Source organism: Magallana gigas, chromosome 4 (genome assembly GCF_963853765.1).
Source record: "Magallana gigas chromosome 4, xbMagGiga1.1, whole genome shotgun sequence".
NCBI classification, from domain to species: Eukaryota; Metazoa; Mollusca; class Bivalvia; order Ostreida; family Ostreidae; genus Magallana; species Magallana gigas.
Genome location: NC_088856.1, coordinates 56,927,106 through 56,999,194, shown reverse-complemented (window position 1 = coordinate 56,999,194; position 72,089 = coordinate 56,927,106). Strand labels below are relative to the sequence as shown.

Genomic DNA, 72,089 nt, shown 5'->3' with positions numbered 1-72,089 from the left:
AAGGATTGTAATTCGAACGGTGTATAAACAAACAACATGGCTTTGTTGACTGCTCCTTTGATCGCTTTAAATCTCCTGCTATGGATTTTTCTTGCGGTTATATGCTTTCCATCTTCGTCCTTAAGTTCTTTATCCAGCGTCATATTCAATAGTGTTACACATCTTTCATTATCTACAAAGAGGGTGAGATTAAGAAATCAAATTACTCTCGGTCAAAAGGAGCAATGCATGAAAATGAATTGAGCAGAACAAAATATTTAATCGAAAAGTACATTGTGTTAGAGTGTCTTGGTTTGTATGAAAATTAAGTTGTGATTTTAGTTTGCAGGCTTGACAAATCTAGAAATGCAAGTAAAACGCAATCTAAGGTGTTTCTTTACATGTCTCTTGTTCAGAAATAGATGTCATCTTTTTCATCAATATAAATATCAAAGTAAACTGCCAATGTATTAAGTGTCAATTTATCAATGCAAACGTTCTTTGCCAATGTCATAACTCATTCTACACTGCATAATTCACTCCTAAGCTTAACAAATTATCTTTCAAATGTATGAAAATTGAAAGATGTTTTTTGATTTACATTGTCATATGTAAGGTAACGAGATGGACTTGTCAGAAGATGTTTGGCCTATTTTTTGATTTGTTGCCCCACTACTAAATAGTTCATTGGGCTGAGCACGACAACCGTCTCATATATCACTGAAATATTCTTTGACATTAATCACCATCAATGCTTTATATCCTTCTATTTCCTAATAACGTTTTTTTCTCCAATACTTTTTTTTATTGTTTCAAAACAAATCTAGCTTTAATTGATTAAAAACTATACTCAGTTCAGGTTGAAGATGAATTAGGTAACCCCGTCCGTTCCAAAAACCAAAGAAAATACTGTTTAGAAAACTTACATCGTAGAAAGCTTTTGGAGGGTTTGTCGACTGGAAAGATCTCCTTCCCGGCCTTGTTGGCGTTCCATACACATTTGCATTCCTTGTCGTCAAACACCATGGATTGTGATACACACGAGTCGTCCACCCAAACGCCATTAATTAGTCGTTTGAACATATTTCTGTGTGTTTCATGTTTCATTACACCTGATTTGCAGCAGGAGCAGTTTTCCACGGCCTCCATTATGGGCCAGTCACATCGACACCTATCTTCCCGGAATTGTAGACCGGCGGGACATTTGATGTAGTATCCAGAGAATGCCCCCGACAAGTAGTGATATTCGTTTCTGTTAAGAGGATTTGCTCGAATGTTTGCGGAACATGCTGAAATAGAGGGCAGATAAAAATACCAATATTTGCTCGTTGACTTGCAAAACAATGTTACAGAAAATTTTACTTTTTTTTACGAAACTATTGAAACAAAATGATGAAAAGAGTAACTTACGTGTAAATGTAGTGGTCGGGGGGTTGTTCTGTTCAGGCTGTAGAGGTAGGGGAGTTGTAAACTGTGGAGTGAAGAAATTGTCGAAACCAAACGCCTGAGTGGTGGTGAAAAAGTCACCCATTCCAGCAAATGGCTCCATGGTTTGGAAAACCGGCGGCATTGGCGTAGTTGTAAACTTATCAACTAGACTGTTCTCAGAAGCAACAGTTTTGGTCTTTTGGGTCTTGTTTTTGCCTTTGGTCTGCTTCTTTCCTTTGGCCTTTTTGGATTTCATGACTTTAGCTGTAGGTTGAACCTCGTTGAACGCAGGGCTCGTCTGGTCAAACGTTTTGGCACCAGAGTCCTTTGAAGACGTGATAGTGTTGGTCACAGCAAAGTCCTCACCACCGATGCCTTTTGCATCAGCTACTCCCACCTTGCTTTCAGTTAGCAGTGCGTCGCCAGTGGACCTTGCCGAGGGTGAGGCGTTACCTATGTCAGTGTACAGACTGTTGCCCCCTGTGTTGGTCAGGGACTGTATGGACTGGTCAGGAGTGATCACCCCTTCCATTTTAGACAAGGAGGGTGCAGTCAGTACACCCCAAACACAGAACTGACAGAGAAACAGTGTTTGAAGCATGCTTTTCGTTCTGTACAAAAGTAAAAAGAAACACATAAATAATAAATAAACAAAATTTTCAATCTTAAAACAAAAAGTATTCTCAATAGGGGCGGTACTATATTACAGATCATAATATTTCAACCTACAGTAAGTGGCAAAGATATTCTAGTATGTTTTTAAAGATTATTATATCTGTGAATTTAAATATCTGTAATTTTTTAATGGATGAATTTATTTGTTATTCATAAAAAATGCTTAATCAAGCCAATATTTCTTTTAGGCTGTAAAAATACTCTTTTCCAAAATCTTACCTTTTGATAACAGTACAGTATGTCACAAGTTCAATAAATATAACACTTTTCCTCACTTCGTCCGATCAGGCCTAAACAAAGTTCCACCTTGGAGGTAAGATTGGTGAATTAATCCACAGACCGACTCTGCAGGCTTTATATATGTCTGATTTGACAGCAAGCGGTCATATTTCACGCCTGACTTCTTTAAAACTGTAGTGAAGCGTGGCGCTCCTAATTGTCATGTCAATATGCGTTGTTTACATTTTACCGGGATTGCAAGATACATTTTTTTTTACTTACAAAAGATATACAGTGACGCATAAATGTTTGCTGCAGGATGATTTCATGACTTACATTTGGAATAACTTTTATGCGTATTTTGGTTTTAGTATTAACCATGAAAAAAGAAACACTATTCATTTTTTCAAAAAGTGAAATAAAAGTTATTGTACTAAGGTCATTTTAATTTTTGTTAAGGTCAACTTCGTCTGCACGTATGCGAATAGCAAATCTAGCATGTTTTTGAGAGTCGGGCACTTAATTCCACCATTGATTGAAAATAATAAACGATAACAGAAGAAATACAAAGAAATGCATGCAAATACATGCAAAATCATTGTTGAGAAAAATATACATCTGAAATATTGATCAAAAATGAAAAACTGAATGAAATCAAAATCTTTTCATAATAAAACTTCAACATGGAATAATCATGAACGCATTCATTATCATTGGTACTTAAGGTGTGGCCACGCTTCATTAATCTAAATGCATAACTTGGATTTTCATTAGTCTTCGCCTCTGCATTCCACTGTAGTGTCAATTGGTGAACGATTTTCATGCGTTTTTAATTGTATCTTGATTTCTTTTTTTTTTTATTTTTCATAAGTTAACATTGATGAAAATGTGAGAGAAAAAACAACGTATTTTTGGGACATAATCCAAAACTGCAAGACGTTCCTCCTACCAAGGCCTGACTTATTCCAAGAAATTAGGATGACGGCAACATGTTATGCAATCATTTACCAAGGATAATGGAGCAAACAACCCAACATGTTTTGCACTTAGTGCTCCCATTTTTAGCGAGTTCCAGAAGGCATTATTAAAATAGACATGATTTGTTAAAGCTTTTCTCAAAACGACAGCTGTCAATCAGGCATTTTGTATTGTTATATCTTGTATGTATAACACGATGTTTATCTAAATAAGGATGGGCCATCTATGACGTGTTTCTCTTGAAAACGTCATAATTCTAAATAGCTCTAATGTTTGAAGTAAAAGATTTATCTAAACTTTTAATTCAAATCAATGCGTTTAATACTCTCGTGAAAAATTTTTGTATTGTGACAACTGAATACATTAATCTGAATGATCGATTACGTACAACAGCTGAGCTTTGTTACATAAAACTTTAGTCTTGTTTTATTATAGCTTGAAAGTACACGATGTATTTATTAATACGAACAGTAGATTCCTATTAAACACAATATACGCGTAAAAATCGTGATAAGCAACCCTCGCAGATTTTGAAATATCAGTTTTAATTTTCAGACATTTATAACCTAAAAATGGCTTCAGCGATTTTATATTTTTGCAATTACAAAAAATTAATTTGTTAATTAAAAAAAAACACAGTTAAACAAAGTGTCCCATTTCAAACTTTGAAATAAGTTTTTGGACTGAGGACAGAGGAAGATCTTTTTCTTATTTATTTTTTTTTATTATTTAAAACAATTATTTATTTTGTCTTATTTTAAATTGTCATGCATGTATAAAGAAATAGTTATTACAGTATCATTATACATAAGAAGTCAAAAAGCATGGTGTGTTTGTTCTTTGGATTATAATAATGATCAACGATATTCATCGGATATTTTTGTTAAATATCATCTACATTGCACATTTTGACATTTTTTTTCTGTTATAAAGCCTGGTTTTAATATGTGTTTGTTTAAAAGATAAATTAAGAATTTTCTTCTTTCGTACCCTTTTTTGAATAAACCATTTTATTAGCCTAAATTTATATTTTAATCAACGTTTTGCACGTAAATAATAGGTTGAGGTCAGTATAATAAGAACAATGTATTCTCGGCAAGGGTAATTTATAAACATATTTCTAGGGTTTGTTTTTTAAATTTCATTACAGGTGTACCACAAATATCATGAATATATGTAAGGGATACGTAAAGGGGCAAGCGTATAAAACAGAACGAGGATCTTACATTAAAATAAAATAACCAGGAGCATAAAATTAGATAACACATTTAACGCTTTCTAAAATTAAAAACGAAAATGTTCAGCATTATGCTAATGCAAAGGCTTTTCAACACAAGTTAAAAAATTAAAAATATCCGAGTAGTAATAAACCATTTTGAAATGAAACCAGCGGAGTGCAATCACGAACTGAACACTGAAGACAAGCCCCATTGTCAAGAGATGTTATATCATCACATGTTCTTTTATGGGCATTTTGGCGTATTAAGGGTTAAATCTAATGATGAGATCTTCATAAAGCAATAACGCGCATGCATAATTAAAATCGCATACACGTTTAGGTCGCCAGGGTCAGCTGTTTTGTTTATTTAATTATACAGGGTTTTGTTGGCTTTTATAGAGATCGCATTGTTCTCCATTTCTGTATTGTACTGCAAGAATAGCAGGTCACTGTTTTCTGCAGTTCTAAAGGTGACAGTTTCTTCCGAAATAAAATTGAAACTTCGACTTTGTTTCACAAGAAAATTTGATAGATGCATTTTAGAAATATAAAACATTAATGGATGAGTCAACCATTGTTCTATTTTATTACATTAACTCACAAATGGGCACATTTTTACTTAAAGCAACAATTACATTACAATATTTTGAAAAAAAAGAGCAGGTTCGTTAGTGTCAACCAACACAATATGTATATACAGACATATATGTATTGACAAACTTATATAGATGTTACATGTATTAACAATATTATTATATATTTAGAATATTTGTATTATGGTTATTAATAAGGTATTAATTTCTTATAACAAAATAGTCACATGGTACTTTTTTCAGAAAACTTAAGTTTCTAAGATTTAAAAAGAGAATATGGATTTAAAAGAATCCGTTGTTTTTAGTCTTCATGTATTTGTTCGATTCCCACACAGAGGGGTGTAAGAATGATGAAACCTATTGTGAGATGTGATTTTATACTTTAGTAGAATTATTTACAAGTGTTTGTTTTGAATACTGTTTTAAATTAACATATACTACGTTTGGTTAAATTTAAATCTTCTACACACATATACATTTTGAGGAATTTCTTGAATAAAATAGTGTTTAATTTTTTCTTAATTGACCATTTTATAGAATTCTGAAGATAAAATATGAAACAAAATTTCCTGACCTTCATTTTAAGATCTCCACGATATTGGTTTCAATTGATGTATACAGTACGTAGTTATATTTGTCCTGTGTATTTTTACCCTTCTTAACTTGCGAACAATTTATTTTGAATTCGCATAGATACATTTGGAAAATAATCAAAGACAAACTGCCAAATATCTCAATTTTAATTTATTCAGTTACACAAAGTTATCTGTACAAATCAAAGTAAACTCATGCGCTCAATCAAATGTATATACTATATTTGTATATTCTAAGATTTCAAAGTGACATATAGGTCCAATGGGCCGGGTGTTATTCGATGATGTATAATATTGTATTGTACTATACTTTTGACATGCATATATCACTAAAATAAAATATTTACTTACTTACTTACTTACATTTGTGATTATTTAAGAACATTGGAATTCGCCCAGTCTAATATATGCCCACTGAAAACCAGGACAAGAAGGGTTTTTGTTTACAGTATTGTATTGTTTGAACACATAAATCATTGATTAATTTAAAGTATCAAAGAAAAACCAAACACTCAAATCTGGTCATCTAATTCAAGTTTGTTAGAGATAAAGGACTACAAACTATAAACGAACTACAACGAACTGAAATAAACCTTTATAATTATAGTTTAGTTATATTTTATTGTTTCTAAAGTTTAGTGACATTCTCAATATGTTCTTATATTGTAGCTTAAACCCTCTCATCTTTTTGTTAAAAATAGATAAAACTTGATATATTTTTAATTTGAGATTTGAATGTGGAATAAAGAATACACATTATAAAAAAATACCCTCTCTCACTGCGACAAAAAATATCAATCAAAATACCAAATAACCAACGTTTAGATCTATCAATGGTCGAAACATATGTTACTGCCCTTGGATCTGGGATGCTGTTTTAGTTTGCCAGCAACTGACACGTAGTTTTGAAAAGGTGCCTCTGGAAATGTAAAATCTACAGATAATTAATTAATGAGGTCTTGACTCCGTTGGTAATGAAGAGGTCATAAATCATCAGAGGTACACAGATGTTAGAGGATCATTACTGTGTCACCCAGAGACTGGAACCAACCAAGAAGCGGAATAAAACAGATTGTATACTATACTTGTAGTTAGAGTTAGAACATTCTATAATAATACGTTTTTGTTTTACCAAAAAATGATAATAACAATAATAATAATACCATGTGATAATAACAAATTCACAATTATATTGTCAAAGTATTCAGACGTGTATCTGTTTATTGTTTGCACAAGTATAAAAACTATCGTATAATTCCATTATCTATATCTTTTTTTTTAATCCGTGGTGATCATGATAGACATACGTCCCAAAATTTAACAGCCATATATTTTTTTAAAAGTCCACCTTTATTTATCTAAACAAATAGAAAATGTATTTCTCTCTCCTAAAATCACAAAAACATTGTTTTAAAAAAAAAGGTTTTCGTACTAACAATGGACATGCAAAGCCATCAATATTTCTATTAATCGATATTCAAATCACGCATTTTTCAGATTTGCCGGTAGAAATAAAAATCAGCATACAATTAATTAACGTCTTCATCTGTTAACCTTTGAGGGAGAATAAATCATCTACTCAGCACATCGACCAAAGTCAGACTTAGGGAGCTAGAAATAGTTGCTGTTTTACCACGTTGTACCGAACTAAACAAGAGTCGGTTAAAGGAGTGGTACACCGCATACTATGTGATGTCTTTTATATCTTCTCTGTGGTAATTTTGCTGACGTATGCTTTTACTTTCAAAAGAGAGATTTAAAAATATAATTTTTGTAAAGTGTTTTTCACGTTGTTTTCAATGTGATTTAATGTGTTTAATTGTTTGCTTCAATGTAACAACATTGGTGATATACTTTATTGATAAATTAAATTGTTGCTTTTAAATAAATTGATCTTAAAATAGTTCGGCTACTCACAAAATGATGCTGCATGGTGATATGCAGTGACAAACAACAGTTAACATCACTTTATGCGCGAATAGAGGACAAAGAAAACATATGTAAATAATTAACACATTTATTAAAATAAATATACACGAATTCATCACCAAAAGGTTTGACTTTCTCGAATTCTACAGTGATATTTGTAAACAACTTCCTTTCTCAGCTCACGTGTTTTTGACGGAAATTTTTTTTTTTTTTTAATTTCAAATATTTGGTTTTGATAATAATTTTAAGATATATACATCATATCTGTTAAGTGTTTCAAAATTCTTCAACTAAAATTAATACTTTGGAATACATCAGCATTGTCTTTAAAAACTTTTCATATCTCGTTCATTCTTTCAGTGTTTTTCCATATACCAGTTTTGATAGGTAGTTTAGGATTTATATTTTGCGATATATTTAAGATTTGGATTTTTCTATTACAAATACTTGAATTACAATTATTCCTTTGTTTACATATGAGAAAATTAAAGACCACAAACTATGAAGAATAATTGCAGTTTGAATTCGAATTCTGTATAATATCAACTTGTATAATATCAACTTTATGTAATAAAGTCATGATTCATTCACATTTTGACTTAAGAAATAAACTTATCACGGTATAAACATTAAAATACATTATAAACAAACAGAATATATAAATATGACGAGGTATAAACGCAAAACATGTTTAGACAACACGGAATGCTGCACGCCGGCCATGAGCTCAGGTGTGAAATTGGGTGAAACAAAATGGAAGTGTTGATATACTCGCCTGCTGATGTCTATTTAGTAGAAGTGTTCCGCTCGGATAAAGATATCAAATAATATTAATGTTTCAAGATCGCAAGTTATAGTACATGTCATCATTGCTAAATAAGTTCTTTGGATAACATATATCTTGTTTGTGTAGGTCCCGTACTCCAAATTCCATTTCCGTTTAATTTTCAATCTTAAACAAAGATAAAAACAATACATGTCTTAGAAACCTTAAGGTTGAAATGGACCTTTTAGATACCTGTATAACTTTTATTTTATAACATTAAATCCAAATTTGTTTCTAAATCATCAAACGTTTATAAAAATATAAAACTAAAGTAAAATAATAAAACAGAAATTATGATAAAAAGTTTGTAATTTTTGGTGGTTCAAAATTAGCTTATAAGGTGCAAAATTTATTTAATTGCAACTATACATTGGTTAAACGAGGAATTTATAATGACTGTAGTCATGATTCATTTCAATGCATTATTTTTCAAGGTTTTTTCCTTAAAAAGTTAAATAATCACTTTACCAATCCATCTTCTTTTGAAGACAGATTTTTATAAAGTTTGATGACTCGTAAACGCATGAATTGAAAAATATATATATAGGTTTAACGTTGAAGAAAAAATGTCAACAAGAGCATCTACATGTAAATGCTTATTTTATCGTTGTAGTTTTGATTTCTTGATTTTGGAATGCAAGCTTCATTATGTAATACAATATATATATATATATATATATATATATATATATATATATATATATATATATATATATATATATATATATATATATATATATATATATATATATATATAAAAGATATTATTTTTAGGTTTTTAATTTTATCATAGAATAAATTAAACTCATATTATGAATCGTTATTGCTATCGGAATTCCACTTTGGTTTAAATTCAGAGCCACGTCTAGAAAGCTACATCTTTTTTTTTTTTCGTGTGATGGGCGGTTTTGGTATGTGATTTTCTTTAATATGTTTCTGTTGTGTTAAAATCTCAAACATATTCAATGAATAGTTGCAGAGAAATCTTGACGAAAATATGATTGAAAATTCATTCTCGAAAAAAAAACAAAGGCATAATTTAAAAGGAAATTGATGTCTATTTGGTACCAAACATGAATATCGCTATATCACATGCCTTAACAAAGAGAGTGTTAAAATTTCAAGCACCTGCGATGAATAGTTGCTGAAAAAATGCAACATAATTTTTTGTTACGGAGAGACAGACATACAGAAATACGGACATGACGGATAGACACACAAGGACAAAACATAGAAGCAGATCATTTGCAATTAATTGTTAAATTTATCAATGCTTTTTTTTTCCAAATAACCGATATTTGCTTTTCACATAGCTGTAATGCTAATATAGTAGTATTTGTTTGTTTCAAATAAATAAAGCACGAATTTGATATTTTGTGAAGTGACAACAATGATATCAGTTGTTAAGAGGATAAAAATAAAATAAAACTGTGTACAGCCAATTTTTTTTTGCTTAATGGAATTATAATCATGAGATGTTTTCAAGATTCTAATTTTTTTGGTTTCTATATATCTGTTTAAAATCCAGTTAATATCACAGAACGAATCTCGGTCATTCAACCAATGAAGTATGACTGAAAGCTAAAAATAACCCATAGGGATAACTCTACAATTTAGACAGTTCTTGTTAAACATTTAATTAACAAAATGACACTTACTCTCTTTTGTTCTAAACTACAGCATTAACTGTGTAAACCCTGATATATGTTAGCTATTAATGAATTATGCAATCAAAAAAAATTTAGTTTGTAAAGCGATATTGAGTATAGGAATAACTTAGTGGTAAATCAATGTTGGAGTTATGAACGTTTGCTGGGAAAACATTTTAAAGGTATAGAGGAGGTTGAACTTTCTTCTTTCAAACATCATTACATATATATTTAAACATATTATATGCTTGATTCGCTATGAGTTAAAACTATTCAATAAAAATATATTTTTATGAATATTTTAATGCTTTGATATAACCAGAAACTTTTTATAAAGTATGCACAATGTCATAAACATTTTGACAGATTTTGATATACTTACCATTAACTTTCTTTAAAAAAAAAAGTGTGCTTCTCTAAATATTTAATTCTGTTACAAATGTAAGCTATTGAACGCGTTTTGTGTTTCTGTCTGTCTGTCATTACTCATATTTTGAAATTTAGGCTCACGAATAAATATTTTCGCACCACTCGTTATCATTTATGTCAACTTTTCAGCCATGTTATGCTTGTAAAAACAACTTTCTATATTTTAAAGAAAAATCGCCATATCTTTTTGAAACATTAAGCAAAGCAGAATACTTTGGAAAACTATATTCATATTTGATATGATGCTGAGACCAAACTTTCAAGGGAACTTATGAAAACCGGTTTTAAAAGGACAACAATACGCATTTGGTGAAACGGTTTAAACAAGGAAATTGCTCAGATAAGGCGAGTGTTTATTTATTAAAGTAAGAAACGCATCTTCTATATAAACATTGCAATGTCTACTTATTGGTTCCCTTTTATAGGATTTATTATCGATTGAGAAAATCGGAGAGTTCATTTATACAGGATATACAGGATCTGTAATACGGTCGTCATTAATTGATTACACGATGTTTTGCATAATGTGTAACTCTGTTGTTATTTCTAATGCAATGTTATCAATTATTTATTTAAACAGAGAGAGAGAGAGAGAGAGAGAGAGAGAGAGAGTCTGTGTTTGTTAGAGAAAATAATGATCCATGCGATGAAATTTTCTGAAAAAAGGTAAAAAGGAAAGAAATCCGCCTAAGAATAATTTCACGGAAAACAGAGAAAGTTAAATGCAAATAGACAAGATATGTAATGCAGTTGAATCTGCCCTATAATTTCCTTTTCACTCGCATGACCGCTCGTGACTTGGGCGGGGTCCTTAATATAAAATCTTGTCAAGAAAATTAATTTCTAAATATTTATATCTGTTATTGTAAGTTGACATCTGGTTGTTTCGTGTTAATTTAAAACGACGTGATATAGTAACGATTTAATTTTAATATTGACCTTTTTGAAATTATTAACACAAAGATATCCTCTTTTACAAAATAGGGAAAAGTATTACATAAATGTTTCACTGTTAAATTTGATTTAGTAGAACAATATATTTCAAACTCAATAATTAACAATAATCTGTATTGTACCAAAAATAACAAAAAGCCGTTTAAACACGACAAAATGTTTATAGTAAAATTATGGAGTATTTATATATCTTTATCTAAACTTTACAAAGCCCCCCCCACCCCCCCCCCCACCCCCAAAAAAAAAAATTTTTAAAAATGTATAAATGAAAACAAAAATAAAATATTAAAAACTTTGCCAAAGTTTCCGGCTTTGCATGGAATATAAGTATATGAAGCAGATCTACTATACTCTCTTGAAGAAGTGTTTTTCAAAAAATATTGCTTACCATTAAAGTTTCAAGAAAGACATTTGTATAGATAAAGAATATAGCTCTGATATCGCACCGTAGGTACCCTTAAAACATAGATAAGCTTTGGATTTCCGACAATATTTTTGATTTTTAACCCACTTTTCCTTGTTTTTTTATATTGCTGGATCAAACTGTGTGTGCACAAGTTGGAGTGTATATACCGTAGTTAACTAAGCTAAAACAGATTTCCCCAGAAACGTCCAAATGTTTAATGTAATATCAAAAGACAGAAACATATATTAAAGTAAAAAACAAAATTCTTTTACAATTTAACTTTACATTTGAAAAAAAATCTAACAATGACGGATAAAAATTGAACATAAATATTAAATAATGCCAATTTTTGATAAACAAAGGAAAGATAACCCACGTGATGGCATGAGTATATTTACATTTTGCAAACAGGTTGTCGTTCTTTGTTATGACGGCTGATGTAAAAGATAGTTAATTTAAGAGGGCGCGATGGTTGTGGCCAATTTCAGACTTTTTTGACCTCCTTAAGAAGAAGAGCTATATATAAGGTATAAGAAAAATAATCAAATTTTAAAGCCATTATAAAAGGAATTTGTCTTCGTCAAATAAACCTGTGTGGCTTGAAACATCCTTTCCAAAGAAATAATATTTTATCTGATCGTTAATTTGTCGACCATCAACCTTCCTTAATGAAAAACCAACAACTATAATTAACCACTATCGGACGATTAAAAGTAATTAAGTCTTAATTATCGATGATAAATCAAATGTCAGTAAAAGGAAGGAAAGAAAGAGATTTTTCAAACAGATGATTTGTGTTTATTAGTAATGTAAGTATTAAAAAAAATACTTATAAACTTTTACAGTTTAGCAGAAAAATTGCATTTGACGTGCTGTATTTTTAAATATTGGCTAAATAGATCAAGTTTTTCGTATTTCAGTACAAAGATAATTCACTGATTTTATAAATTGAGACTAGTTAACTCCTTTTCCCATTTTAGCTTGGCTAAATATGAAACAGGATGTCCATGGACCACATCGCTTACCTGAACAACAGTAATTCCTTGTATCATTTTATATTAGTTTTATTAAGCATTTACCAATATATCCTAATGTTAAACTTTTAACAGCTCTTGGGACCTCAGTATTATTCAAAGGGTTACAATTTCAACAATTTAGAATTTACATAACCTTAGAATGCTTGCATTTTAATTTCACAAATGGTAGCATTGCACTTCTGTAGGAAAAGATCTTTAAACATATTCCCTATGTATTTCTGTGTTAAAATTTAAACCCCTTATAGGGCCTCAGTATTGATCAGGGGATCACGAATTTAACAATTTATAATCCACATTATTTTGGAATGTTTGTATAGTAATATCACAAATTGGAACATTGTAGATCTTGACAAGAAGATTTTTAAATAGTTTCCCAATATATTTCTATATTAAGCTTTAAAACCCTCTTTGGGCCTCACAATTAGTCCGACCGTCACGATTTATGCATTTAGAATCCACATTATTGAGGATGATTGAGTAGTTATCTCATGATTTGTGTCATTGTTGTTCGTAAGAAGATGATTTTTACTTATTTATCCAATATATTTTTATGTTGAACTTTCAACCCAAGGAGTCCAAGTATTAGTCTAACCGTCAGGATTTTAACAATGTAGAATTGGCATTATTTGAGGATGCTTGCATTGTAATTTTACAAAATGGAACATTGTAATTTTTAAGAAGAAGATTTTTAAACATTCTTGCAGACGATATCCTTGTGTAAAAATATGCACTCTGAGATATTTTTCTGCTTCTGATAATGCCTTTTCTTAAAACTATGTCTTATCATGTTTTGGTGGGTGTTACATAATGTAACTATTTGTATTTTTATGTAATGAATACAGATGTATTTATCTTTAAAATTTGGCAATCAAAGGTATTTTAGTCTTAAAAATACAAATTAAATAAAAATACTTCACTCTTCCATGTTATTGTATCAAACATTTGTGGTAAGCATATCATTGAAATTTGTTGACAAAGCATCCCTCATAAATACGAATTGAAGGGGGGGGTGCAGTGTTCCTTCCTCTGAGTAATTGCGCATTTAATTTGACCTTTTGCACCTAAAATGCAATTGTGGTCCAATTATTTGTTGCAAGGTTTGTTTTTTTTAATAGCAAGGGAAACTATTACATTCCAATGAAGAAAACGTGCTTATGGCTTTTTTATATAAAACAGAGAAAAAACATTATAAAGATATGACATTACTTTAATATAGAATACCACACTGTTGTTTTGATCTCGGCCTTTAACTTAAGAATCTCTAACGAGAAATCTTTCGTGCTTTTTACGAAAGCACTCATAAAAAGTTCACTTCAGTATTTACTTAAGATTTTTCCTTTCCCTATCAACGCTCTGAATTCACGTAATAATTCTTATAAAAGATGAGAAACATATAAATAAACTAAATTCTCATAAATTGTATTCTATGCTATGGAATGTGATTTTAATGATATGATACCTCAAGGCAATACAATGAGATTTGTATGCTAGCTATTAGAACTTCAAATAAAGGGATTAATGATATGGTATGCTATGCAATGGTATGGTATGCTATGATATTTGATCAAAAATGCTTCCATCCACAAAATTAAAGAGTTATAAAATAAAACGAAGTTCAATGATATGAAGCCAAAGTTTTCCACTTATTTGCAATGTGAACATTTATTCTTTTAATTAAAAGCATTTAAAACAGAGCTGAAATCATCTTGTTAGCTGTGCTATGGTATGCTATGGTATGATGACAGTTGGTGATAACGAGGAGTGTTCAAAATCAATTTCCAAAGTGAAAAAGCGAAACAGGAGCAGGCCAAAGATGGGCTTTTAAACAAATGTTTGAGATAAGATCAGGTGCCATTGAGGAATGAGTATCCTTTGCTGACCGGTCACACCCGCCGTGTACTCTTTGTCGTAATCGAGAAATAGGTAAATTCTGCGGACAATTAGGTGATAAATCATAGTTTAACAAAAAAAAAGCACGAAAACATCAGTCAGCATGCGACATAGTGGAAAATGGTATTTGCTGACAATGTCGTTGTATCGACCACAGAACTTACGAATTGATGATATCAATCGAGACCGTTGGTAGCCCTGTTTTATCAATTTGTTTTACAGTAGAGCATCTCTTTGCATATCAAATTAACTGAGAGATAAAAACTCCATATGCAGGTGATGAAGGTACATTGGTACAGAAGGAAGGGAAGTTGACTATAGAATAATTGAAGTCATCATGTTAATCATAAGGTATAGTTGTTAGGCTACCATTAACGTCTTTTTCCGGTAAAATATCCAAATATAAAACAGATGACGCAGACTCTGTGGTCTTTTATTTTAACTTCACTCGGATGTATCGAGTCAGCATAAGTATGGAAGTAACAATTGCTAATTGATCGTCATCGATATACCTTATTGTTGAGTTGAATGCCCCAACGAGTGTTTTATTTTTTCACGTACAAGTTTTTGAATAAATTCTGTTTCATGTAAATGCAAAAAAGGTATGCTAACAATGGGGCGCAATTGGTACCCATGGAAATTCCAACAGATTGTTGGAAGACCTGATTTCCAAAAACTACATAGATGTTGTCTATCAGATACTCAAGCATCTTTTTCATGATATGACTAACGAAAATCTATGAGATTGTATGCTATGGTTTGAGATTCCAATGTTGTGCTACAATTTTTAGTATTTCAATGTTATGTTATGCTATGCTATGAAGTATGCTCTAAACGATATGCTTGAACTGACTGTAGTAGATTTGATTTTTACTAACTGGTTGTGACTATTTAAAAAAATACATAAAAAAATGAAAATAAATAAATAAATAAAATTCCACACGAAAAATAGTCCCCAGAGAAACTATTTAGTTTATTGAATTTAGAGAGATTTTCTTTATAGATACTCCATTAAAATGAAAAATTAGCCAATTCCTGTTGATTAAATGGTTACAATCATGCTCATTTTAAAAATAATAATGATGTGTGTACAAACTAAAAACATGATGGGGGAAATACCTTTTAATAAATGAACGTTTCTGCCGACATGAAATTCTTGTTTATCCTTTATTTTTTTATCTTAAATGTGAACAAAATGAAGGAAACTCGATTTCTAGTACTTTAAGTACGCTGATTGTTTGTTGCCTCTCAGTGAAATACTATATGTGCAAATTAGAGCCACTTAAACATTACTGTTGCCATCGGGATGGATTGTGGACTTTGGAGCCACTTAAGCACCATGTATACAAATTATTAAGGACAAAATTCTCATCTCACAAGTCTTAACAAAAACCGGAAGCACATTGTCGGAAAGCGCCATAGTGAGGAATATAACGCTGTAGCAATAAGAACATTACAAAACTAGCTTGTTACATTTAGTTGACACATTTATTAGTAAGTATTCAGGCAAGTTTTTTTAAAATAAATTTTCAGATTTATAAAATATGAAATGGCGAATCTATTCCACAAGTCATCATAAATCGAAATTAAGAACAGCAGGAGAAGGTAAACATGTTTGATGAATACATTACTTAGCCCATGTGCATACACCCAACCTTCCTGAACTACAAAATTCAAGCTTCTAAAAACCACAGTGAAGATACCTAAGAAGGTCCGATAGGCCTATCTCCCTTCGGCAAACACAATTATCTCTCGCCCCCCCTCCCCCCCTCTTCGGGGAATTTTTTTTTTGATCCGCGCATGAATTAGCCGATATGCCTATAAGAAAAACGCTTATATATTTGTATAACTAATGGGAAATTCCCGTTAAACAAATAGGCCAAACATTAGAACAAAACATGCTACATTCATTTTAGTACATAAGAAGAGTGTATAAAGACATGCTTATTCAGTACAAGTATTTGTTTAAAAAAGGAATGCAAGTTAGCAGGTAACTAATAACATCAATGAGAACCGTTGTGTGTATGTGTGTGAGTATATTAAGTAATATACAACATCGTTTTCAAATATAAACGATAAACGATAATGATTGATGGTGAAACAGAAAGTAGATGGTGTAATTTTGAAATAAGTTTTTCCATTCTCAAGAATTTCCTGCAAAACTTATTAAAACATATTAGAAAAGTCGGACGTCTTAGTTGTGCATTTTCAAAAAACTGATCGACTCTGCTTTGTATACTGCGATACTGTAATACATATACTGGGTTTATAATTACAATGATTTTATATCTAATAAAAAATGTTTTGTTATTTAAAAGATATCTCAATAAAACATGACTGGATATGCGGTAATCTTGAACATGTATTTAGCGTCTTCTTTTTTACAGTCTTTATTTCTAATACAGAATTTTGAATAATCACACATTTACATGTTAATTTCTGCTCCCTGTTATCTTATTCAAACAACTTCTAACTACAAATCAAAGAAATCCAACTAGCATTGCTGGCTTTTGTAAATTGTTGAATAGTTATGTGGCAGGGTAGCTTTGAGTTATAATTACAACAAACAAATCCGTCTTTCAGATGTTTTTAATATTCAGTCTTTTTAACAATGAAAGTGTATAGATCTTGGTTATGAACGAAATGGAGTAAAAAGGGACCTGAGAATATAGATAAAATTTTAAATGTAAATACATATGTATATGACATTGATTTACTCATACACTGGAGTTGCACATTTTTATTACTCATATGCATACTATACTTTTAACTTTTACTAAATACTCATGAGTACAACATAAACAGCCGATATAGACATTTTTGTGGCATAAACTACAAGCCCTGCTCTATAATACAACAACACGAATATTTTCATCAAGAAACTTTATACCCTGGCAAATTCCTGTTTCATCAAGGCCCTTAATATTCTCTACTGTAGGCATGCGCGGTCTTGAATTTCATTTTTTGTTTTATCTAGTGTCTGTTTGTTGGTACTGAAGACCAAAACAAAAATATGTATTTTGTTACTAAGTTGTGTATTGATTTGAATACTTATGCATATCCTGCACATCTTCCAGTTCAGCGCACGAACGTTGGTAGTCATTACAGGTCATTTTTAAAGTCATAAATTTTATAAAATTTAACAATCCTTGTCAACTTTAGATATGCGCATGGTGTGAGCAGAATAAAGTCACTAAACGTTTCTGCATGCACAAAGATCAAATCTTACAATCAAAATTTATAACCGGAGGTTGATTGTTGAAAAAAAAGTCCTGAATTTTAACCAGGAAATTAGAAAGCTTTTGTCTACATAGTATTAAACTTCCCCATTTAAAAAGATATATAACTTTTATTGAGTATTTGAGTTAAATACGTGACCATCTTGGAGAACAGTAGTAACGCCTGTGATAGTGAACCAAACCGTTAGTAGTTTCATTATTTGACCGCAGGCTTACCTCTATACAATACATATGTATATCTTTAAATCTGCATATCCAACGGTTTTTTTTTTCAACTGGTTGTGGGGTGGTGGGGGTGGTCAAAAGGGAGTCAGACAGTTCATTTTGTTTGTTTGGTAAGGGAGGAACTGTACATGTACACTTAACATTTTGAAATCCGTGACAACCCCCCCTCCCTTTCCTGACTCCTATCTAGATCTGCGCATGATATGAGCAAGCTAAAACCACTTAAACATAATTGTGTACTACTTTGGAACAACTACGATTTTATCCTAATAGCTAAAATTATAACCGGACATGTTTTGTCACACTTAATGTTTTGAACTTTTACCAAAAAAATTTATTTTTACAAAACGTTTTTCTAGATATTAAACTTCCTTATTCAAAATACTCGGTTTGTTGAGTATGTAAGTTTTATACGTGACCATCTATAGGAATAGAAACGCTGGTGGTAAATAGGAGATAGAGAACACAGTAAGGACAAGTCTGTAATATTGATATGTAATAGTTGGTAACATTATCGTGGAATATAAGTTTGTTTAATTTTTCTATTTTCAGATGAATGATTCTCGACGAATCTCATTAAAGATCTGATCTTACCGGAAGAAGCTAAACCGTATTTGTAAATAACTCAAAAATCGAGACATTAATTACAACGATGATGATAAAGAAGAAATAAGTAAGTACAACATTTGTAATATATCAAATGTCCATGTATGTACTTAATATCAACACCCAAACATACATCACGTGATCCCTACGTAAACAGCACTTAGAGGATGATGGTTTTGTGTGTGTTCCCATAAAGATGCATTGTACATGTAGCAACAACAACAAAAAACTGGTGAAGCTGGTTGTAACTGGGGATTTTGTTTTGTTTCTTACTATGTGCAGAACTCTTTGCAATTGTGTTTATCAATCTCTCTCTCTTTAAAAAAATATAAATACACGTTCGTCTTTATATTTAGAGTAGCTTGGTTTGTGACGGCTGGAAGTTACACCAGATTAAACAAAATAAAGTTAACACAGGTACATACATAGGTCTATCATCTCACAAACTTTAGTTGTTAAAATCCATACAGTATTTGAGATCTTAAGGAGACAAGGCTTTTTTTCTAATCTCTGGACAGGGAACGGACAAACGGAAGGGCTCAATGAAAATTGAAATAAGTATTTTTTGTATTTTTTTTAATGAATTTAACGAAAAAGACTCACACAAAAAAGTAAAACTGATAAAGAGCTTGATTTGTTTGAACCTTTACGTTGTGGAGCGGAAGTGACGGTTGACAAAAGGAAACCTGTTGAGCAAATTGTCATTTAAATGTCCATCATTCATGTAAGTTTCATGTATTAATCATTTACAGTATTTATGACTACGCGGATAACAAATTTGTTTTAAAAAAGCTACCCGAGATATTTAAGGTATCTCACCGGAAGTAGAATGTTTTTGCTTATTTAACATTACATGAATATCATATGAAAGGAATTATACTAATTTATTCATTCCATGAAAAACAAATAGAATTAAACATGTTAAAAGAATATTCTTGAAGTGCTTCCGTTGACAAAGGGAAGTTAAGATGAACTTTTACAAAACGATATAGTTTAAACTTTTCATCCCAAAAAGTTTGGATGTTCAAGTCTTTATCCTTTCTGAGATGTTGAGGTGACAAGCTTTTTTGTCGCGGGGCAGAAAACAAACAATAGAATTTTGAAAAAAGAAGAAAACGAAAAAAAAACTCAAGTGATATACATGTGCTTATTTTGTAAAGTTCCTGAAATATCAGGAAAATCTGTCTTGTCATCTCTGATATATTTTGCCGACAAAAAAGGGGAGAAAATAAGAAGGAAATAAAAAAAACACTACAATCACTTTAAGGTCTTTCGTTCTGAGCTCACGGCGTTTAGTTAACTTATTTTTCCTCTCCATGCCCCGGAGAACGCATGAGGCCGTGCAACAAAAGACGCCATTTACGTCGGTCTCTGGCAGCAACCTTTGCCTCTCTCCGACGGTTCCAGTCCAGTTCTTCTCTCTCTTTCTCCACTGGACGCCTCTAGGTTTTCCTTGGCCTTCCTCACCTTCTCGTTCCTTCAGGGGCACAGGTCAGCGCAGTTATAAGATATTTGAGGCGTTTCGTTTAACGTTGGTTTATGATTTGAGGAGGTAAATAAAACTCTGCGCCCAACAGTCACACCGTTTATGTATTAAATATTCTCATTTGTGTGTCTTAAATTGTACGAGTTATAATCTTAATTTCGCACATCTTTATAGCTATTTTTTCGACAGCATAATATGAATATTACAGTTCTGTATGCAAGTAAGTTAAAGCTGCTTGGTCCGATTTTTTTGTAATTGCAGTATCAATTTTTTTCTTCATACAAATCATTTATCTTAGAAAGTTATGGACTTTCTCCTATTTACACCAGCAGAATCAATCTCCTTTCAAAGTTAGAAATATTCAAAGTAAATAAAAGTAATTTCTCTTTGGGCAAACGAAAAAACAAACCAAAATGCATCACGGGAATGTTTAGAAAAGGAAACTGCTTGGTTTCGTCCCCCGAGTGATTGGGGTTATTCAACCCGCATGCTATGCATCGATTTTAAAAAAAGCAGACTTTGGAAATATTAGCGAACAAATGGTACACATGTTTATTTGTAATTTGTCTGATCATTTCGACCTTTATTTAAAACGATGTCAAATTCGTAATACAACCATACCCGTCTCGTCGTCAGGGGTGAAATTTTACATGAGGCGAAATAACGCGGTACCTTTTAATGTCGTTTGTTTTGTTAGCAAATTTTGTACGTATTTTTCTTTATTGAAATTTGGCATAATTGACGGGTAAAACAACTGCAATGTCTATTATTATACATATACTAAGCATAGCCATCGTTTAAAAGCGTGCATAAAATAGTAGCTTTAAATAAAAATCCTTTAAAACCAACTTAAAGATAATTGATTTAATTATATCAGCCAAATGACCGAAATTTTAATAAAATTGATTTCAATTAGTAGATTCAATGGCAATCTGATGATTTTGAACTTAGGCATTAATTGATGACTGCTATACTTGCACATATTCGATTCTAAAACTTAACTTCTCCGAGGTCTGCGTCATAATGTCCCGAGCCAACTTAACTGTTTTTACTGTAAAAGATTAAAATGACATACGCTGTATATTCCTAGTATTTCTCCTTTTATCGTTCACGACATTGTAATTAATCTTCGAGTTAAAGGGTTATCAAAAGAATTTATAGAAAAATATTTGTAATGCATAAAAGTTTACTCTTTAGTTTCATTAAAAAAAATGTACAATATGTTTCATGATCGGGTTCGGGGTGCACAAGGGGACATATATATTGCTTATGTAATGATCTCTTAATGTTTTATAGGAATCGCAGTAACATACAACAAAGTGATCAAATTCTAAGGTGACAAAATTATCAAAAGTATATTTTTAAAGGTGACCATGTGACTTTGAAATTAGATTAATGATGATAAACATTTTACATTTCTTTTGAAATTGTCGATCGAGCGTAAATGTTACTGTATATTGAGCCAGTAAGTCATAACGTAAATATTTTCTATATATGAACTAAATGAAACAGAGAGACTAAAAAGTTGATAAGATATAATACATAAAATTCTGAATAATTTGTGGATTTTTAAAAACTGTTTGATAAAATTCATTAATTGCAGACAATTTGTTATTAATGAAGTTTTCCTATGATTGTCTTCTATCAAAGATGATCATTGCATTCGGTCCATTCTGCATTTAGTTGATTAATATAATAATTACAATCATGCACGTTCTTATATTTACATCTACCAAGTTTTATTCCCTCTATTTCTTACGGACGCTTATAGTTAATTCATAGCTCTACAGAAACAGCCAGACTGAAATTTGCACGCTGCCCCGTTTATCGATTGGTTGAAATCTACAGCGGCTGAAACTGACAAGAAAGTGACAGGACTGAAATTGACACGCCCTGTTTATTGATTGGTCGAGACTTACAACTACCTAAACGAACTGTATGAAATAAATATGATGATGTCAAACTCAAAGTCTCATTGGAGACGATTTGGCCGTTTCTTTTAGCTAGCTAAATAGCTAGTAATTTAGTGAATTTTACTTACTTTTTACGCTCACTTTATTAAATGGCATGGCCACAATTTTGGTCAAACATTATTTTTTCCGATTTTAATGTTTACAATGTCTTAGTAAGGCATATCTGATAGTCAATCAAAATGTGGGTGTCATTTGTTGTGTTATAAGCTAATTACAAAGCTTAAAATTCTTTGCTATGTAAACAGAACGTTTGTTTACAATTTGAATGTTGAAGTGAAAATTCCAGTTTTAAACAAAAAATGAATGTGTTAAAAGTTTGGAACTGTTTAGCTATTGTTAAAATGAATAAAAAAATATAGACGAATCAGCTTAAAAATATTTTTAACTGGTGTATTGAACCTATGTACACAAATACAGGGCACGAGCCTTATATTCATGACAAAGAATTGTGAGCTCTGTAGCTTTCTTATAGCTCCATGAATGACTCTCAAATTTCATTTGATCATTAAGAATGCATTGTTAAAGCATTGTAAATAATACAAGAGGCCCAATGGGCCACATCGCTCACCTGAGCAACACTGGCTTTATATGGGCGTTCAACGGATATTGTGCCATGTGGTCCCTCAGTAGATTAACCAAAAATGAATATCCGAAATTTCACTTATTTTTGCATATACTTAATCTTTGACATATTTACCTTCATGGAATACCATTTTTACCGAAAATAAGATATGCAATATAAATAACTAAATTTTCGGTAAGTGTTCAGGGTTAACTTCCAGTTCCCTTTATTTTAGCCCCCCCCCCCCCCCACCCATCACTCCCCCTTTTCTAGAGTTTCAAGGTTTTCTCCGCTTTAAATACAGATCGGTCTTTTATTTCTGCAATTCATATTTTCCTTCCCATAAGGATGCTCTGTTCCAAATTTGGTTGAAATTGGATAAGCGGTTTTAGAGAAGGAGTTCAAAATGTAAAAAGTTTACAGACGGACGGACGGACGGGCGGGCAGACAAAATGTGATCAGAATAGCTCAGTTGAGCTAAAAATCAGAAAAATAGAATTTCGCCAAATTCGTGACCTCTTTAAAAGAAAGATGTTAATATTAAAAATAAAATGCTTTCTTTAATGATTCATCCGGGTAGCGATCATTGCAGAAAAATATTTCATAACCCGCTATTGTTTAGATAGATTTTGACATGACTAAAGACTGTAAAACCTGCTCAGTTGCGTAAGCACGACGGCGTCGTGTGCAAAATTGCTATAGCGCGAAGGCGTGTTTTGTAATTCACTGGCGTCGGAAGCAAATTGAAAGTGGGGGGGGGGGGGGGCTTGACTTATCCTCAGAAATATTGAGGAAAAAACTTTATTCCCAAAATCATGAAAATCCTAAAGTATCCTAAGTATACCTATACTTCCCAAAATAAATTAACCTACTCAAACTTTTTTTCCCCCTAAATCATGAAATTCCTAATCCGTGGAGGGGGGGGGGGGGGGGGCTATTAAACCTATTACTCTGACTTATAAATCTTTCAAGGTAAATAAAGAACAATTACATTTCCGGCGAGAAAAAAATGGGGGGAGGGGGGGCTAAACTCTCTAAGATGCTATATGCCTAATGGTAAGTTCTAACTTTGCAAAGTAAAGTGGGGGAACTAAGCCCCTCAAGCCCCCCCCCCTCCCCCCAGTTCCGACGCCTATGTGATTAGTGCGATGGCGTATTGTGCAAAATTGCGTTACATGTAGAGCGACGGCGTGTTGTGTGTTAGCCGAAGGCGTGTTGTGTGTTAGTTCGAAGGCGTGTTGTGTGTTAGTTCGAAGGCGTGTTGTGTGTTAGTTCGACGGCGTGTTGTGCAAAATTGCGGTACATGTAGAGCGACGGCATGTTGTGTGTTCGTTCGACGGCGTAATGTGTGTTAGCGCGACGGCGTGTTGTGCAAAATTGCGTTACATGTGACGCGACGGCGTGTTTTGTGATTAGCGCGACGGCGTGTTGTGTGTTTAGCGCGACGACGAGCTGTGTCTTAGCGCGACGACGAGTTGTGTCTTAGTGCTACGGAATGTTTGGCAAAATTGCGTTACATTTTCATAACCCTCTATTGTTTAAATATATCTTGACATGATTTCCTACTAAAGACTGTAAAACCTGCACAGTTGCGTAAGCACGAGGGCGTCGTGTGCAAATTTGCTTTAGAGCGACGGCGTATTATGTGATTAGCCCGACGACGTGTTGTGTGTTAGTTTGACGGCGTGTTGTGCAAAATTGCGTTACATGTAGAGCGACGTTGTGTTGTGAGTTAGCACGACGGCGTGTTGTGTGTTTAGCACGACGATGAGTTGTGTTATTAGCGCGACGGCATGTTGTGTGTTAGTTTGACGGCATGTTTCGCAAAATTGCGTTACATGTAGAGCGACGGTGTGTTGTGCAAAATTCCGTTACATGTAGATCGACGACATGCTATGTGTTAGCGCGACGGCGTGTTGTGTGTTTAGCGCGACGGCGTGTAGTGTGTTAACGCGACGGCGGGTTGTGTGTTAAGCGCGATGGCGTGTTGTGTGTTAGCGCGACGGCGTATTGTGCAAAGTCGTGTTAATGCGACGTCGTGTTGTGCAAAGTCGTGTAAATGCGACGGCGTGTTGTGCAAAGTTGTGTAAATGCGACGGTGTGTTATGTGTTAGCGCGATGGCGTGTTGTGTGTTAGCGCGACGGCGTGTTGTGTGTTAGTGCGATGGCGTGTTTTTGTGTGTTAGCGCGACGGCGTATTGTGCAAAGTTTTATAGCTCGACGGCATGTTGTGCAAGTTGTTTTTGCGCGACCGTGCATTGTTATGTAGTGCGACGGCGCGTTTCGCAGAGTTGTCCAAAGGTGCGTTAGTTATTCTATCTAAGGCCAAACAAAATTGCTGTTTATTTGGAAACGCCTCTCACTGCATTTAAATACCCCTAATGAAATTAAATTAGCAAACACGTAAGAACTTTAAAAAAAAAATCGTGGTACATTTTTTTTTACATATTAGTGTTCAGCAAAATGTTTTGTTTTATTGTTTTGTTTTTTTGGGGGGGGGGACTGATCAAAGAAAAGAAAAAAAATATCCTCAGTTTATTCAGATTTTTATTTTTTTTACAATTGTTAATGAAGCAAAATTCTAATTAGAAAGAATGGGAAAAAAACTCCTTTCCCTCTCTCCTTGGACTGAAAAACCCCAAGGCGGCAATTCCCAACATCATTTTTTATGGGATGACCGAATCGTAAAACTATGATATTTTCTGTGTGTGCTTTCTCTCTGGCTGCATTCGATTTCTCTCGTTTTTGAACTCGGGACATCTCTGGTGTAATCCACGTTGTTACGTTAACTTCAAAGTCCGATAACTCGAATTAGTTTATCACCAAAAAACTCTGCATCGCCGAAAAAATCAGGGTTTTTTTTCCAGGGGTATAATGAGTACAAATATATGATTGGTGTAATCCGCATCTGAGAAATCAAATCTGCTTTATACATGTATTCAACAGAAGATCCACCCCCACCTACTCCATATACTCGTGTGTACCGAACTTTTCTATATTCACCACAAGCCAGGTTAAATTTTCCCTATTTCTAGTGTCGTTTGTTCAGCCTCGTCCTGATTTTCCTGACTGCCGGTTGAACCCTAGAAGAAATGGCATATATTCGAATTTATTAATGACTGAAATTAAAATACAATTAGGTGATAACAACAACTAAATTTTATTATAACTTTAAAAACGGATATTTGAACAGTTATCAATAGTTATTAGATTTGTTATATGGGACCGAAACGACTTGGGGTCGAAATTGTTTGATGCCGAAAAAAGCAAACATCAAATGACGTGTAGGCAATTGAACAGACGACATTTTAGAAACAGGATAGGGAATGGACAATTACTTAGATAGTGTAAATTGTACCTGTTTAAGAAAAGAACTATGTAAGTTTATGTAAATTATGTTTATATTGTTCGATGTGATCTGCTCTGTAGTTTATTACCGTATTCCTTCGCACAACTTGTAAGTTATAATTAATAATATCAGTGCAAAACAATGTCACAGCAAGTTTCTAATTTCCTCTGTATTTTGAGCAGTACAGTATCAAAACTTAATGCAGCACACGGCATTAAACTTGCAAGTATATATCAATCTGTTCTTATTGTGATATTGTACAGGAATCAAACCCGGGACCCGTGCATAGTCAGACAATTTACCACTGAGTCGATATCATACGAATGGTCCATAACCCTGACCATCACACATGTATCCAACAATACAGGTGAGAGAGAGAGAGACAGACAGACAGACAGACAGACAGACTAGAGATGTCCTGATGTTTTATAAAGAGAGTGACAGAAAACACAGGTGTTTTTGTTTGTAGATAAACTTTATTTTTGTAATGTTTCTATGAGGAGGATGGTCTTTGACAACCTTTTTATAGTCCCAATGTATTGCTTCCATCATTTTTTCATGATTTTTCATTAGAATAAACATATACCTGTTAATGAAATACAATGTAAATCGATAACAGGGAACAAATACAAATACAATGCTCCCTCATCAATACATTATAGTTATCTGTTTTTACCCGCACAATTACACAGGAACGAAAACAAACATCGTTTTGAGATTCAAAATGTATCTCCATTCGGAAGTACTCGGGACACATTACACAATTGTTATGCTATTATCTGGGGTACTTTTGCAATGACTTTGTTTTGAAACCTGAAGGGGTAGAGAGGGCGTTTCAAAGCAGATAATCTGGACTTTTTTCATTCTAATGAATGGATGTAGTTTGGGCGCAAAGGTGTTTTAATTATGATTATTGAGATATTATGTAAAAAGTGCTGGAAGCAGAAACTTGAGACATAGTTAGTCAGGTATGAGGATTTCGGATAAAACTTTGATTTCTGTAGAAATGGAGAAATAACAATGGTTTGTCAGAGTAATTGAACATTCATGAAAGAGTACATAGTTACATGCATATATATATTGATATTATAAATTAACACACTGTGCTAATTATCCAATAAATGTGAATGCGTTAAAAATGTTAAACAAATCACCATACCTTAATTTTTTTTCAGGCACGAATATTTGCTAGTGGAATTGAACACATGATATTCGTCTAAAACTTGAAGCAACGGTCAGTGATAATGAACATATATTTGTAACAAAGGTAAATAAATTTAGGGGAAAAAAACCCATGTATTTCTCTTAATGATTCTGTTTTGTTAATTATAAAATTAATAATGTTAGAGAGAGAGAGGGAGAGAAAGAGAGAGAGAGAGACATTTTTATTTTTTTGCTAACATTACATTTGGTCACAGTTCTAATGTTGTCTTATTAATGATTTTACTTTGGACATAGTTGCTCAGGTATGAGGATTTCAGATAGAACGATTTTCCATCAGACTTTCAATAGACTTGCTCAGTTAAGTCGATTGGAGTCGATTGTTCAGAAGGTCACTAGAGTCGATTGTTGAGAGGGTCACAGGATATGATTTTACAGTCCATTTTTTATTAATAAAACCTATTCAGTGGTTTTATTATACGGGAAAAAGTCTTTGTGACGTAACAAAGAGATTCGATTGAAAATCGAACGCGCTTCGGATTTTCAATCGACTTCAGACCTTGCTTTCAACTTTCGACTTATATGGTGACACAGTACGATTTTAGTCCAAAGCGAATCGGATGAGAAAAATCTGATGGAAAATCGTATCGTCTGACCGCACCTTAAAGGGATAATTGATAAATAGCAATGGTGTGTCAGAGTAATTGAACATACAAGGGTACATACGTGTATATGTATATTGATGTTATTAGTTAACATCCTGTGATCATTATTAACTAAGTGTGAATGCAAAAAGTACATGTTCAACAAATCACCGTGCCTTAAAACTGGTCTTTCTATTCAGGCACAGATATAGTTGAATTGAACACAAGACAGCCATCTAGAACGTGAAGCCACAACCAGTGATAAAGAACATATATAAGGTAACGTAGGTAAATAAATTTAGGGAAAACAACATGAATTTATGGATGTCTCTTAATGATGCTGTTTTGTTAAATGTAAATTGATAATGTTAGAGAGAGAGAGAAAGAGAGAGAGATAGAAGAATATTTTTTGCAATACATTATGCTTGGTTAAGGTTCTAATGTCATCATATCATTTCTACTTTTCTTAATTGGACACCAGTGACTAATTACATTATAAATCAAATGTTGTAAAATTTATCCATTTAAATTATTTACAGGAGCATTTATTTACATGAACCATAAGCACATGTACTTTGATTTTCATTTTAAATACTTCCCTAGGTGAAAATAAATGTTTAACAAACAAGCATTATAAATATTGGAACCGCGACCCCAATTGTAATTCCATTCTTTTTAGCTGTAGCTTAGGAATAGAAAAAAGGACATAGTCAAAGAATATTCGTCAAATGTATGAATACTTGTTTTGGTCAAAGTTGCAATTCATGTTTTATATGTGTTTTTAATCTGATAATCTGGAATATATTAGTAAACAGATCGTAATTTTTCCGGATTTTGTCAAATTGTTGATTACATTTTCCAATTAATATAAAATAATGATAACATTTGATTTCCGAAGAAAAAAGGCTAATATATTTCTTACTAAAAGTTTACATGTGATGAACATTAATTTGAACACTATAAATCAAGTGATGCATTAATGTTTATTAAATATATAGCATGTGATATTATTCTGCTAAATTTTTAGGTTTCGTCCTCATTCAAGGTAGAAACAACTTGTCCAGTTATGGAAAACCATCAAATAGTAATGGTATAGTATGTACTTTTGTTTTAATATGAAACATCAGTAACTTGTACAGTTAATCTCTCCTTATATTTCAAAAATGGTATACATCTGGTGAATTGATTTATATCTGATTACATTAAATACAAAACTCGAAGTAAATTAAAGCGAATATGAGATAATGATAGCATTTGATTTCTGTAGAAAATATATTTCTGAGTGTTTACATATGATGACATTAATTTGAACACTAATCAAGTGATGCATTAATGTTTATCAAATACACATCAATTGATATTTTGCTTACTTTTTAGGTTTCATCCTCATTCAAGGTAGTAACAACTTGTCCAGTTATGGAAAACCAACAAATAGTCGTGGTATAGTATGTACATTTATTCAATTATGAAACATTAATAATTTATACAGACAATCAATCATTATTATACCCCTGCTCCGAAGGAATAGGGGGTATACTGTTTTACCCATGTGTGTCTGTCTCTCCGTCTGTCTGTAACAAAACAATTGTCACATTTATCTTAGCAACTATTCATTGTAGATGCTTGAAATTTTAACTGGTGGCCTCTTGTTAGGGTAATTGCTGTGCATGTGTAATCCATTAACAGTTAACTTCTTATTGAAAACTACATGGTAAAAGTTTACATGTAATGAACACTAATTTGAACACGTATCAAGTGATGCAATAATATTTATTTGAATATGATGTGCTTACTTTTTAGGTTTTATCCTCATTCAAGGAAGTAACAACTTGTCCAGGTATGGAAAATCAACAAACAGTCGTGGTATAGTATGTACATTTATTTTATTACGAAACATCAGCAATTTGTACAGCTAATCTCTCATAATTCTTTCAATACTGGTATGAATCCGGTGAATTGATTAATATATGTTTACATTACGTACAAAACTCGGAAGTAAATTAAAGTCAACCTTCTTTAAAACTACCTAATTAATTTTAAGGCGGAAATGTTGATCATTTTAATATTAACATTTTATTGAGGAAATCTCTATGTATTTTTTCAATGATAGAAAAAATTGATGATTTGATAACTAGATTTTGTGTTTACATACAGATGTGAAGGTTGATTCAGCTAAGTGTTGTTGGTACTACTACATTACATCAAACAGTCTAACCGTCAAACAGATTGAAAAGGGGAACAACTCAATCTCTTTTGTTGCCAGTTTTAATATGAACAGAGTTATTCCCCTTTTTACCTTTTCCTAAATCATTACATTCATAATAAATATAGCAATTAACAAAGTAAATTTATCCATACCTAGTCAAAATATAAGTAATATGCAAAGTATCCTAAAGAAATTGATCCAATACTAGTGTAACATTCTTTGAATAAATGCATGTACCTGAAATGGTTGATTGAGACACTGCCAGACAGACACAAGTCATGATGATGATTGTTCAGAGTCAATTTCTCTTCCAAGATATCCCCTACTTAATTTCTTTCTTATCACCAACTTTAAACAAAATTGATTATAACAATCTCGTGTTTCAGTGTCCAATAACTATCAATGGTTGATAATGTAGAGAGATGGGTTAAATAATGACGGACCAAACAGGGATTCAATCACGGGGCCCTCTGATTTCTAGTCTTCTCTACCAACTGAGCTATCCAGTTTCGGCATCCCAACCGGTTTCGGGTCTGACCGACAAGTTTTCATGATTTTCACTCATTATTGTTTTAAGTAGCTGAACAGCTCAATCCCTAACTGTGTCTGTTATCATCATTTGTCCGGTATTTGTTTTTTACATGTGTGTTATTCTGCTTGTCTTTTGGTTTTTGTTAATAAGTGTACTGTTGTGTAGAATTGTGTGGTTTCTTTTTAGGTCTATAGAGTATGGTTTTCAAAGATACAGTAGACAAGAGAAAGAAAAGAGAAATTGTACACGGTATAGTATTCATGAATATTATAAACTGTTCATAAGGCAGCTAACCTGTTCCTTTCTTTGTTACTCAGGTGACCAATTGCTATCGTAAGTTCGTTGTTGTGTGTCATTCATAGACATTATAGTATACAGCTCTTAAATGGGTATGCGGGCAGTAGTCATTGTGTTAGCCCTATGGTAAAAACTGTTTCTAGAGAGCATAGCAATTTCTTACCAAGAGATTAACAAAATAAGAATTGCCCTCATTCCCATTTGGTGTTTGTTTTCTCAAACAAGGGAAAAAATCCTTGTGACAATGTCAGGGCTGATATACTGTTACATTGTCTGGCCAGGGGGACTGTTAGTCAAATAATCAGCCAGGGTTTGTAGAATAGTGAAGCATGGGCCGTAAGCCAGCAGTCAAATGACCTCATTTATAATTTGATTTGTTCATGTAATGCACACTTTTAAAAATAAGGTGTGAATTGTGTATTGATTACAATTATAGTCTGTTCTCTAACTGAACTGCACTGCACCTGTACATTTTAATGCATTGTAACAAGTAGGACTTACAGAATGCCACAGTTATGGGCCATAATTACAATATTGAATAGGATCAACCCAAAGGCGAATCCTATGTCAACCCTCTTTACTTTAACAGACCTAAAACTTAATAACCGTTACGGTAATCAATTTTAAATCCAAAACTGCATGATCCAATATATTGATTTAGTATTTTTTTTTTAAATGAATATTTTAAAGAGACAGAGACCCACAGAGGGAGAAACACAGAGAGAGAGAGAGAGAGAGAGAGAGAGAGAGAGAGAGAGAGAGAGAGAGCAAAGGACATATTGAAGAGATAAAGACTGAAATGGAGAAAGAAAGAAAGAAAAAATATAAAAGAAAAAATATTTTAATAGCAGTGAGATAGAGAGAGAGAAATATTACATGTTAGGCAGACAAAGTCTAAGAGAGAGACAGCAGGAGTAGATAAGTCAGAGAGAGAGAGAGAAAGAGTGAGAGAGATATTTAAAAGAAATCAATTGTACATATAATAATATTAAGTAGAAAAAGTCCAAGAGAGGTTATTAGTATAAGTTGAGGAGATAAAGTCTAAGAGAGAGAGAGAGAGAGAGAGAGAGAGAGAGAGAGAGAGAGAGAGAGAGATTGGTAGTACATATTGAAACGAGATGAGCGGAGACACTCTAAACAAGAACACGATTTAACCAAAAAAAATCACAAACGCTCGCAGGCCTTTCACGGACCTAGAAAAATACATGAGAATTTACAATGAAAAAATACACGAAAAATTCACTGAATAATTTGATATAAAAACCAACTCTACACTTTTACTTATATTAACTTTCTCGACAAATTATCCTCCTCTGGGGCTGTAGTCCCGGACCAAGTTATGGACATATCACACTACAAAATAATCACTGTAATCGACATTCAGATCATCTTCATCATTCATCATTCATCAGCATCGACACATAGACACATTGTCATCATCACCTGCTTCATCATCTACATCATCTTCATTGAAATTCTCTACCACAACAATACAACACTACAATATGTTTACAATACCATAACACCACAATATTAGCATCGATCTGTATATCATCAGTGGCATCTGTATAATTATGAATATATTATATCTAAAGGCGACATTTTAAATCAGTCTAGGTATACTGGTATTATATTTTCACTAAGTAACTTGTTTATAATAGTATTTACAAATGGCGGTAAACAAATGACGTTAGACTTCTGGTAACTAACTTCCACCCAACCATTTAATTGAAAAAGTTACATAAAAAAAAGTACTTTAAACAAGTAATAACTTACTTTCCAAAAAGCTTGCCTGACTAAACAAAATTATTCATTGGAAGCATGCATGTATCAATTAGGCTATCCTATTAGAAATACATTTCAATTTTCGCTGCTGATCTTAAACTCATAAATGGAACGTGCAAATTTAAGATGAAATATCAGTCTTTTCTTATATCCAGTCCATGTAGGATTACATGTATGTCACTTGATATTGAATTATTACATTAATACAAAATATTTTAAGAATGTACATATATCAAATAATTGCATGTTATCTTGAAGGCGGAAGACTAAACAGACAAATTTTAAATTGTATTTTTCATATTAAGATGTGAAGCCAACTGAAACTCTTGTTTTAACATTTCCTACCATAGGATATAGGAAAGGATATCCAAAAACGTAGCACTGTTTTTTTTTAAAGTCTGAGGGGGCAGAATATAAAACATCTGGACAAGAAATAAGAAAAAGGTTGAATTCTCAAAATCATGAAAGAAATAAAATGAAAGAAAATCCTAACTGTAACTTCAATTGAATTCAATAAGAATTCCAGAATTATATTTGTTTTAATCAAAACTGACAATTCTTTGGCAATGATGATAATTATTATACCTACAATAACGTACAATTACATACCGTAATGGACAATATGTAACAACTTGTTGCGATGACTCCCCCCCCCCCCCCCCCCCCCTCTTTCCACCGTTTCACTTGAAAACTCGCTGTTGCTTATTACATCCCATATAACATTTTCATCAATTATGAATGTAAATGCTGACACATTTAACATGCATCGGTTAATCTTTTCATCTTGATATTGATTCATTGATTCCACTGTATGCACTGTTTCGTAGAAGGTAACTTTCCAACCTAAGATTTGCCTGGCATCATGACCCCAGGCAATAAAGCATAAAAAACGGCCTTTTTCAAGCAGCCTCTTGATACAGTAATACAAAAGCCTAACGATTGAAATAGATGAATTCTATTCAAACACTCTCACTAACATCGCACCTGAGTGCACACACATGTAACACTACGGTGGAGCTGGACAGCTCTGCCGGGTATGAACTAGCACCTATTGTTAGGGTCGGCTCATTGCAGAGAATTATAGGGAAAAACTATTGGGTGTGTTCGATTTACACAGTGATTGTCAAACATGTTGAGGAGAGAGAGAGATAAACAAATTATATAGTACAGGTTTATAGGGGCATGGTCACAATTTTGGTCGAAATTTACTTTTCCGTTTGTAATGTTAACTATGCTTCAGCAATGCATTTTTAATAGTTAACAAAAATTTGAGAGTCAATCGTCAAGTTATAAGCGAAATACAGTGCTCACAATTCTTTGCTATGTAAACAAACCTCAGATCATGTTTTAATTTACATTTTGAAAATTTGAGGTTTATACCTAAAATGAATGTGACAAATGCTTAGAACTGTTTATTAAAGGGGCATGGTCACGATATTGGTCAAATTTTTTTTTTCTGTTTTTATTTTTTGCAATGCTTTAGGAATGCATTTCTAATGATCAAATGAAATTTGGGTGCAAGTTTTTGAATTTAAAGCAATATACAGGGCTTACAATTCTTCGTCATGTAAACAAGGCTCGTGCCCTGTTTTTGTTTACATAGGTTCAATATACCATTAAAAAATCTTTTTAAAGCTGGTTTGTCTATCTAATTATTCATTTTAAGCATAAATAAACATTTCGTTACGATTAACACATTCAGTTTAGGTCTAAAATCGGAATTTTCACTTCAACATTCAAAATGTAAACAAACTCTTTGTTTACAAAGCGAAGAATGGCAAGCTCTGTAACTCGCTTATAACTCATCAAATGACATTAAAATTTTGGTTGCCTATTAAAGATGGCTAACTGAAGCATTGTAAACATTAAAATCGAAAAAAACAATTTTTGACCAAAATCGTGACCATGCCCCTTTAATGTTTAAAATGAATAAGTAGATAGAAAAATCAGCTTGGAAAAGAACTTTTACCTGCATACTGAAGCAATGTAAACAAAAACAAGGCACGAGTCTTGACAAATGTTTGTGGGCTCTTTATCGTGCTTAAAACTCAACGACTGACATTCAAATTTGTGTTCATTATTAAAACTGCCTCACTAAAACATTACAAACAGTAACAAACGAAAATTAAAATATGACCAAATTCATGATTACGCCCCTTTAATAGAGAGATGGATAGTATTTGTTGAAGAGAGAGAGAGAGAGAGAGAGAGAGAGAGAGAGAGAGATATCAATAGTACATATTGAGTGGAGAGAGAGAGAGAGGGAGAGAGAGAGAGATATCAATAGTACATATTGAGTGGAGAAAGAGAGAGAGAGAGAGATTTTTAGTACTTGTAAGTTAAGGAGATAAAGTCTGAGAGAGAAAAAGAGAAAGTGAGTGAGAGAGATATTACATGTTAAGGAGAGAAGGTGAAAATGTCTTAGAGATTGAGAGAGAGAGAGAGAAAGAGAGATCAATAGTACATATTGAGCGGAAAAAGTCTGAAAGGAAATAAAGGGATAGATTATTAGTACACATTGAGGATATAAAGTCCGAGAGAGGGAAAGAAATAGAGAGAGGGGGAGATAGAGATATGGGTAGTACATGTTAAACAGAGAGAAAGAGAAAGAGAGATCAATAGTTCATATTGAGTAAAGAAAGTATGTGAGAGAGAGATAGTACATGTTGAGGATAAAAAGTTTTAGTGAGAAAAAAGTGAGAGAAAGTCTGAGAGAGAGAGAAAGAGAAAAAAGAAAGAATGAGAAAGAGAAAATGAGAGAAAGTTAATGTTGAGGAGAGTCTAAGAGAGAGATAGTACATGTTAAGTAAAGAGAGAGAGAGAGAGAGAGAGAGAGAGAGAGGAGAGAACATATGAGAGAAAAATACATACATGGAGAGAGATACATTTAGAGAGAGAAATCAGCAGTTAATATTCAGTAAACGAATTACGTGCACACTGAGTTTTCTGAGGGTCAACTCTTGATGATGAAACTTATTTTTATTAGAAAAAGTCTCTCTCTCTCTCTCTCTCTCTTTCTCTCTCTCTCTAATACACTTATCAATCATATTTGGGGGATATATTTTTTGACTGAGCATTCTATAGTCAGTACTATAATGATGAACCATCATTTATTTCTAAAGAGAAAATATTATTATTTCTTTAAAGTAACATCTGTTTTAATTAAAATTTTGTTAAGATTTGATGTTATATCTATAAAACTGTTTAATTGAAGGTAGTTTATGTCATTGACCATGATTGACATTATACTTTTTTCATGCAGGTTATGATATAAACACCTAGACTCTCCAGACCATGGACCCAGCAAGTACAACATATAAAGTACACCAATGCTCAAAGTGTCCCGGGGACACAGAGTACTATTGTGAATTGTGTCCATGTGATCTCTGTCAAAAGTGTAAAGAAAACCATGTGAAAAACCTCCAAACAATAGACCATAATGTTGTGTCACATCATGAGAAATTCAACAACATCCCAGCACAAGAGATCTGTGGGAGACATCCTAGAAATGTTTATATAAAATACTGTGAACCTTGTCAAGTTCCTGTGTGTGATTCTTGCTTTGGACATAAATCTCTTAGATTCCCAATTACTCTCTTTAGAAAAAGAAGGCACAAGTTTAAAAGTATTCAAGTAGCATATCAAACAAAGCTACAACAACACAGAGGAACCATTCACACCATCAGAAGTGAGGCTCTCTTTTACAGACCTGTTCTCCTGCCACGAATCACAGATGACATCAAAACCTGTTGCATAGAATTCTCCCGCTATCAATCAGAGATGTTAACAAAGGCCCAGAGACTGAATGATCTCATTAACTATGTGCTATATGATCTATTGAACAATGTGTTTTGTGACTTTAATTTCAAACACAGATGTTTAAAACAGACGATGGAAACAAACAGACATATTGTCAGCCTACAGAGATATGTACACATGTATGAACAGTCAACATTCAGTGCGCTACAATTCCTCTCTTACATAAAGAAAGCCCTCCCCCAGATACATCTTACACTCCACACCAGCCAGCTCGCCATGACTGAGTCACTCAACAAGGAGGATGTGATGGAGTCACTGAGTATCCAAATCAAAGAGAGAGGAAACCGACGCGTAGGAAACCAGTGTCTGCTGAAACTGACGTCTGGTGCTGAGTTCCATCAATCTCTCAGAGTGACAGGTGTTGATTGTTGTCGTCACATTTCCTGTGTGACATCAGACCGGGTCTGGGTCAGCGATGATGGAGACAAACTCATTTTAACAGACACAACAGGTGTCCCTCTACATCGTGTGGAGGATTTATGTAGTGGTTATAAGAGAGGATTACACACAGTGAACATTGAGAGTGAACTGATTTATATAGATAGGAAATATAATATTAAGAAACGATCGAAGGATATGAAAACAACCAAAACATTGATAATGAAAAAAATATTCTCTAAATGGAGACCACGGTGTGTGTACTGGTCCCCGTCCACTGGGGATCTACTGGTTGGGATGTATAACGATGATACAGAGACAGGCAAGGTAACCCGGTACAACCAGAGTGGACAACTCACACAAACCATAGAACATGACAACACAGGACTGGGGCTGTATAGAGAACCTATCTATATAACAGAGAACAACAATGGGGATGTCGTGGTGTCTGACTTTATACTAGACTATTTGTCTGGTACTCTAGTGGTGACAGAGCGTGGAGGAAGACATCGTTTCTCCTACACAGGACATCCATCAGGATCAGTACTATATCCACGTGGAATCTGTACTGACGCGCTGTCACACATCCTGGTGTGTGATGAATGGACCAACACAGTACAGATGATAGACGAGGACGGTCAGTTCCTGTCACATTTACTGATAAGACCATCAGGGATATTCTCACCACACAGCCTGAGTTATGATGTCAACACTCACCGTCTCTGGGTCGGATCACGGGACAACAACACGGTGGTTATATACAGGTATATCACCAGACAGGACGCTCTGACAGGTAAGTCTGAGTCATTATTATTGACAGTTATACAGAAATATAATATAGTATGTTTTAGACATACAAGTAAACACACGACAAGTTGTCAGTAGCAGCTTATTGATATTAATTCAATAGATTTATGTAAAAGCTTTTAACAGTTGATAGCCTGTAAGATTGACAAAACACACAGCTATATGCTGTTCAATTTACACATGTTTATGATTTCAATTAATTAATTAAATGCAAACACATGCCATTTAAGATGTAATTAATAAGCTGCATTAATACATCTTAAATGTGTGTTAGTATACAAAAGCAGACAACTGTTTTAATAAGTTTAATTAATTTTATTCACTTACCATATAAAGCAATACATGGCTGATGTTTGTTTTATTGCAGACACTGCTGATAAACTCCACACCAGCCAACTCTCCATGACTGAGTCACTTAACAAGGAGGATGTGATGGAGTCACTGAGTGCAATCCAAATCACAGAGAGAGGAAACCGACGCGTAGGAAACCAGTGTCTGCTGAAACTGACGTCTGGTGCTGAGCTCCATCAATCTCTCACAGTGACAGGTGTTGCTGGTTGTCATCACATTTCCTGTGTGACATCAGACTGGGTCTGGGTCAATGATGATGAAAACAATCTCATCTTGACAGACACAACAGGTGTCCCTCTACATCGTGTGGAGGATTCATGTCGTGATATGTATGGATTACACACAGTGAACAGTGAGAGTGAACTGATTTATATAGATTGGAAACATAACATCAACAAACTGTCAAAGGATATGAAAACAACCACCACATTTATAGAGATAACAGACTCTACATGGAGACCACAGTGTGTGTACTGGTCCCCGTCCACTGGGGATCTACTGGTCGGGATGTGTAACTATGATACAAAGACAAGCAAGGTAACCCGGTACAACCAGAGTGGACAACTCACACACACCATACAGAAAGACAACACAGGACAGGGGCTGTATAGTGGACCTCACTATATAACAGAGAACAACAATAGGGATGTCGTGGTGTCTGACTATATATATCCGTCTGGTGCTGTAGTGGTGACAGAGCGTGGAGGAAGACATCGTTTCTCCTACACAGGACCTCCATCAGGATCAGGACTAGATCCACATGGAATCTGTACTGACGCGCTGTCACACATCCTGGTGTGTGATTTTAGAACCGACACAGTACAGATGATTGACAAGGACGGTCAGTTCCTGTCACATCTACTGACAGAATCACAAGCGATGGGTGAACCATGGAGCCTGAGTTATGATGTCAACACTCACCGTCTCTGGGTCGGATCACGGGAAAACAACAAGGTGTGTGTCTACAGTTATATAGACACACAGGACGCTCTGACAGGTAAGTCTGTGTCCTAACAGGCAGTGTTAATTATTTGTTAATAAGAGAAATCTGGATTTATTGTATATTTCTATCATTTTGTCACATTAAACTTAATGTTATATACACATACAATGTATATGTGTATAAAATTTGTAAACTCTGTATTTATTTGTAACAGTTTTTATGTTTAATTAGGAAAATAACAGATTTGGTTTTAGATACTAGTAATAAGGAAAAAACTACAGACAGATTATATGCTGAATATGCTGATTAATGTCATTAATTATTCAATTAATTAAGAACATGCTACATTGTAATTAATTAGTTAAGTTTATAGATACATGTACATGTATAGTTATATCTCAGAAGTCATATAAAATACTGAATTCAGTAAATTATTGAGTTAACATCTACTTAGGAGACCGTATAAAATGAATGAATGTGTCGGCATAGAGCTAATTAATGCCTTGTTGTAGATGAGGAAACACACCCCACTGATGGGGAGGCCAAGTTTAGCTCCACTGATGGGGACGCCATGTTTAGGTTCAGTGATGGGGAGGCCATGTTTAGCTCAACACCAGCCAAATAATGGAGATAGTTTGGATATTGACAGGTTGTAAATGTTTCTGTACAAATCTAGTCAGCTCTCAAAACCACACATGTTGTTTGTCACTTTGTTCAACATCTGCAGCTGAAATTGAGCTGTCTATAATTCACATGGACTGTAATACTGACTCCTGTTTCACTCTTTGTGGTGTTAAAAACATGTCTGTCTTTTGATGAATGTAAACTAAAGTTCAGTGTGTATGACTATTTAATTGAAATGATAATCTAATCAATTTGATAATTTAATTATAGCCCGAGCCTATTTCTGCAGCCAAATGACAAATACATCTATTGATTTTTTTTTTTAAATATTGTTTTAAATGAAGTTTATATGCAATCCAAAATCAAAATATCTATTACAGTCAAGGGTTATTTCCCTTACATAAGAGCAAATTATTTTAATGAATTTATACAGTTTTGGGAATGTTGCAGGATAAAATTGTAGTCAATGGATGCTATTTTTTTTTCAATATATCAGCTAATATGTCAACACCAATTTAATTCTTTAATATTCATAAGATCTTAATTCATTATCTACCAACAGGTTTTCTGTGTAAGAATTAATTTATGTTGGGACCTCTCTGAACTACAATCTTTATTGTTTTCGTGTTTAAGCTTGAGAGAGGTGTGGTGGTATTTTATGAATATTTGAAACAATTATTTCTAGTTAGGTTATCGGTTGCCATGAGATGAAGTAAAAACATTGACTCAGTAAGGTATATGTATGTGAATGATTGTAAAATTTAATATTTTCTCTCTCTCTCTCTCTCTCTCTCTCTCTCTCTCTCTCTCTCTCTCTCTCTCTCTCTCTCTCTCTAAACGTTTGCACCTAGTGATATACTAGGATGTAATAAAATTGTGATAAACATGTGTACAAATTGTAATTAATTTTAGATACCAGAATGCTATATCATCGAAAAACAACTTAATTCATGTAAGTAACTTTTCTCTGTTTTTGACCAGTATGTCAGTCAGTCTGTCTGTCCGACAGTCCTGGGTTTTTGTGGGTTTTTTTGTTGTTTTTTTTTGGGGGGGGGGCGGGGGGGTTGGTAATCGCAACTTCTTTTCAACCATGCACAGAATTTCAAGAAACGTTGCTGGTATTTAAGACACACTGTGTAGATGTGCATACTGCAAGGGAAATTGGATTCCATTATTTTTTGGAACTTTGGCCGTGTTAAACTAAGAAGTTTTATTTAATATTGAATATAGTAATATACTATTTGTAAGCCCAACTCCTCTAAAACTGCCCCATGGAATTCAAAGATACTTTGTGGGCATTTAAGACACGATGTGTAAAATTGCATATTACAAGAAATTCTGTTTCCATTTTTTTTTTTAGAAATTTCGGTTCTTTAGAACTTATTTTTTTTTAAATGTTTAAGACAAAGGAATAGGTGTGAATACTTGCAGGAATTCTTGAGCTAGTGAGGTTTTGGGAGTTATAGTTTTTGCCAAATTATGTTCTGTATTTAATGCGTACATTGCCATTCATGTGTATCCTTGTCAAGTAATAGAGGAGCGTGGAGTATCGGAGCTTGCATAGGAACTAAACTTGATTATTGATTTACTTCAGCTCATTGTGAGACAGACAGACACCAGGGTGGAATTATTGTAATATGCAATTGAGAGAGAGAGAGAGAGAGAGAGAGAGAGAGAGAGAGAGAGCACACAACTTTAAAAATTGATCTATTATGTGAACTATGTCGTTTTGAAGATTTATAATTTTTGAGCCTGTTAGGGTTGTTAAAGATACATATACAAATATATTCGAAAGTAAGAATATACCAATTATATATTAATAAATAACTTATCACATAACACTTATAAAATTAGAACGTACCAAAGCTACATACATATATGTACAATGTAACTCTTTCCTTTACAGTTGAATGGTTCCCTATAGACCGTGGACTGGTAGCCATTGGTTTCAACATGATGAACTCACCATAAGCCTCTCTCCAACAGTGACTGTCATGGGTTGGATCGTCTATCGAACCTTTATGGGAATGGACATATTAGCTATGGACTTTCTTTATTGTGGAATTTATGTTAAGTGGGTACATTGACATATGTCTCTCTTGTGCATCAAGTACATATGATAAAGAATACAAACAGTGAAGTGAAGAACATTTATTCAAACATCTGAAAGTTAGGAAGACCTTTTCTACCGCCATTGGAACTTGGTACGCACCTGTACAGTGTACATGTATATGTGCATCACTTGAATTCGTTGAAATAAGATCATAAAAAGGACTAGTCGCCGTTCGTAATCTATACACCAACATTTTGTGATAATCCCGTTGGAGAAAAACGTGATCTCCTAAAACCATGTGGACCACAATTCAACAAACTTGAGCCGATATATTATAAACCTATCATAATATTCCATTAGAAAGCATTTAAATAATGAAGAAGTGACAAATAACGAGCATCCGGTGTGAAAATAAGAAATTATATGAAAGCAACTATACTGACCAAAGAATTTATGTTCATAATATAGATGAATGTTTTCTCATGAAAAATGTATTTGCTTCACGGCTGAATTACTGGTATTGTATTATTTTATTGTTTATATAGGAAACATGTACATACAGTAAATATTCCGTCGCTAACAATATGTTGTAGTGTTTCTACTGTATTCAGGGTTATTTTCACTGAATGTTTTTTTTATCCCATAATTTGTTCGCCCTACTACACGTGTAAATAGTTTTGTCCTATCTTGATTTCCTTAATACGCTATTGAATCGATGCAATTATTCAGAAAAAAAATTGTTTTGAATTCACCCAGACATGAATTTGCCCTTTGACAACAAGGGCGAAAAGGGCAAAATATATTTAAGGGGGACAATCATTTTCCTCTATACAGTGTATATCGCAGGTTATGAAATTTGTAGGTCAGCTAATTGTCAATAATGTTTTGTTTTCATATATATTTAAAGTTAACCATGCTGAATTTATAATTCCAAAAAAATATTGAAGTATTTGTAGTTTTTGCTCGATAATGCATTACAAAACAGTCAAAAACTTATTCTTATTGAACTAGATCGTTCTCATGATATTTAAACAAAGGTTTTATAGTTATCACTTCATTTCACTAGTTAAACAACTATTACTTCATTTCACAAGTTTAACAAATAGAACTTTTTTCTGTTTCCACATATGAGAAGATGTGTAAGTTTTCTGTATATTTTTCATAATGGCACGGTACATAAAATCAATAGCCGACCAATGATATAACCTCCTTTGTACTGAATTAATTTTTCTACTGTATTTTTGATTCAATTTTTAAGAGTGTGTTTTTGATGTTTTAATTACTCAAGTTTTTCCTTCAGAAATAAAGAATGGCTTCTATTGATGTTGTTATTATGTCCTGATTAATTATATGTAGCCTTAGAATTTGATGCAGATTCATCTAATCTCTCTGTGTACAGTAAAACTTGCCTATAAGGTACTTGGATATACAGAAACGGGGGTATTTAATAATATATAACATATTTCCCTTTCAATCATATTACAATTTATTTTTGTCATGATGAAACAATATTGAAAATATGAAACTTGACATTTAGTCGCTTTAACTTCCTTATGGGCAAGTTTCCTGTATGACTACATTGCTTAATTTTTTTTTCTGCTTAGGACAAAAACCCAGACTTTATTTTTTACGTCGTCGTGTCAAGAACTGAGGTCAGGTGAGCAGACAAATTGAATAACGCGCGTTGTTATATAAATAGTGCCTGTATGGGAGGGTAACAGTTGAAATTGACACCCCTCAAAAACCATTGTCAACCTCCGCTTCGCGTCGGTTGACAATGGTTGTCTCGGGGTGTCAATTTCAACAGTTACATGTACCCTCCCAAACAAGCACTATTTTATGGTGTTACCGGTTGCCAAGTGTGTTGCTAACGCTGAGGGTAATAAAACGGATTACCAACTGCGTCTAAACCAATCAGATTTCAGTATTTAACATGAAAGTATAATAAGATAAATTGTCTGCTCACCTGACGGCAGTTGACACGACAATGTCAAAAATAAACCATTTAATGCTTATATTTACATTCCCTCACTGATGGAAATCAATTATTTACTTAATTAAATCAATACAAATTGCAGATCATGGAGGGAATAAATTAGTAACAGCAAGAACAGCCGTTTCATAAAACTGGTTTAAACTGGTTATCACATAGACTGTTCAGTTGGGATCGATGAGATGAAAATATAATCCATGAAAAATAACTCTTGAAATTTTTCTTATAACAATAAAATCAACTTTTTTGTTGAATAATTGTAAAACATGGTGTGAATTGCATGTAAATTAATACGCAGTGATTAGTTGTTGCATTTGGAGGCATTTAAAGATCACAGAATTTAATGGTAAAAACACAGTAGAATGTAAATATTTGTAAATAAAACACATTGAAAGAAGGTTCTATGCAATTTTTATTTGTTTCTGTATGATAGAGAATGTGAATTCTTTTATGTTCTTGGAAAATAATAAACTACACCTCTATTGAAGAGTTTCACATGCAAAATGAAAAAAAAAAAAGATATTAAAGATAATTAAAAAAAATCCTTAAAACTGCAATCACACCTTCGTCAGGCTTACGAATACCAGATTTACAAAATATAGAGATATTTTTTATCACATTCTACATATATACCAAGTTATGGAGTTGTTTCTGGTAAATTGAAAGACAGCAATGAACTGATAAAAAGAAATCTTATCTATAGGTATTCAGTACTGACATGTACAGGATATGTATACACTCAATTACAGTACTTATTCATTTACCTTCTGTTGGTCTAATACAATGTTAGGAACACTTTTACATTATCACAAAATGTCATACAGGGGCCTATACATAATGATATAGGATTGGAATTTGTTCTAGTTTTCATCAGCATTAAGGAAGATAACTCTACTGACACTGGACCATGACAACAGTGGTAGAAATATATATACATGTACCGCAGTGTGGGAATGGTAAAAAAATAAAGAGAAAATGTTAATCAATGCTCATATATAATTATGCTTATTTTTAAAATATGTTGATTTTAATTTATATTTTCATTCCTTTTTTTACACAGGTGTTGTCAAAATAGATGTTAAACCCTCTTACAAAATAAAATATTGAACAAAAAAGGTTTTTTAATCTATTGAATAAAGACAATAACGACAATTCCATTGTTCTTACGATTGCATAAATTAAATGTACAGCGTGGTAAGTAACGTCCGTGTTGTAAATGTATACGAATGCTTCCAGATTTTGATATCAAAAAATGGTAAGACGGACAAGTTAATCTTAATAGAATTTGCAGTCCTGTATTATCCAATGGCAAAATTTTACAAAATCCATTTGATTTGAGAATATCACAGTGGGACACTGTTTATTGTATGACAGTAACTCAGATTGTAACTCAGAATTGTGTCCCCTTATTCCTTGATATGAACATCTCTCTCTCTCTCTCTTTCTCCGTTTTCTTTCTCTATCTTGTTCTCTCTCTCTTTCTTCTCTCTCTCCATTCAAATAAATAAAATTAGTCAATGAAATATTGAATTTATAACTCGTACACTACAAAGTAATACTATCACACATTCTATTTATTTTTACAATCATTTTTTTACAATGACATAACATGGCTGTGATAAAAATCTGTACATCAAATTAATTCAATAAATAAAGGCTAAATAAGTGTGTCATCATTATCACGTGAGATTTCTTTGTTCTATCACATTGTCACTTGGCCTACGGTAATAAAAGCCAATCAAAGAACACCTTAGAAACTGAGATGTTGAGTATAATTTATAATTCCTTTTCCCATTGTTAATGCATACACAGTATGGCGTAGTTTGATAAAAATAATATAAAAACCCATTGATCTGGCATTTAAATTTGTGCGATTCTTATTCCTAACAATGTGATCACTTTCTTCTGATTCTAAATCCAAGAAACTGTGATTAAATCCTGCTATTGTTCTAAATGTTTCATTGCACTGTTTATCACAATGGTCACTCGTATCGATCAAGTCTACTTCACCTTGATATTTGACCCACGATTCTCGCATATCATTCCCTCCTGACCCCTAAACAGGAAGCCAATTGGCTGTGCTCTGTGATTTAATGATGCCAGCATCTATAAAACATGACATCACAGAACATGGATTTCTCCCCCGGCAAGCATAGCAGGGACAGCCTCTGTAACAGGAGTCGTCAGATGTGGCCCGATAACGACCTTGACCTTTAATGACCTGATTTTCTTGTCAGACGTCGGTGCCCTCTGGTAGCCCCTTCTTGAGGGATATGGCCTGTTTCCTTTGACCTCTGACCCCGGGTTGCATAGCTGGTGACCCCAGGGACTGGAGATTTGATTGGCTGGTTTTGGGGGTGGCGGGAGATCCCCGGGAATTAAGACTGCTCTGACTATTTCGTGACGTGACATCCCCACCGATCATCACTCCCCCTGATCCACCTGAGGCCTGGAAATAAAGCAGACGTCCCTTTAATACAGTTGTAAATCTGAATGTAAAGCACTATTTCATTGGTCATCAAAAACATTCACACAACATATATAAATATTTTATCAATTTATGCATATGGCCATTTATGGCGAAAAATTATTTAATTTTTGGCAATTACTGGTACCGGTAATAATGGATGTTGAGAGAAAATTATGTTGTGCTTTTATAAACATTCTACTGGTTTACCGTAAAGTATTGAACACATAACAGTCTGCCTGATATATGCAGTACATGTATAAGATTTATCTGTTTAACTGTGCATTATTAGATTGCTATATAAATATAATCTACTGCACTGTATCAGTAGCATAATCTTAAAACCCATGCTTATAAAAAAAGACACATAGACAGTGCCATATTGGACCAAGAATTCACATACTGTGTATATATATATGGTCACTATTTTTAGGTAATTACTACCTTATGGTGGAACAGCATAACGATTTATGGGTGGTTGCTATCTAGGTATATAGATGGTTTCTATTTTATAGATGGTTACTATTTATAGATGGTTACTATTTATAGATCCCACTCACCACTCCACTGTCTAATGATCCACCACTGCTACCTCTCCTCATCCCTTGACCTGTCAATCAAACAGTACCATGAGCAACCACAAGGTCATGACCTTTTTATACTAATATATCAACAACTGGGTTGCGTTCAAGATCGTAGCTGCTACGTAGGGCTACGTAGTTGAACGGTAAGCTAGCCTGGCCGCTAGGTAGATATTCGTAGCCTGAATATTTTATGCTAACCATCGAATTCAAGATGGCCACCTTAGTAAATACTTTGTAACAAACACGAAATCTATTTTTATAGTGACATTTTATTCCTCCTTTAAGTTATAATCAGTTTTAACATGTATATTACTGCTTGAAATTAACAAATTATGTTGATGTAATTAGTCATTAGTTGAATATTTCCAACTTCAAATCTGAGACCTAGCAGCTAACCTCGCGGTCCGTTCAACAGACTTAGATATCTACAACCTAGCGGCTAGGCTAGCAGCTACGATCTTGAACGTAGCCCTGTACAATTCACAGTTATACCTAAAGAAAATGCTGAAAATTGTTTGAGTAGTTATTTCATTGCTTTAATTGTTGATTTAAGAAAACTGTGTTTTGGTTTAAAATAAATTGGTTGTTAGGCAAAAGCTATACACAAAAGATGTAAACACCAGTAATTATTATTAAATATCTCCTATCTAAAAAAAAAATGAAAATGGTATTGATTAATCGCAAATGTTAATACTTGCTGTCAAAGAAATCGCCATGTTCATTAAGCCTTCCTGTTCCTAAGGTCATATTCAACTCGGTGCAAAAATAAATTATCAGAATTTAAAATTATAGAAACAAGCCATGGAAGCACATACATACTTACTTCTGCTACCAGTTGTAATAATTGCTTGCAAATAATGTCAAAAACAAACCAAATATAAACAGGAAAAAGGCAAACTCCATGTCCCTTTGCCAAGGAAAGAAATGGCATTCACCATATAATTGTTTACATGCATCAGAATTTGACACTGTTACTTTCATTCGACATGCTATGCTGATGAGTAAATCCCCAAACACATGCTACGGAGCAGCATTATTTATATAACTTAAAATAGAGTTAATTACTTTTGTCACCTGTCCGACTTTCATAAGAAACATACCATAATGAAATAATAATTAATTACGTATTAAACACGATACCACTATCTACCAGAGGAAAAGAATGTGCAGTCAGGATCTTATTCTAAAATTATGCTAACTCTATTAATCGATCAATATTTCCATGATTTGCTTTTCAGAATTGTTTAACTATAGTGTTCATTGTCATTCCCTTAAAAATATTCAATTGATACTTGTTAAAACATATAATATAACAGAATTCCCCCCACTCTTCTCCACACACAAGTATATAGAGAAATTCATACTTTAGATGTTAAGAAACAACACTGCCTTATTATTTTATCCAAATGATGCTATAATGGCCATTCCAATTTATCAAACTTTGACTATTTGCTTTGTCAAAACCATCCCATGCTGTGGAGTTTGCAAACTCAAAAATGCAACAAAAGTAGGTCATGCGCATGCGTACCTTGGCAGAGATCAGTGAGAGAGTTGGACAGAGGAAGTTTCTGCAGAGCGGGACAGTCAGGGGCGGACAGTCTATTTATAGACGGGTCTGATGGCTTCATCAGTTCATACATTAATACGCGGGAGTCGTCGTTGGCGTAGTGTCTGTCGAGCGTGTTGTGATTGTTGCTGTGTTTCTGGAGTTCTTCTTCGATTCGCAGTGTCTCCATTCCATTGGTCTAGAAATAAAACATTCCACAAAGTAACAAAAATGTACTCAAAAATAATATCTAACCAAAAAACATTAAACGAAATTTTTTTTCTTCCAAGTATAAAAAGCATTGCTTTGAGAAAATGGGTTTGTTTTCTAAAACTGCAAACATATGTTGTTTTGGATCTGTTTGTGCCACTTTTTACAAAAATCTTCTGCAAAGCATCTATATGATTATAACACATAATGCTGCAATTTAGCATGACAATATTACCTCTAGTATAGCCTCTCGAAGGTCCTCTACAAACTTTTGCCGATCGTGGTCGTTCCTTGCATTCAGAGTTATCAGGACTTTGTTGTTGACTCCACTTACTAATCGCACGCCATATTGGTAATCTGTAATTTTATAAAATCAACTGTTTAAAAATTGGATATAAAATCATGTCAAAGGGTTTAGTAAAACTACATTGTTCATTTGTTAGTAAATGATTTAGAAATTGTTTCTTTTTTAACCTCTGAAGCAAAACAAGTAATTTTTTTTCTTTCAAATTTCTGATTGAAGTAAAAATGATAGCATCATGCTGATTCTGCCAGTTACTTTTCCTTCAGAAAATGATATTCGATAAACAGAAATAAAATCTTGATTTTTTAAACAAGAGCCCCGTAGACCACATCGCTCACCTGAACAACAGTTCCTTGTATCATTTTAAATCAGTTTTTTAAACAATTTCCCTTTATATTTCTATGTTAAACTTTGAACCCCTCTTGGAGCCCCAGTTCAAAATAGACATTATCTGAGGATGCTTGCATAGTTATCTCACAATTTTTTTTTAAGACATGCACTCTATTTTCACTGTTTTGCAATTCTCTCCCTTTTAAAAAGGATTTTGCCCTTTATTTTTACATTTTAGAATTCCTTCCCTTAAGAATGCTTTGTACCAAGTTTGGTGAAATTTGGACGTGGTTTTAGAGAGGAAGTCAAAAATGTGAAAAGTATACAGACAGACGAACGGACAAAAGGTGATCAGACAAGCTCACTTCAACCTTTGGTTCAGGTGAGCTAAAAAGCATTGACTTAAGTTTTTGACAAATGATCTACAAATACGGATAACTGTAATATTATGTAAATTATTGTATCAATAGAAAACAAACCACAGGGTTTTATCGTAAATATGCCGATACAACATTAATTTCTTTTCTTTTCTTTTTCTTTTTTTTTTGTTGACTTACGTGATGTTTCAAACAGGAAGACCTGCATGCTGCTGAGAGGAAAGGATTGTTTGTAGGAGTAGGTGATACCCGACTTCTTCTTACTGAAAATTTTTGTAATCTGAAGACAAAGAGAATAAATCGTTGGCTCTCTCATAGTTACACAGTCTTAATCAATTTATATGTTTACTGGCATTTAAAAATTTATCTATCATCTTTATATTTCATCATAAAACCGCAACTGGTTTTCAGACTTTCATAAACAGTCAGAGAAAAAAACACTTCTGACTGCCTATTTGATGCGGTCATACAGAGAAAGAGTTATCTCTCTTTGTATACTTACCAGAAGTAGGTCGTTGAACAGAAAGACCTCTCGCTGATGGAGACCAATTTTCTCTTTTTTATTTGGATCGTGAACCTCGTACAATCGACAGTAACACACCAATCGGCGATGGGGAAGAGCCAGTTGCTAGAAAAAATCTTATGTTTGAACATTTTTTTAAACAATATTTTGCATGCTTTCCTAGAATACAAGTTATTGACAAAACTTATCTTTATTTTTATCCAGCAACTACCCCTTGCATTGATCCAATAAAGGTGACCCAATAAATTAAAGCTTTATTCGGTCAATGTCCCAATAAAGCCTCACAAATCATTTGACCAACGTTCTAATGTACTGTGAAGTCATCTTTATGCTTCATTTATTCCATGGCGTCACGGTTTCAACTGCATATATGCAAATTTTGTTGAATAAAGCTCGTTTGAGGCAGTTTAACATGTATTTTGTTATGTTGCTGGATAAACAAAATACATGTTACACGTAAACTGTCTTAAAATATAAGCAAAATTTGGGCTCAGGTCAAAATGTGAAGAGGGCTTGGCAAGCCTCGCCGTCTGTCACGTTTTCTTACAGAAATATAGCTTAAAATTTTATATAGCTAATATTCAAATATAGCTTAAATTTCAATACAGTAACCATGTATCTTATATGTACACAACTATAAACACATATCTTGGTACCACACAACTTTGGACAACATTTATGCACACATTTTTATTTGTACAACACACAATTATAGACAATAATAGACAACTCTCTAGTTTATAAAACACAATTTTAGACAAAAATAGGCACCTCTCTAATTCATAACACACAAATGTAGACAAAAAAAGACACCTCTCTAGTTCATAAAACACATTTGTAGACAACAAAACACACCTCTTTAGTTTATAACACACTTGAAGACCATAGACAATTTCCTAATATATAAATGTATACTGAAAACATATTTTTTTTAATTTGTGATACACACATCTGTAGACAACAATAGACACTTCCTTAGGACACATATAGATGTAGACAACAAAACACATCTCCCCAAGACACAGGTACATGTAGACAACAATAGTCACCTTCCTAAGACACAAACACATGCACACAACAATAGACACCTCCCTAAGACACATATAGATGTAGACAACAAAACACACCTCCCTAAGACACAGATACATGTAGACAACAATAGACACCTCCATAAGACACAAATATATGTGACAACAATAGACACATCTCTAGGATACAGATACATCTAGACAACAATAGACTCTTTCCTAGGACACAGATGCAAGTAGACAACAATAAACTCCTCTTTAGGACACATCTATATACGACAACAAGAATAGACATCTCCCTAGGACACATATACATGTAGACAAAAATAAGACATCTCCCTAATGCACATACATATTTAGACAATAATAGACACCTATCAAGGACACATACACATTTAGACAAAAATAGACACCTCCATAGGACATAGATACATGTAGACACTCACTGGTTTCTTTCCCACCACGGTTTGTTCGACCTTCATGACCTGGGTCACATGATCCACCCCTGCTCGGAATTCCTGGGTCTGTATTCTGTTATAGATTCCGATCAACATGTCCCGGTCCACATCTTGTCCATCGTCTATAGCTAAATAGTCAGGTTAATACAATAAGGTTAAACTAAATATTACACAAACGGAATTGAATATCTTGAAAAATTGTTTAATTTTTTATTTGAAATTCAATGAATTTGATGTTGAATTCAAAATCAAATCTACAATATATAGGGTAAATTATCAACTCAAACCCAGTATTTAAGGTCTTCCGTTTCCAACGGAAGACCTTTCTATTATTGTGCGGGAAAAAAATTAAGATTATTAGGGTCTTCCGTTTTCAACGGAAGACCCTCTTGTTATTCTATTGTTTTTTTAGGGTCTTCCGTTTCCAACGGAAGACCCTCTTGTTATTCTATTGTTTCTTTTTAGGGTCTTCCGTTTTCAACGGAAGACCCTCTTGTTATTCTATTGTTTCTTTTTCATTATTATTATTTTTCTTTTTCTTTATTTTTCTGACTTTTTCAAAGCTTAATATCTCAAAAAGTTTTCAACAGATTTACATGAAACTTTCAGGGATTATGAAGCATTATTGTGCCTCAAAGTTTTAAAATTTTCAACTACAACGTCACTTCCGTTTTTACGTTACGTCAATTTTTAAATTTTAAAAAAGTAATTTTGTCCAGGGCGTTTTTCAAAAACGGTTCAAGATAAAGAATTGGAATTTTCTGTGTTGAAGCAATGATCGTTTTTATTTGGACATAAGACTGGAAATTAGTTTCCGTCACTTCCGGTCTAAACCGGAAGTGTTTTAAAATTTTCGATTTTTCGAATTTTTCGTTTTAATTTAAAATGTTTACGAGGTTTGTAGAGTTTGTTATGCTGAACACGAATCTGAAATCCGTTTGAAAATCGGACGATGCATTACAGAGATATCGGGGGTTAAATATTGATTTTTCCGGAAATTTTGATTCCGCGTCCTTGGTTTAAAAAATAGCGTAATGTTCAAAGTAAAATTAACTCGTACCAAAAATAATCGCTAAGTCGTACTTCAACACATTCGGATTTTTTTGTTAAGTCGTTCTTGAAATCAGAAAGGTTTTTGTTAAGTCGTACGTAAAATCATTCGTATTTTGTTAAGTCGTACCAGGAATAATTCGATGTTTTTCATCTTTTTATTTTAGTTACTCTTGTTATTGGTTTAAGGGCTCTGCTTCATACAGGAACTTCCAGCTTTACTTCCGATATTAACGGAAGACCCACTCGTTGCTTTGCAACGAGCTTTGCTCTAGTTATTATTATTATTATTATTATTCTTTTTCTTTATTTTTCTGACTTTTATAAAGCTTAATATCTCAAAAAGTTTTCAACGGATTTACATAAAACTTTCAGGGATTATGACACATCACTGTCCCTAAAAGATGTTAATTTTTTAAGTACAACGTCACTTTCGTTTTTACGTTACGTCAATCTTTAAATTAAAAAAAAGTGATTTTGTCCAGGGCGTTTTTCAAAAACGCTTAAAGATAAAGACTTGGAATTTTCTGTGTTGAAGCATTGATCGTTTTTATTTGGACATAAGGCTGGAATTTAGTTTCAGACAATTCCGGTCAAAACCGGAAGTGTTTTAAAATTTTCGAATTTTCGAATTTTTCGTATCAATTTCAAATGTTTATGAGGTTTGTAGAGTTGGTCATGCTGAATACGAAACTGAAATCCGTTTGAAAATCGGAAGATGCATTATAGAGATATCGGGGTTTAAAAATTGATTTTTCCGGAAATTTTCTTTCCGCGTCCTTGGTTTAAAAAATAGCGTAATGTTCAAAGTAAAATTAACTCGTACCAAAAATAATTGTTAAGTCGTACTTAAACACATTCGGATTTTTTTTGTTAAGTCGTTCTTAAAATCGGAAAGGTTTTTGTTAAGTCGTACTTAAAATCATTCGTATTTTATTAAGTCGTACCAGGAATAATTCGATTTTCTTCATCTTTTTATTTTAGTTACTCTTGTTATTGGTTTAAGAGCTCTGCTTTTGACAGGAACTTCCAGCTTTACTTCCGACTTTAAAGGAAGACCCACTCGTTGCTTTGCAACGAGCTTTGCTCTAGTTAGGGTCTTCCGTTTCCAACGGAAGACCCTCTTGTTATTCTATTGTTTCTTTTTATTATTATTATTATTATTATTCTTTTTCTTTATTTTTCTGACTTTTTTAAAGCTTAATATCTCAAAAAGTTTTCAACGGATTCACATGAAATTTTCAGGGATTATGGAGTATCACTGTCCCTTAAAGGTGTTAAATTTTTAACTACAACGTCACTTCCGTTTTTACGTTACGTCAATTTTTAAATTTTAAAAAAGTGATTTTGTCCAGGGCGTTTTTCAAAAATGCTTCAAGATAGAGACTTGGAATTTTCTGTGTTGAAGCATTGATCGTTTTTATTTGGACATAAGGCTGGAATTTAGTTTCCGTCACTTCCGGTCCAAACCGGAAGTGTTTTAAAATTTTCGAATTTTCGAATTTTTCGTTTTAATTTCAAATGTTCACGAGATTTGTAGAGTTGGTTACGCTAAATACGAAACTGAAATCCGTTTGAAAATCGGTTGATGCATTACTGAGATATCGGGGTTTAAAAAGTGATTTTTCCGGAAATTTTAATTCCGCGTCCTTGGTTTAAAAAATAGCGTAATGTTCAATGTAACATTAACTCGTACCAAAAATAATTGTTAAGTCGTACTTGAACACATTCGAATATTTTTTGTTAAGTCGTTCTTAAAATCGCAAAGGTTTTTGTTAAGTCGTACTTAAAATCATTCGTATTTTGTTAAGTCGTACCAAGAATATTCGATTTTTTCATCTTTTTATTTAGTTACTCTTGTTATTAATTTAAGAGCTGTGCTTCTTACAGGAACTTCCAGCTTTACTTCCGACATTAACGGAAGACCCACTCGTTGCTTTGCAACGAGCTTTGCTCTAGTTTTTATTATTATTATTCTTCTTGTTTTTCCTTCTGACTTCTTTTTTGCTTTATATCTCAAAAACTATTCAACCAATTTGCAAGAAATTTTCAGGGATTATTTTAATTTCTTGTCCCTTGAAGCCTTCAAACTTTTAGTCATTAAGTCACTTCCGGTTTCTAGTTACATCATTTTAAAAATTTTCAAAAAGTGATTTTGTCCAGCATTTTTCTCGTAAACGGTTGTTTATAAAGACTTGAAATTTTCTGTGATTGTAAATCTGCGGATTGACTTATGGCAAATGTACAGAAAAAATTATTTTGTCACTTCCGGTCGAAACCTGAAGTGAAACAAATTTTTCGAAAAAATGAATTTTCTGATCAAATCAAAAACGAATATGTGTTTTGTAGAGCTTATTAAGCTGAATCTAACACTGAAAGCCGTTTTAAAATCGGACGATGCATAACAGAGATATCGGGGTTTAAAAATTGATTTTTCCGGAAATTTTGATTCCGCTTCCTTGGTTTAAAAAATAGCGTAATGTTCAAAGTAAAATTAACTCGTACCAAAAATAATTGTTAAGTCGTACTTGAACACATTCGGATTTTTTTGGTTAAGTCGTTCTTGAAATCAGGAATGTTTTTGTTAAGTCGTTCTTAAAATCATTCGGATTTTGTTAAGTCGTACCAAGAATAATTCGATTTTTTCATCTTTTTATTTTCGTTACTATTGTTATTAGTTTGAGAGCTCTGCTTCTTACAGGACCATCCTGCTTTACTTCCGACATTAACGGAAGACCCACTCGTTGCTTTGCAACGAGCTTTGCTCTAGTTCTTATTTTTCTTTTTTTTTTTTTGTTTCCTAGACGCGAACTTTGAGGCTTCATATCTTGCTCATTTCTGAACAGTTTTTGCTCAAATTTTCAGGGCTAATGTACTTAACAAAACCCTATCTTAAGCAATTCATAAAATGTAGAATTCCCTTTCCGTTAAAGAGTTATTCCCCTTTTAAATTTTTTTAGGGCCTTTTGTTTCCAGACAAAGGCTCCGAGACTATGATAGCAGGGAATGGGAATCCAACGAATTTGAATAACAGAGACATTGTAGTTGTGCACATCTGTTTTTGTTTTTAGATTACGTTTTGTATTTAGGAAAAGGTAGGGGGTCAAAAAACAGGATTCAAAAAAGTGCAAAAATTTAGACATGTTTTCCTTTATATCTTTTAAACGAAAAACATTTTGTTAAGACATGTAGAATAAAAGTTGTGCAAAATATCAAGGGCTTTCATTTGACACCAATAAAAAGGGGCTGGCCCCTTAAATTAAGGGCCAATAGCTCCTAAAAGTTTTTGCTTAATAACTCAAAAAGGGTTAGGATTTTGATATGGCTGTCGCTGGAAAAGTTGTTTGTTGGGATCTCATAAAGGTCGTTACAATGTTATTTTGTATGAGATTTGTGTAGTATGAGTGTGAAATGCTTTACATGTTAACATGTACCTGTTTTCATTTGACAAGTTAACGAAAGTCTTTGCGCGTACAACTGGCATAAAGTTACCGCAGAAAGTATGCTGGTTTATACAAACGGCATTAATTCATAAGAATTTTTTTTTTTTAGAATACGTGCTTTATTTTAGGAGTTTAAGTCATTGTTGTTAAGGTCCTTTAATGCACAATCCTTAAAAACTGGATTTGGGAAACAATTCATTGTTTTTCTTTTCTAGTAAACCACAAAATATGGAATTTAAAAAAAATATATATGCATTACATTTTAGTTATTAACTCCATGCATTTAAAATCTACTTTGAATCAGAGCTGTGTGTGTGTACCATTACGTAAGCTCTCCCTCGCCTGCGGCCGAGAAAATCGGTCACCATGGTCGCGGCTGGACTACCTAGCGGTCAGCGGTGATCTAATACACGAGAGTTGCGTCTCTCATATATGAGTTTATTTATCCGCAAACTCAAGAATTGTTTTCGTTTTGATTACACATATTTTTTTATGGATTAAACGATTGTGTGTCAATTAAGAAATCGTTCAGTTAATTAATAAAGGAATGTCATTTTCAATCTAAAGCAATAATATACATAGATCAATTGTGGGTTTTTAAGCTTAAAATAAATAACTTCTATTTGATAGAGTAAGGTCATTACACTGCAATCTTTTCAAAGCTTTCTGGGTTCTTAGCTGTGCGGGTTTGTGCGTTGTACCTTTACGTAATCTATCGTTCGCCCACGGCCGAGGATCTCAGCCACGGCTGCACTACATAGCGGTTATTTAATACACAAGATTCGCACACCGAGATTTTTGATTTGAACATATTTTATTGTGTAAGTAACACAAAAGGATCGGAAACAAGTTCTTACAACTTACAAGTTCCTCTCCTAATGATAATACATACAATATATACAATTGTCATAGTACATGTAATATTACATGTTACTTATAGTTATTGACTTTATAATAATTAAATTCATGGACATACATTTACAAAGTAATTGAAATATATAGTAGATAACGTTAATGTACAGTATAGAAAGCAAAAGCAAAAAGGAATTTAATTATTAAATCTTCCAAACTCATTAATGAACTTTTGAACTGCTGAAAAAATAAAGCAGTTTGTATTGTAAGACAAATTGTCACTACCCCAAAGAAGCAAATGTGAGTTAATTAAAATTGTTTCATCAAGCCTATTAAAAAGTAATTCAAAAAGATTGTTTCTTGCATTTACATAATTCTTGCATACAAAGAAAAAGTGATAAATATCCTCCTTTTGACCACAAATACAATTGGGTGATTCAATAATGTTTCTTCTATACAGATCATAATTCAAAATACAGTTGTGTCTCAACTTGGTATGTAAAATATTAATAGTGCGTTTACCAAATGAAAAATATTTTGGAGGTTGAGGAATACTTTCAGTAATGTTTTTCTTGAATATGTTGAGAGACGTTGCTTCTCTAACTTCTAATTTGAGAGAATTCCATTTCCGAGTGGTGTCAGGTACAAAAGATTTTTTGTAAAGTTCTAATCTGCTGATTGGAACACTATAATTTTCGCTATTTCTTGTGTGATATTTTGAGACATTTTTTGTTACGGGAGGAATAATATTGCTTAAGTACTCAGGTACTTGATTTGTATGAATTTTAAACATGGTTATTAATTTAGCCTTATTTCGTCGACTGACCAGAGATTCCCAGCCAGTTTCTGTGTAGAGAGAATCTGTAGATGCTAAAATGGGTAAACCAGTAACAATCCTTGCAGCACTTAATTGAACTTTTTCTAATCTCTCCATGTCAAACATATTGCAACCGTCCCATACTACAGAAGCATATTCAAGAACTGGTCTAATAAACGTGATATACATTTTTGATAAATTAGTTCTACCTAGAGTAAACTTAAGTTTTTTCAAAAGTCCTAACTTTTTGTATGTACTGTTTACTATATTATTAATATATTGAGACCAACTTAAATCATTAGAAAAAAGTAAACCAAGATGTCTGTGGGTTGAAACATAGTCCAGTTGACACCCTTGAAAAAATAACTTAGGAAATTCTTCTACATGTTTCTTAGTGAAAAAAAACAGCTTTTGTTTTAGACGGATTAAATTTCAATAACCACTTGTCAGACCAATCGCTGAGAATTTTCAGATCATGGTTCAATACAATTTCAATGTTTTTAGTATATAAATCACAATGCTGTAATGAATTATCATCAGCATAAAGTCTACAAAATGATAACATATTCGTTGCTACATCATTAATGTAAATAAGAAATAAAAGTGGTCCTAATACTGACCCTTGTGGAACACCAGCATTGATACATAACGTTGATGATAACTTGTTGTTGTACATTACCCTTTGTGTTCTATCACTTAAGTAACTTTTAAACCATTGTAAAAGATGCCCACTTATACCATAAGTTTGAAGTTTAAAAATTAGGGCTTCGTGCCACACCCTGTCAAAAGCTTTAGACAAATCACAAAAAATCATACAACACATTTTCCCATCTTCTATACTTTTGACAATGCTATGATATGTTTCTAATGGTTGGAATACCGTGGAATGGCCAGGCAAAAAACCTGCCTGGTATTTATAGAATAAATTATTTTCGTGAAAGAAATTATAAACGTGCTTAAAAATTATCCTTTCCATAATTTTGATGACACAGCTTAGCAGGGATACCGGTCTGTAGTTACTTGCAACAGATGGATCATCTTTCTTAAAGAGCGGTAGAACATGAGCTATTTTCCAATAATTTGGAAATGAATTTTCAACAAGTGATTTGTTAAAAAGCATACATAAAGGTTTTGAAATGGAAAACGCACGAGACGCACACTTCCATGCATATGAACGTGTTTGAGTTAATATAGCCGTAAATACAAGAACTGTTTTAATTTTATGTTATCTAAGTTTGTCCATTTTGTATTTATTTAATTAAATTTGAGCGTAAATGAATATTAATGAACGATATTACTCCAAATCGGAAACACCGTCAGACATAAATTAATGGTTGGTTTGTTTATGTAAAATATTTTATAAACTGTACAAATAATGCTTTAAATCAACAACAACAACCCCTAAATATTAAACATTTAAATGATGATCATCCATTGCACATGGCTGAGGAGATCCGGCGCAAGTGGACAAGTGATCCGCGGTCGGTTCGTGATCTTCTACATGTACCTTATCACGCGTTCATGTTTCATATTTTGCACGGACACAACTATATTTTATTATGTTTTCAACTATTATATTGGTTTAAGTTGAAAAGATAAATTTATTTTACTTGTACAGTTGATTAAGCATTGATGTATACGATAGCGTACAAGGTAGTTTAAAAATCAAATTAAATTATAATCAAAGTTCCATGTTACATGTTTGCGGTAGGTGCTAGCACGATAAAAGAATGTCCTGAGTTGAGGCATCCGATGATTATTTAAAAGAATATTCACATGAGTTTTAAACACTTTAAATTAGATTCTATCGGTCACATATTAATCACTTCTGTAGTTTTTCTACATGTTCGTTTCATTGTGGAAGCGAAATCATTGCTGCCCCCCCCCCCCCCCTCCTCCCGCCCCGCTGACAGGAGCTCGCGCTGTATTTTTTTTTTTTTTTTTTTGATTCGCGAAACGATATCAAGATCTGTCGAAAATCGTTTTTGGTGGCTTCTTCTTATGTGTAACATTTTGTTTCACTTTCCCACCCGTTTGTTTATTCGGTCAGTCTGTGTTAATTCAACCGCCACGTGCGACCGAGAATCTTGTGTCGCTTCAGCGCACACAGCTCAGAACATATATAGCCCCTGGTCATCAATTGTTATGTTTATTGAGTAACAATTGGAATGGTGCTTTTACTACATAAAACTAAAAAAAAATCATCCAGAAAAAATGTTACCGTAACTCAATAGTCAATACCAAAAATAAAATCCGCATGATTACAAACTGAAATCGGGTTTTCAGTATTCGGCGGGATTTGATTTTTCTTCTAACATTAGTATTTTTATTGGTTTCAGAGAATACGATGTAAAAATACAAACAGTAAATAAATCTGATATTATTTACGTTGATAATGTTGAAAAATATTTAAAATCAAATTAGTCACATTCGTTAGAAAACAATGTTATACAAACATCCGTTAATTTTTTTCCTATGTCGTATCATTCGCGTAAATAAATATGTTCTGTACATATCCATGCACCTCAGAAAAAATTCAAATGATTAAACAAAAAAGAAAGTTGTAATTACTATTTCGGATTTTTTTTTCAAAGTAATTTAACATTGTATTGAAAAGAACAAGAAATAAAAATGATTTAATTTTTTTACCCAATCTTCGTATATATTACCGGCGCTCCTTACATGTACATGTATAACGGCGTACAGTGAATAGATTATCATGATCTATTTGAATTAAGTACCATACGTGAAGATTCCCATAATAATTAATTGCATGACTGTGTACATTGTAGGCAAATCCCTGTGTGTTAATTCCTTCTAAGACTCTTTGTTTTCCATTAACAGTGGTTTAAATAATTTTCAGATAATTAATAAAAATTTTGTTATTTGCAATTGAATTGTATGCTTCATCAAATACTGATTCCGATTACCTTGAAGTCATTAATTTTCCATTGGCTATTGACAAAAAAAGAGACGCTTGACCATCCAATGAAAACAAATACACATAGGTTGATTGACAGGTTCAGCCAGGTGCAGGAGACACCCGATGTCCGAGGTTATGTGTGCTGCTTGTACAAAGTCGAATGGTCTCAGTAAGAGTTATCGATGTAAATAAATAAAAAAAATATATATGCTTATCAAAACATGATCGTTTATGTTACAGCTAAGTACATTGAAGCGTTTAATAGGGGTTTACTCCAGAAAAGTTTCTACCTAATGTTTTCACTGACCTTTGTCCAATCAGAGCGTAGCTGGGGGGAGTTAAGACATTGCCGCTCGTGACTTGAATGGGAGAAAGAAAAGAGAGAGAGAGAGAGTTGAGTAAATTATAAGTGGTGCCGATAAAGGAATAATCATTAGTTTTAAACTTGCAAACAAATTAATTAAGGTCTGTATATAAAAAGTACATGTATATCCTATATTGTATAACTTTAAAGCTCTTTAAAGAACGATTGTGAAAATTTCTTTGGCCGCGCGCCGTCGACAACATGCACATGGTTAGAATGACGTAGCTTATATTCAACTAAATTTCCTAGCATGGAGTCCGAGAATACGGACATTAAATATTTTAAAATGCGAACGAATAATCACTAATGAACATGATGAATTTATATGTAGTGTAAAGGAAAGGCAACGAAGGCGGATGCTTAGTGGAAAAGTAAAATGTCTAAGGTAAAGAATGTTTCACACTGAGTAACCATGAAGAAAGTTTTTATACAAAGTAAATTTACAAACTATGTTTAATTCCAGGAAGATTCGGCAAACTTTGATTTAATTATTAACGGTAACACTTGTAATAAAAACAGTTTCTTAAATATTCGTACAGTCTTCTATGTTTGAAATTACCTTATCCTATTACTGATCTTTATATAGACATCGTTGTTCCCTGGTTAAAGAATTTCAAAACACTTCAAAGTTTCATAAATTTATAAGATATACTATGTCCCGAGTTTTTTCTTCCACCACTTTTTGCTTGATATTTCAATAATAGTAAATACCTTTGTGCTCAAACTACGTTCATCCACTTATATGAAAAATGTCCAGATTATATGTGTTGAAACGCCCCCTCTACCGCTTCAGGTTTCAATACACATCCCAATGTTGAAAGTCTACGGAGATTTTGCATTGCATCAGCCATTAATAAGCCCGGATGATAACGTTTAAAAATTGCGCGAGGTATCCCGAGTACTTCCGAATGGAGAAAAGATGTAAACATTTCCCATTATAAATCTCCGTAAGAAAATTGTTTTCGTTCCTGTGAAATTTTATGAGTGAAAATTGTTCAATGAAGATATCTTGGATATATTCCCTTTCATCAATTGAAAATGAATTGAAGTATCAGTGAGTTCCGAATGAAATCTGATGAATGTTTCACGCGGTTCTCGCACGCTTTGCCCGAAACGATTTACACGCTTTGCCCGAAACGCTAAACGGTTTACACGAAACGCTTCACAATCACACGAAATGCTAAACGGTTTACACGAAACGTTTCTCGCACGTAAGTCGCACGTTTTTTGGTGTAGTAGTACGTTGCACGGTCTGTAAATTTTGTCATCACGCAACAATTCTAAACTTGCATATAGTTTTCAAAAATTTAGAAATATTTTTAAATAAAGAAGTTATCTTAGAGAAAAGGTTACGTGTTTTGTAGGCGGCTTCGGTTTTTAAATCAAAGTACTGATGTACTGACGAGAGTTGATTTTTTCGAATATTATTTATTTTAAAATCAACGATATGCTAGTTTGCTTGGCAAGTAGTTTATAATCTGCATTTGAATTATGCAGATTTTTATAATATGAATTCTCTGACTTTTCCGACTAGAATTTCGAAAAAAACTCTGATAAATCATGTTGTGTAATATTTCAAAATAGAATTGATTTCATCAAACTATGTTTTGGTATTCCAAATATTTCAAAAATTGTATGGATCCAACCAATAATGAACTCTAGTCTCGTTGAACCAGATGCTTGGCTGTCTCCGTTAATCTCCGACAAGTAAGAGATACCAGGTCACGTGATAGCTTGATGATGCGACCTCTAAATATAGACTCTCTACTTGCCGGAGATGTAAGGAGACAGCCGATGGTTGAACGAGACTATATATTGAACTCTGGCGTAGGAATACACACGACGAAAAAAAACTTCAAATTGTTCGTATCATTTAAAATCTGATTATTTCCAAGGTATTTATAAAAAAGTTTCCTTTAAAAAAATGCTTCATTATTTTCAAGAACTAAGTCTTGTCGGCGGCGATGATTTGTGCTTAGGTGCAAACACAGTTTCAGTTTCGGTATGCTAGAGTAACTGCATAGGAGAGTTGATTAAAATCAACTCCCAAAAAACACAATTCCTCACATGAATCATGAGTACATGTAACAATGCTTGCTACCCTCTGAAAATTTAACTCGCCATTAAACATCTCATTTTTTAAAAAAATGTTTGAAACGATTACATAAACTGTGTTCGACAGATAGTTTTCCTAAAACATTTTCTTTCTTTCTTTTTCAAAACACGTTTTATATACAGGCTTTCAATCACAACACATTTTTATAACAAAAGCAGAACTGAAAGTTTAGTCATTATAAATTATTGACACCATATCACATACATTTTCAACTCGCAGCAACAACGGAAGACCTACTCGTGGCTTTGCCACGAGCTCTGCTCTAGTTTAAATAATATTTGCCTAAAATTACACAAAGCATCCACTGCAGATTTTTAACATGAATTATAAGCACTTACGATCCTAATATATTTTTTGCAATTTGATAAGAGTTCATCAGAATTGTGTAAGATAAAAATACTTTGTACGAAAACTTTAGTTGGTAAATACAGCATAGAGAAAATTCTGAATATATACATGTCCTAGCTATAATTAGAGAACAGAGAAAGTCATTAAATGTCAAGTTATTTGCTTCCTGTTATGTTTTACTATTTAACAACCATGGGGTTCCAGCATTGACAATTAGCGAGCCTGATCAACCCTCACACCAAACCGTCTCTCCCTTTATCAGACATCTGCTTTGATTAACAATGTCTTTTGGGGGGAATTCAGAACATTAAATTTTTTAAGGAGACACAGAGTCTACAAACTAAACCAGCTAAAAAGCCCATCTATCTATCTTTAAACCCCCCCCCCCCTTCCACCCCTCTGCCTCGACCAGCAGAACAGACATCACTGAGCGAGATATGATCATCTTTACAACTGTCTTAAAATAATCAGCCTCTCTTCCTGGATATGTACTTTCTGAGTAAATACTTCTAACATATGTTTAGACAGTCATGAGTATAAATGAATGTGCCGTACACAACTAAAATCTGCCATGTATATAATTATCCTTTTTCTGTATTTTATCTTGTCTAATGTTGTCAAATTTTTAGAGATCGATTTCTAATTCAGCAAAGAATTCATAAAATGAGTTTTCCATTATCCAATTAACATTGACTTGATTAGTGAAAGGTATAAGTTTTTTCCTGATTCTATAAACAGAGCTAAGTGATGCTGACTGTTACCCCTGCACCAATCATCGTCTTTTTTTAATTCCATTTATATTCAATGAACCTGTAAAATGCATTCCTCAAATATGTCTTTACTTTGATTTTTCAATCCAGTTTGAATTAATTATGCAAACAACAGAGATGCTTAATTAATACATTCTTCAATTTTAATTATTTTACATTTTTCCTTTGAAATTTATAAAAATATGTACTGTTCACCTGTCAATTTTGGAATAGAGATTTTATGATTTAATAAAATTACCTCGTAAATTTCTTATGAAATCTTCTACTTTCATTTTCCTTTCGGCCTTGATGCTGGAATTATGGGAGTCTGTATTCAACATGATGATGGCGAATGCCATGAGGAAAATTGTGTCCAGCGTTCGGAAATTCTTTATTTGGTCCGGATTACATGTACAGTAACGATTTGCAAATGCCTGTAAATATTCAATATAATAAAGAGTTCACCGTTTCATACTCATGCATATACTCACCATAAACCAAATAAAGTGTCAACAAATCTATACATGTATCAAATTAATGTCAGGATGAATTTGAAATGAAAAACTGATTCTTAAAGCTAAATTTGCTGTTAGTTTTGCAAATGAAATAAAATAGATTTCCATCACACATGTATTAACAATTAAGTGTACAAGTGATTTGAGATTTATAGAATTTTATATGGCTTTAACTGACTTATCCAATATTTGCCCCCTGTTCCTTTTTCTGAACACCTAACAGAAGGAGAGATCACCAGTCAATTTACCTCAATTAACCGCTCGATCTTCTGGGCTTCACCCTGTAACATGAGGAAAAGGTGATTAATCATCATGCAGATAAAAAAACAGATAAAACTAAACAAAGAGAAAAAAACAACATACAGGGGGAAAATACATCCATCTTGTTTCGACATTATTCTGTGAGGTTTCTCGAGTTTATCTTATAGACAGATGGTGCTCTATAAAGGTTTCATGATGATTTGGATTTGTTTCTCTCCCCCCCCCCTTCTTTTTGGATTGGGGGGGGGGAGATATATACTAACGTTTCCCTGTTTGTATCTATAAATAGCAGTAAGGGACTTACGGGCATTCTGAAGTGAGACTGGAATTTCCTGAGGGCCATGTCCACTTGTAATCCTGATAGGTCGATTTCTTGAGCAAAGTATCTATAAAAAAATCAAAACATGATCAATATGTAGAAAAACTCTGTAAAAACTTTTCATCGCAGATTCTTTTGCATATAAGTGTCTACTGTTCAATAAAGACACCTTATTGGTCATAAAGAGTTTACTGACAAAAATCAACTTTGCTTGCCAGGGTCCTCTCTCATGGGTGGTCACTGATTGGTTGGGGGAGGGGGGTAGGGGAGGGTATTAATTACCACCCACCAGAGCCATCACTCAGAACAGATTTGCCACTGTAATTATCTGGTCAACGATTATTGATCACATGCATGCATCGACTGTACAGGTACTTCATCCTACCATGGAATTTAATAAATACTATGGAATCATCATTGTTCATGGGAGACAAATATTCATGGCTTTCGTACCAACACTTGCCCACAAATTTAAAATTACATCCCAACAATCCTTATACAAGCATCTGTTTAATATTTATTAAATTTATCCCAGCTACACTACCAACAAACCATGAACATTTTGGATAAGCACAAACATTGACCCCAACAAATGAAAATGATTCCACAGTATACAGAATAATCAAACCCAACGGTCGATACAAATCCAATGGTATCTATTAGTTTATAGAAGCACATTTCTATACATATTTTATTATAAATTAGTTTTGTTTTAAGAATATCATATTAACATGTCACTGGGGTAAAAAAAAAAGAAGAAGTAAAAACTGAACTTTATTTATTTTACAACGATTGATAAACAAGTTCTACAACTTATATTAATAGCTCTCGTTGGCACGGATAGTAGCGCGAGGGGGTCATTGGTGTGGGAAGAAGCCGGAGTACCCGGAGAGAACCCACGTGTCCAAGCGGGCGACCGCCATACCCTATCACATACGACCTCTGTCGATCACGGGGATCGAACTCGGGTCGCAGCGGTGAAAAGCGAGTGCATTGTCCACTACGCTACCTGGACACAAGAAGTAAATGGTATCACCACAATTATAACCAAAACGTCAAAAGGGGGGCTCAAAAGAGTTTTATTGAAATTTTCAAATTTCAAAGATAAAAGAGGTAGAAACAAAAAAAAAACTGGGCAGGAAATGAATGTACATGTACCTCTTCAGGGCTATAAAATACACAATTTACAATAAATCTGATCATCGCAGCTGCGTTTTCAGAGATAAATTCGGCGATAGAAGAAGGCCATAGTTGGAGACTTTCCATTAGATTTCACTGATGATATAACATTTATCTATCTATCTGATGCACAAAACATATTAACTATGTATCCCTAAGCCCTGAAGAACGTAACAGGGATATGTAAGAGGAGGCTAGGTTCCTCAGGACTGGGGGTAATAACGTTCAGAATCTCCAGGGGGGAGCCACTAGAAGTTCATTGAATTTTCTTAAAATTCTGGATTGCTTCCAAGGAACACAATACGAAAAAATAACCAATATTTTAAGCAAGACAAAAATTGTTAATCACTCTTAACATTTTAAGCCCATTTTTTGTGCATCACTATAATGTATATATACTGTGTGGTACCATGATCAAGGCCTAGGATTAATTTTGTTAGGGTCAGAGTTTATTTACATTGACGCAAACACTCTATAAAAGGTGTTCTAAAGAAATGGTAACGCCTACATTATACACATTATGTTATACGTTATAATGATAGTTTCTTGGTGTCACCAGAAAATGCTCAGTCTCATAAAAATGACACCAACCAGAATGACAATGAAATGACTCATGGACAACTTCCACACACCATGATAAACAAAAGTTAGTATTGTCTCAATTCATGCTTATATCTATTGTGTAGAAAATGTTCAGCTGCCCTAACATAATATTGAACCTCGTCTGTCTCTTTGTGTCTATCTGTCCAAATGTTTGTAAGTCTGTCCATTTGTCCGTCTGTTTGTCCACCTGTCACTAATTTCTTCGTCCATCAGTCTGTTGATTATTTTGGACACACCATGTCCTGTCTGACTATTTACTTACTCTACGACCTGCTGGTTGAACGGGTTCTGCAGATTGCCCAGGTATTCACCGATCATCTGCTTACTGAGACCTTTCCTGGTGATCAGGAAGTGGGCCACCTCCAGAGGTGTTTCCCCAATAAATCCATGGTCACACAGGAAAATGATGCCCTTCTTTGGTTTTCTGTAAAAAAAAATATGTGATTGATATATAAAAAAAAATTCTATCGTAATATAATTATTTTCTATACATGAGTAATGCAAACATCAGTCAAATAGACATTTAAAATTTCAGATGATAATGATGATACACAAATAATTAGAGGGGCTGGCGGGGACTTCACTCTATAACATACTCCTGGTCATATAGATCCCAAGATCAAAAGGAATTATTCATTGAAATATTTCATCATACATAATAATTCAAATCATCTATTATATGTGTTCTTATTTGTTTTTTTTTTATTCGGTATTCCGAGAGCGGTAGCGTATCGGAACGATTTTGATCAAATTGGATATTTCCCGAACTTTTTTTTCTGTAAAGGCATTGCACAAATATCAATGCCTACAAATATCGGAGAAGTACGTCTAAATTATTGAATGAATTAAACTTGTAAGCAAAAATCATAATCCGATATCGATCCTGCCTCTGATGTTTTCTGGAGGTCCGTAACTGCTCTGCTTTGGACAGTTGATTGAATACCGAATTGTCGACAAATTTTTCTCCATTTTTCTCGATCACGATATTTCCCCCAAATTACGGCATTTTCCCAGATAATGACATTTTTACCGATATGACATTCGGCGCACGGGAGTCAACATTCATTCATTCATTCATTACAGAGGACGCTCACTCCTCTTAAGCACCTGATCCTACCTCTATCTGTTTGGAGGCCCCTGTTGCTCTGCTTTGAATTTGTATTTGTTTTATGGATTTTTGAGATGGCTGACGTTTTGTTTTTGACCTTTTTTCATACAAGATAACCCTCGGCGATAGAATTGTTTGCAATTTCTCGTATTATATGGTAATTTTTGGTATGTGTTGTTCATTTTTAAATATTTAATTTTATATCGTTTAGAGTCTAAAAACTGAATCATTAATATCGTACAAATTTATAAATCCTTAAAAAAAGAGACCACGTTACGTTTGAAATCGAACATCTAAACAAGAACAGATACTGAATCTGCTATTTTGGATTACAAAATAAATCTTACTAAATGCATGAATATTAAGTTGTTTAACTTGTTACAAATACTGGTCGATACGCTGAATGCTTAAATATGTAACGCAATTTTTTTTAACACGTGTAGCGAACGAAGAAAAACAAGGAGCTGGTCGATGATCTGAATTTAATGAAATTGATATGTGTACATATATAAACGTGCATAGATGCATGGTTGATGCGTTTGCAAATGCTTTAATTTCAATAGAACTTGTTATAAAGTGTGACGTTTATAATCACATGCATTTTCGTATCATTATATATATATATGTGTAGATACACACGTGCATTCAGCTTTTACAGTACAGACGTTTCTATAATATAAAAGCAATTAAAGAGCTACATATGCTCTGTATTTTTTAAAATAGATTAGCTGCAATAATGTAGCCCTCACCCTTTTCTCCGGGGGGGGGGGGCTACAACTCCATAGAATAGTATTAAATGGTGAAAGTGCGGGAGTGATAAATCCCGCAACGATTTTGGCTCAAATCGTACATTAACGACAATAACATTTGCATTTCTTACCTGAACTCAAACAGTGTAGTCATGTATGGCAAAATTTAATTGAAAAATATCAAGTATAGTCCATGTATCAGTCATTTTTCGTGTATGTCGACAATTTGTCCGCCATGTTTACTGACATTGATCGGTTTTATTTCAGTGATGTACAGATCTTGAACTAAATATAGGAATTCCCATATTTTAAACATAAATAACGCGGTAAATATGAATTTTTCATCATATGCAATTTCCTTAAATGATGTTTTAGTGATAGAAGGAGGAAAAACCGCTTATTAACACTGAAATCCACGTTATCAAGCCCATTAAAACTTCAAGCGTAACTCCATAAAATGACGCAAGAGCTGTCATACCTGCTAAAAAAAGACTACTAGTAACCATGTTGATGTGTTTTATCTGGTTTTGATTTATATACGGTTAGTTTGATCAACTTGAATTAGTAAATCATTTTATCTAAAAGAAGTCAAATAAAAAAAACCGATCTTTTTTCTACCGAAATCAGCAGCATGAAAACATTGATTTGCATCATTACGGTTATCCTATGGAATTGTAGCCCTCTCCAGTAAATATCAGACATAAAAATCGGAGATATAAAAACCTTAACGTTATCGTACATAACACTGTGTATTACGAGCCTAAAGTTACATATAAAGAACATAATTTAGAAATTGTCCCATATGAATAAAAATATTTTATTTATAGTTAGTCGTGATTTTTATATTTACAGCACGGATGATAAATACATGCCTGGTAACCAGAATACGAGTGCTTGGGCGTACTTGATACTCAGCCGTCGGTGAGACTGGCGAAGCGGCTACATTATTTTTTTTCTGAGCCGGAGTTGGTCAATGAATATGTTTATTTGAAGACTTTTATTCTTAATTTACTTATTTTTTCAGACAAACCATCATGACACACTGCTAGTGTAGTACATGCATCTGTAGTGTCATCTGCCTCATCAACTGGCACATCAACCATTAGTAATGGGTGGACAAAATAAAAGCTGAAAATGCTTGCTTGATTTTTTTGGTAAATTCAACATCGACCCGGGTTGAAAATTGACCCAGGGGTCATTTTTCAGCGTTGAAAATTTAGACCAAAGCGTGAAATTTATAACAAAACTCTTATTTTTATTCGAAGCCCCAAAACTGAAAAAGAAAGAAAAAATAATGTTTTGATTTTCTTTCTTCGCTTTATTACGATTAATCGACTAAGAACATTTTAGTTGATGATCGGTGTTACCGAACGATCGTCGAGTACTCGAGAACTCCCTTCTAATTAACTAATTTTAAACTATTCTCCAAGATTATAAATAGAATAGCACCACAGTACATGTTTGATTTAATCATAATTTCCAACTGAAAATGCATATAATCTTTGGTCGAATGACCTCCACTCTTTGAGTCGAATCTCCTGAAAAGCCCTCCGGGCTTCACAGGATTTGATCACGTGACCAACCATGTTCATATCCCAGTGAACTTTTCAAATTGCTGTTTATTTCTTAAATGAAAGTGATAGGTTTGTAAATGCAGGTGTGAATGAACATGTCTACAAACAATATGTCAATCATCTATGGTGAATGTTCAGATTATTTTTTTTATATATATTCAAGTATTCCTTGTCTCTTATACACACAATATCAATAATATTCTTTAAACTAGTAAAAAAAATAATAGTCACCTTGTACAATAAATAGGTTGCTAACTTGCACCGATTCCATGAAGCAGAATTCAAATTCTAATAAGCGATATGATTATATTTAGTTACGTCTGAAATTATCCTAACGGCACAAATAAAACAATAAATAATATCAGCCTCCAAGATATACAACATTGTTCATGAATTGGTACATATTAGCGTATCATTTTGTTAACTGTTATTGGCTGAGTTGGTGTGAATACAAAATACTGAAAATCACAGTTTAAACAAACTGAGTGGGTGCAAACACAAAAATCACTTTATGTCATACAGTATTTACACCCACCCAAAAACTTAACAATGAACAATATCAAAGTTTCAATTTACTGGGTGAATGTAAAACCTAAAACAAGAGGCCAATGGGGCCACATCGCTCACCTGAGCAACAATGACTTAAAATGGGCGTTTAAAAGATATTGTGCCATATGGCCCCTTGGTAAAATAACAAAAAATAAATATTGTTGAGTATTCGAATTTTACACTTTTTGCATACAAGTAATATTTGACATTGTACCTTTATGGAATATTATTTTTACCGAGAATAAGAAAATCCTACGCAAGATGTAAAACTAAACATTTGGTAGGGGTACACTGTTAACTTCCAATTCTACAATTAATTAAAAATATAAGAAGATAACATAAGAAATACAAAGAAAAACATACAGCATCAACGATGAGTAAAATAGATATCTGGAATATCGATCAACGATGAAAAACAACTAAATGAAATCAAAATGATAATTTTATAATAACTAAACTTTAACATGGAACAACCATAATTACTTTCATTGCCTTTGGTGATCTTGGTACTTACGGTGAGGTCAGGTTACATTAATATAAATACATACACCATTTTCACTAGACTTCTCAGCTGCATTGCACCGTAGAGTCAATTTCTGCATGATTTTCATTCGTTTTAAGTTGCATCTCAAGTTCTTTTTTTTCATTTGTCATTAGTTAATATTGATAATAATGTACAATGATAAAAACCCATATTTTGAAGCATGATGCAAGACTACAATAAGTTCTACTGCTAAGACCTGACAGATTCCCAAGAACTTAGGGTGACGGCAACGGGTTATGCAATCATTTACCAAGGATACTGGAGCAAACAACCCAACATGAACTGCACTTAGTGCTCCTATTTATAGCGAGTTCCAGAAGACATTATTAAAATAGACATGATTTGTTAAAGCCTTTCTCACA

At 33.3% G+C, this 72,089-nt stretch overlaps 3 protein-coding genes across 28 annotated transcripts in view; 1 reads left to right on the top strand and 2 right to left on the bottom strand.

Annotated features, from left to right (window-relative positions):
• LOC105347916 (uncharacterized) overlaps positions 1-2,502 on the bottom strand; it is a 4,839-nt gene extending 2,337 nt beyond the window's left edge. The window contains exons 1-4 of the mRNA XM_011457171.4: positions 2,302-2,502; positions 1,390-2,018; positions 906-1,268; positions 1-172 (exon numbers count right to left, since the gene is read on the bottom strand). The exon at positions 1-172 is cut by the window's left edge and continues 229 nt beyond it. Coding sequence (XP_011455473.1) covers positions 1-172; positions 906-1,268; positions 1,390-2,008 — 1,154 coding nt within the window. The 5' untranslated portion in view covers positions 2,009-2,018; positions 2,302-2,502. The remainder of the gene's footprint in view (positions 173-905; positions 1,269-1,389; positions 2,019-2,301) is intronic.
• A 16,080-nt stretch (positions 2,503-18,582) lies between these two features.
• Positions 18,583-43,167, top strand: LOC105330315 (uncharacterized). Of its 26 annotated transcripts, none has more exons than XR_010713504.1 (15): positions 18,583-18,736; positions 18,821-18,941; positions 26,508-26,611; positions 27,420-27,478; positions 28,250-28,328; positions 28,729-28,779; positions 29,077-29,144; positions 29,427-29,494; positions 29,850-29,917; positions 30,974-31,036; positions 36,132-37,859; positions 38,241-39,221; positions 39,680-39,816; positions 40,704-40,743; positions 41,698-43,167. XR_010713504.1 is itself a non-coding variant. In XM_066083202.1 (12 exons), the coding sequence occupies exons 10-12, from the start codon at positions 36,164-36,166 to the stop codon at positions 39,790-39,792; spliced, it is 2,790 nt and encodes a 929-aa protein (XP_065939274.1). In that variant the 5' UTR covers positions 18,583-18,736; positions 18,821-18,941; positions 26,508-26,611; positions 27,420-27,511; positions 28,250-28,328; positions 29,077-29,144; positions 29,427-29,494; positions 29,850-29,917; positions 30,974-31,036; positions 36,132-36,163; the 3' UTR covers positions 39,793-40,620. The 26 variants fall into 26 exon arrangements, 1 of the variants encoding a protein (XP_065939274.1); XR_010713502.1 differs by lacking the exon at positions 28,729-28,779 and adding an exon at positions 29,669-29,703 and having other exon boundaries at positions 27,420-27,511; positions 29,095-29,144; XR_010713495.1 differs by lacking the exon at positions 28,729-28,779 and adding an exon at positions 29,669-29,703 and having other exon boundaries at positions 27,420-27,511; positions 29,077-29,139.
• A 2,223-nt stretch (positions 43,168-45,390) lies between these two features.
• Positions 45,391-67,632, bottom strand: LOC136269586 (IQ motif and SEC7 domain-containing protein 1-like). The gene is made up of 11 exons (XM_066083210.1): positions 67,466-67,632; positions 65,407-65,488; positions 65,090-65,122; positions 64,586-64,760; positions 51,653-51,792; positions 50,158-50,283; positions 49,836-49,935; positions 48,880-49,001; positions 48,417-48,633; positions 46,865-46,914; positions 45,391-46,286 (listed from the first exon to the last, which is right to left on the bottom strand). Exons 1-11 carry the CDS (start codon positions 67,519-67,521, stop codon positions 46,071-46,073), a joined length of 1,317 nt encoding a protein of 438 aa, XP_065939282.1. The 5' UTR covers positions 67,522-67,632; the 3' UTR covers positions 45,391-46,070.
• Between the last annotated feature and the right edge of the window lie 4,457 nt (positions 67,633-72,089).

Excerpts from the sequence above, each read along its gene's own strand:
- LOC105330315 (XM_066083202.1), top strand. The coding sequence starts at position 36,164 with ATGGACCCAGCAAGTACAACATATAAAGTACACCAATGCTCAAAGTGT. Across the intron at positions 37,860-38,240 it reads CAGACAGGACGCTCTGACAG|ACACTGCTGATAAACTCCAC; the intron begins GTAAGTCTGAGT and ends GTTTTATTGCAG. Across the intron at positions 39,222-39,679 it reads CACACAGGACGCTCTGACAG|ATGAGGAAACACACCCCACT; the intron begins GTAAGTCTGTGT and ends GCCTTGTTGTAG.
- LOC136269586 (XM_066083210.1), bottom strand. The coding sequence starts at position 67,521 with ATGATCGGTGAATACCTGGGCAATCTGCAGAACCCGTTCAACCAGCAG. Across the intron at positions 65,123-65,406 it reads AGTCTCACTTCAGAATGCCC|GGTGAAGCCCAGAAGATCGA; the intron begins GTAAGTCCCTTA and ends CTCATGTTACAG. Across the intron at positions 51,793-64,585 it reads TTTCATAAGAAATTTACGAG|CTATAGACGATGGACAAGAT; the intron begins GTAATTTTATTA and ends CTGACTATTTAG.